General features: G+C 45.4%; 1 protein-coding gene and 1 long non-coding RNA gene across 5 annotated transcripts; one reads left to right on the forward strand and one right to left on the reverse strand.

Moving 5' to 3' along the window:
• Positions 1 to 8162: 8162 nt before the first annotated feature.
• LOC100909782 (uncharacterized) lies at positions 8163 to 20598 on the reverse strand. Of its 4 annotated transcripts, XR_010059774.1 has the most exons (5): positions 20457 to 20598; positions 19183 to 19415; positions 18558 to 18756; positions 16380 to 16569; positions 15641 to 16256 (listed from the first exon to the last, which is right to left on the reverse strand). It is a non-coding gene; the product is annotated as an uncharacterized LOC100909782 (long non-coding RNA). The 4 variants fall into 4 exon arrangements; XR_010059773.1 differs by lacking the exons at positions 15641 to 16256; positions 16380 to 16569 and adding an exon at positions 8163 to 8872; XR_361202.4 differs by lacking the exons at positions 15641 to 16256; positions 16380 to 16569; positions 20457 to 20598 and adding exons at positions 8163 to 8872; positions 11053 to 11403 and having other exon boundaries at positions 19183 to 20313.
• A 731-nt stretch (positions 20599 to 21329) lies between these two features.
• On the forward strand, positions 21330 to 52743 carry Gata6 (GATA binding protein 6). The gene is made up of 7 exons (NM_019185.2): positions 21330 to 21426; positions 22027 to 23180; positions 26991 to 27157; positions 30581 to 30706; positions 31878 to 31965; positions 32053 to 32150; positions 51430 to 52743. Exons 2-7 carry the CDS (start codon positions 22064 to 22066, stop codon positions 51595 to 51597), a joined length of 1764 nt encoding a protein of 587 aa, NP_062058.2. The 5' UTR covers positions 21330 to 21426; positions 22027 to 22063; the 3' UTR covers positions 51598 to 52743.
• Positions 52744 to 71188: the final 18445 nt, after the last annotated feature.

The following is a 71188-nucleotide window of genomic DNA, read 5'->3' on the forward strand; positions in this document are numbered from 1 at the left end:
TGGTAGCACATCTGTTGGAAACTACTAGTCTTGTGTGACTGAGCAACTACTGGATCCTTGGACTTCTATTCACAGCTGATCATTGTTGGGGAGTTGGACTGCAAACTGTAAGTCATTGTAACAAATTACCTTACTATATAGAGACTACCCATAAGTTCTTTTTAGACCAGCAGTAGCTAGCAACTGGTGCTATTTGAGACCCTGTCTAAACATCAATAAAAGATTAAAACCTTGGTTAGGTAATAAAGCAAACCTAATTTTCTGTTTCCCTAAACTGAGCTCATGCTAATCTGGTGATACATGGTTATAACACTTGGAAAGATAAGGCAGGAGGATCAGGAAGTAAACTTGTCCCTTGGTGATGTGTGTGTGTGTGTGTGTGTGTGTGTGTGTGTGTGTGAACCTGAGCTAAATAAGACCTTATATAAAGAAGAGAAAAAGGACAATGAGAAAGAGGAGGAAGAATATGAGGAAGAGAAGGAGGAAGATGGGGAGGAGGAGGAGAAGCAGGAGGAAGAAAGAAAAGTTTAGTCTGAATCAGACATGGTGATGTCTAACTGACTGTCATTCTAGGTCTCAGGCAGAGGAGGGGAAGGAGGAAGAGGATTAGGAGTTCAAGCAAGTTCTAGGCCAATGGCAGCCAGCAACTGGGGCTCTCTGAAATCCTGTCTAAACAGCAACAAGAGATTAAAACTTTGGTTAGGTAATAAAGCAAACCTAATTTTCTATTTCCTCTAAACTGAGTTCATACTATTCTGGTTTTCAGGAAATTGACAGAATACAGCTACCATGCATGGGCAGCAGTGGTAAACTACTCACAAGTGTGTAGTTGATTTTCTCATCTCCATGGCAAAATACCTGTTTAGCATCCACTGCAGCCAGCGAGGCATGGTGGCAGGAGGGAGAGGTGGCCTGAGGTAGCTCCATTGCTCACTAATTCAGGAAGCAGGGATCAAGGCAGCTTGGCTACTTCCTGGTTTCCCCCTTTTATTCAATCTAGGACCATGGGATGGGGCAGTTCACAGTCAGAGTGGTCTTCCCACTTTAGGTAACTTTTCTGGAAGCATCCTTGCAGATGTGTGCAGAGGTGTGTTTCATGGTGATTTCGAATGCAGTCAAGTTGCCAATCAAGGGTAAGCAGCATAGTCTATATGTATGTATAAATGTGTAACACTGCATGTAAGTTAATTAACTTAGGAGTATACTGGCTGGTTTTATGTCAACTGACACCAGTTGGAGTCATTACAGAGAAGGGAGCCTCAGCTGCGGAAATGCCCTGAGATCCAGCTGTAAGACATTCTTTCAATTCGTGATCAATGGGAGAGGGCCAAGCCCTTGTAGCTGGTGGTCCTGGCTTCTGTAAGAAAGGCTGAGCAAGCCATGGGAAGCAAGTCAGTAAGCAACATCCCTCCATGACCATCAGCTCCTGCCTCCAGGCTCCTGTCCTCTTTGAGTTCCTGTTGTGATCTGGAAGTGTAGGCTGAATAAAACCCTTTCCTCCCCAGCGTCCTTTTTGATCACGGTGTTTCATCACAGCAATAGAAACCCTAAGACAAGGAGTGTGTATACCATAGCACCTGAGTGGGAGACCATAGAACAACTTTGTTTTCTTTGATTGAAAACGGGTTTTTTGGCATTGTGGCACAGGCTTTGAATTAATGCATTTGCAGATGCTGAGGTGGGCAGATCTCTGATGTTCAATGCCAACCTGGTCTACAGAGAATCTGCCTTGAACAACAAATCAACAAACAAAAACCAAACACCAAACTGGAAGCCATACTGAAGGGGAGGGAGTGAGGGAGGGAGAGGGGAAAGGAAGGAGGAAAGATTATGAGGACCAGAAGGGATGGGGACATTAAGAAAACAGCCTTTGAAACACAGCAGGACAAACAACACACAGGAACTCAGAGACTGAGGCAGCATGCACAGGGCCTGCACAAGATGGGGTCCTAAAGCTGAGTGGAGAAGTGGTCTACCCAGTGTCTGGTTCTTCACCCAAGCAGTGTCAAGTATGGTTTCGCGTCATGGAGTTGGCCTTAAGTCAAATCAGTCATTGGTTGGTTACTTCCACAAGTGTGCACCACCATTGCCCTAGCAGATCAGTCATTGGTTGGTTACCTCCACAAGTATGCACCACCATTGCCCTAGCAGATCTTGCAGGCAGGATGTAACTTATTGTCTAGGCAGCAGCCTTGGTTGTTGGGGATTCCCATAGAAGGAACCCCCTTGGCTAACAACTCAATTAATTGTGATCCAATCCTATAACTGGATGCTTCATTTGGTGACAAGAGATAGCAAGTTAGGACTCTGTCTCTCCTATTTGACAATTTCATTTAGTTTGCCTTCAAATATGTGTATATTTTAGGAAGTTTCTACTGTTTTAGGATTCCATATAACCCCTCAAATACCTCTTAATTTTAGTTGCTCTTCTTGTTTTCCCTTCTTCTACCCCCAGCCCCTCCCAACTTGATTCTTCTTCTATTTCAGCTCCTTCCAACACATAATTACCTATTCTAATGAGATTTATCTGTCCTCTTTAGTTCAGCGGTTCTCAACCTTCCTAGTTCTTTGACCTTTTAATACAGTCCCTCATGTTGTGATGACCCTAAGCATAAAATTATTTTTCACTGCTTCTTCAGCACTATAATTTTGGTACCATTATGAATTACAATGTAAATATCTGATATGCAGGATATCTAATGTGAATCCAAAGGTTGAATCCCACTGCTCTAGGCCCTTACTCTATATCTATTCTCTGTGGTTCTATGATTGTACTTAGTTATCACTATAATATATATATATATATGTACATATATATATACACACACACATATATATATAAATTATTAACTTTGAGCCCAAAGTAGCCTCAAATTCCCTTTGTAACCAAGACTAGCCTTAAATTCTTAATCCTCCTCAGTGCTGTGATTATAGGTGTATGCTACCATACCTGGTTTAATAAGTGTTAGGGATCTGACTCAAGGCTTGGTGTATTTAAGGAGAAGACTCAATGAGCTGAACTACATCTCCAGCCCTTCAGTTTATTATATGAAAACATCTTATTTGTTTAAGAGGCTGTTATTTTGGTTCAATACTAAGTGGTCCTTGTCTAAATCTCCATTGTATCCCACACCAAAAACATCTATGTTACTTTGCTTTCTTTAGGACATGAGAGTTTGCAGAGTCCATTATACCTTTTAAAACTAACAGGGCTGTGGGGCGTTGGTGGTGCACGCCTTTAATCCCAGCACTTGGGAGGCAGAGGCAGGTGAATCTGAGTTCAAGGCCACCTTGACCTACAAAGTGAGTTCCAGGACAATCAGGGCTACACAGAGAAATCCTGTGTTGAAAAAAGAAAAAAACTAAAAACAAAACAAAGCAGAAAAGGCTATTCTTATGAGAAGGGAGGACACAGTCTTTCTTTTTCCTTTAAGGGCATGACCCAAAGCTTGTAAACACTCATGTCCTCTAGCTTCTGGGACTACTAAGTATATAACTATAAGGTCTACTGTAGGCATAGATTTTTTGCAACCTACTTTTTTTTTCTTTTCTTTTCTTCAGAGCTGGGGACCGAACCCAGGGCCTTGTGCTTGCTAGGCAAGTGCTCTACCACTGAGCTAAATCCCCAACCCCGCAACCTACTTTTAATAAGGGTTCAACCTCTCCTCTAGCCCACCACCCAGCAGAAGGTAATGGAAGAGAAAGTTATTAGGATGTGTGGGAAATGGACCTGTTCAGCAATAGTTCTTTGGAGGTGAGCTTCATCTTCTTCGGCAGCAGTTCAGTCCCATAGCGAACACCAAATATGAATCAGCAGCCACAAACCAGTCCTCTAGGCAGGCGGATACCAGGCACGAACCAGAAGCTACAGTCCAGTCCTTTCAGCAAGTAGACATCAAGCATGAACTCACAGCTGTAGTTCAATCCTAAAGAAGCTACCATGAGTTACCACGCTGGCCAAGTGGCTTGAAAGTGGGGCTGAGCAGCAAGTTGCAGCAGGAGCCTCACGAGAAGTTTGTGGAGAGTTTCTCTCAATGGCAGAGTTACCACAAGTTGAGCTTAACAACACTATGTTAGGCGAACCAATACATGTGTTTCGTTAGTGAAGGACAGTGAGATGGAGCAAACCAATACTCAGTAGTGCTCATCTCCCGCTGTCTCGTGGGGGTCATATTTATACTCCTTAATCAACAATCCTTTCACGTGTCTGCTCTATCCAAACATCCTTTCACCTGTGTCTGCTTCAAGAAAACAGTCTTTCACGTGTTTACTTTGTAAGACATCCTTTCACCTGTGCCCCAGCAAAACATCATTTGATATAACTAACTTTTTAAAGAACTAGAAGTTTCCACTTCAGTCCACTGCTGGGGTTGAGGTGGGGAAGGTTTATTGTTATAGAGCTCAGGAGATGGTTGACTGTGTAAAGGTGCCTGTCTTTAAGCCTGACTCCCTGAGTTTTATTCCCAAGACCCACATGCTGAGAGGAAAAAAGTTGCCTTCTGTTTCCCACCAGTACACCATGACACATGTTTACATGCACATATGCACATACATATATACTCTAAGGAAACAAGGCCTTGCTGTACAGTGCGGGCTGGCCAAGAACTTTCTAAGCAGGCCAAACTGGTCACAATTTTGTAGCATTTGGGCAGGAGCTGGTAAGGTACTCAGCAGGTAAAGACACCCACTGACAAGCCTGACAACCTGAGCTCGATCCCTAAAAGGCACATGTTGGAAGGAGAGAATCTTCTCTTGCAGGTTGGCCTTTGACTTCCACAAGCCATGGCCCATGCAAGACCACATATATAGACACACAATAAATAAAATGCGGTCTAATTTAAAAAGCAATTGAGGGCATGCCGGGGCTATGGCTCAGCCTGTAGACTGCTTGCCTAGCATGCACGGAATCCTGGGTTTGATTTCCTGCATCCCACATGCCAGGTTTAGCGGTATGCCCCTGTCCTCGGGAGGTGGAGACAGGAAGTTTAAGCTTATCTTTAGCTACACATGGAGTTTGAGGTCAATGTGAGCACAGATACAACCGTGTCTGGAAAAAAAAAAAACCTGACATTTTTTTCTTAAGCAATGGAATGTTGAAATTTACAACCAGTTGATCATTATTTTGAAATGAAGAATTAACAACTGTAGTCTAAATCAGCCAGAGAACTATCTGAACTTCAAGGATGTACCTAGCATGGACGGAGGCAAGGAGAGCTCCTGTATGCTGGGGCTACATCTGCACCAGAGGATGACTGAGTACTGGTTCCACAGAGAGGAAGCTTTATGTCGGGACCCAGGCAGTGCTCACTGTGTCTGTTCTAACTTACCAGGTGAGATTTTGAGAAGGAGGAAAATTTTAGGACTTAGGAGAGTTGGAGAGGAGAGGGCTTGAGCTGAGAAAGGAGTCAGGAAGGTGAAGAATCTCAGGATTAGCAATCAGGCAGGTAAAGAGTCTAATTGGACTTCCCCATAGGAGCCCAACACTCATACTGCTGCTTTTCAGGTGAGCGCCTGGTGAGGATGTGCAGGGGTGTGGCTCAGGTGAGGGCCTGGTGAGGATGTGCAGGCAGAAGTAAATGTGGAGGAGTGTGGTTCAGTTGACAGAGTGCTTGCCTAACATGCATAAGGCCCGGGTTCCATCTTCAGCACCAAATAAGCCAAACTAGTGGTATACATTTGTAATCTCAGCACGTAGACAGTAGAGGCAGATGATCAAGAGTTCAAGGTCAGCTTTGGCTACATACTAAATTACAAGGGATTGTGTCTCAACAACTAATGCACCAACCAACCAATCCAAACAAACAAACAAACAAACAAACAAACAGGAAATATAACCCTGAAAGAGAGAACTGGACCAGGGAGCAGGCTTGTCAGGCAGAAACACTGCTTACATAAGCCCAACGATCTAAGGTTAATACCTGGAACCCAAGTGGAAAATGCCCGACGAGTGGTACCCCCATGAAATGGGAGGTGGAGACAGAAGCTACGCCCTATGTTTTGTCTTTCTTTCCCCTCCTCCCCTCTTATATATTACAGTAATTAATTAACTAACTAATTAATTAATTAAAACAAAAATAGAACAAGACATGATGGCACACCCTTGTCATCTCAGCACTTGGGTGTCAGAGGCAGGAGGATTACTTCCAATTTTTAGCCAGTCTGGTTCACACAGAAAATTCCAGGCCAGCCAGGACTGCACAGCCAGCCTTTCTTTGTTTCTGTTACTATGATACACACCATGACAACCACAAACAAACAAAAAAAAACAAACAAACAAGCAAATCCACAAAAAAGCAGGTGGGTGTGTATTTTAGTTTGCAGGTCCCAGTCCATCACCAAAGAAGCCAAGGCAGGAACTGAAGCAGAGACCAGGGAGGAAAGCTGCTGCTGGCCTGTTTCCATTGATCCTGTTCACACACGGTCTTCTTAGTCAGCTCTGGGCCACCTGATCAGAAGTGACACCACCCACAATGGGGTAGGCTATCCCACATCAATCATCAAGCTAGACGACGTCCACGGGCCAATTGGATGAACAATTCTTTAATTGAGGATTCCTCTTTCCAGATGTGCCACCACGCCTTGTCTTAACTTCCCTCTCCTCCCCCATAGGCCTTGGAGTTTGGCAATAGGCTCATGTAGCCACAGTCACAATACTCAGAAGGATCTGACTCAGAAGGACCATATGTTCAAAGCCATCCTGAGCTATTTATTAAATTCTAGTCCACACTAGGTTAAAAATCTGAAGAGTGAGTGTGTGCGCGTGTGCACGTGTGCGTGTGCATGTGCTGGTACACATGTGTGGGTGGGTGATGTCTTTGTTTTCTTCCTTTTGAAAATATTTTGTTACCTGCATTTATTTATTTGTGCTTGTTACTAACCCTCTTAGCCTGTTGCTAAGAGTAGATGCCTGAGGCTGGAGAATTTATACACATTTATTTGGAAGCTAGAAAGACCAAGCACATCTAGGGAAGGCCCTCTTGATGCATCATAACCTGTGTAGGGCATTGGCTTTGCTGGTTTGCGTCTCCATCTCGTCCATGCCTTCATGGGCACCTGCCGACAGGAGACCGTCTGACCTGAATTGCAGCTCAAGAGACCTCAGCCTGTACCCCTGAACATATGAGTCTGGGAATTCTATTCCTAGAGACACACATGTGGTGGCATCCCTTGGTAATACAATGTTTCTGTGTGAGGGAAGGAAATGGCAAACTTAGGGGCTGGGGAACAACATATGTCTTAATGCGATGTTCCTTCATAAGTGTGTCCTTACTGTGTACCAGGCTCCTGGCCTGGATTCTGAGCAAATCTTGAAGCAGAAGAGACCACCACCTCAGCATTAATGGGCCTGCATTCTAGTATTACATCCTAATGCCACTATTTTGGGCTTCATTTTAATGCCCAACATCTCATTATAATAGTTTTGGCAGACTCAGCCCTGCCTTGGCCCTCACTGTTACATTTGTTTCTGTTGAAAGGTTTTATATTGATGGTAAATTTTCCAGTTAATAGTTTAGAGATTTGGTCTGGAGAGATGGCTCAGTGGTTAAGAGCACCGACTGCTCTTCCTGAGGTCCTGAGTTCAAATCCCAGCAACCACATGGTGGCTCACAACCATCTGTAATAAGATCTGATGCCCCCTTCTGGTGTGTCTGAAGACAGCTACAGTGTACTCATATATAATAAATAAATAAAATATTTTAAAAAAATAGTTTAGAGATTTGATAATTTCTTCTTAGTTAACAGTTATCTTTTGTCTTAAAGGACACAGTTTAGTATAATATTTTTTCTTTTTTCTTTTTTCTTTTGATACATAGTCTCACTATGTTGCCCTGGCAGGCCTGGAATTCACTATATAGACCACACTCATAGAGGTCTGCCTGCTTATGCCTCCAGAGTGCTGGGACTAAAGGTATGTCCCACTGCACTTGGATAAGAAATTTTATAGTAAAACAACCTGCTGATACTTCAAAGTCTCATAACCTCATTTCTTTTATTGGTTGATTTGTTGATTGGTTGATTGATTAGCCTCAGAGATTAGGTTGGCCTCAAACTCAGTATATTGTGGCCAAAGAACACTCTTTTAGCTGACTCCATTGCTTCTATTCCCAAATCCTCCAAGGTCTAAAATCATCATCACCACACCTGCTCAGAGCAACACCAGATAAGGTTTTAAAAATCCTTTTTAATACATCTATTCATTTTGTGTATATGCGCAAACACTCAAATGTATATCCTCAAACATGCACCATAAGGTTTGTATGGAGGTCAGAGGACAGCTTGTGGGAGTCCATCCTTCTGCTGTGGGGTCCCAGTGGTGGAACTCCAGTCTTACCTGTCAAGTAGATTAGATCTGGAATAACACAAACCTCCTGCTCTTTCAAAAGACTCTTCTTGATCTGATCATTTGAAGCAGAAAGATGTATCCTAAAAGTGGGCGGTATTAGCAGGGTGAGGTGGCATAAGCCTTTAATTCCAGTGCTCAGGGAGGCAGAGGTAGGAAGATCTCTAAGTTCAAGGCCAGACTGGCCTGTATAGAGAGTTCCAGGACAGCTGGGGATATACAGAGAAACCCTGTCCAGAAAAAGCAAAGACTACAAATCCACAAAAGTGTCTTTTGGTTGGTTGCAGCCTGGATGATGAGAGGGCAAGCCTATCTCCTGTTCTGCTGCATTCTTGGTTGATATTAGAGCTAGCTTCTCTGGGCTTCCAGTGTGCACTTAAGGACCAGAAGTTCTTCAGGAGTCCTCCATGTCTCTGGTGTCAGGTTGGGACTGTGGAGACATCCAGCATTGTGGACTATTGCCAGGTTCTCAGCTGCTCCAGTATGACATATCCATGGTTGGACTACTCAGACCATATCCTGTAAGACATTCTAATAAATCATATAGAGATTTATTATTATATAATGTTATATACATAATAATTGATAATGTATGTGTTCATCTACATATCTGTCGTCATTCTGTCAGCTCCGTTTCCTTAGACAATAGTGACTAATACATTCAGCTTGGTTAAAGGTGTTATAAACCACCTTTAATTGCTGAACCACCACAACCACCCATTGATTAAGGGTTTTTGGCTTTGTTTGTTATGTAGTCCAGATTGACCTCAAACACTCCTCCTGCCTCCTGCCTCAGCCTCCCAGGTCCTCAGATCACAGGTGTGCATCAACACACTCAGGCCGTTTATGGCATCAAGTGACCCCTGTAGGTTACATTTTCTCCTCTCAAAGGTTTTGTCTCCTGTGTTCTCATCCTGCCTTTAATCAGCTTCCCTCTCTCAAGTCCTGAGCCCTTGATATCTCTTTCCCTTTTTCCTGCCAAGTGGTCCAAACAGTGTACTGGGTATAGAAGACACTCTTACCTCCCCTGAACAAATGAGGAAAATGGCAATCGGTGTTATGGAGGGATTTGCATAAGGGCTCACAGCCTGAGAAAGACAGTGAACTTTCCATGTGTCTCTGGTATTTGAACTCATGACTCAGCAGCTGACTCACATGGGCTTCTGTCTGTTCAGCCTGCTATTTTCACAGAGGTTCTGTACATGCTGAACTCTTGACACTAAGAAGGCCTTTGAAATTTGAAAGCTGAGCAGGGCTGGTGTCACAGGAAGCAGAGTTGGATCTCTGAGTTTGAGACCAGTTTGGTCTATGAAGCGAGTTCTAGGACAGCCAGGGCTACACAGAGAAACCCTGTTTTGAAAAAGCAACAACAGGAAAAGAAAAAAGAAAGAAAGCTGAAGGCTGACAGCTTGCTTTATTTATGGATCTACACTGTGGTTTTGGCTAGACTCTAGCGGGGCACTGCTTTATAAATGATGTAACGTTTATACTGTTTTTGTTGGATAATTACATGCCTTTAATTGTGGTGCCATAAACAGAGTAGTAATCTGACTCAGGATGTGCCAGGAGAAGTCATTTGATATCAGGCTATCCTTCGTTCTTCCATAGAGGCCAGAACTATGATCAGAAAGAAGCAACATTGTAATACACAAATGGTATCTGTTGACCAGAGAGCTAGAACGTGATTTTCTTTCTAAGAGATATCCATCTATTCTTAGTTTATGTGCATTATATAGCTCTATACTATACACCACATGCATGAAGTATCCACAAAGGCCAGAAAAGGATGTCAGGTTCCTGGGATAGGATGAAGGAACATGGTTTTGAGTTACTGTATGGGTGTTAGGAACCAAACTTGGGTCCTCTCTGTAAGACAGCCAGTGCTTTTAACTGACTGCTAAGCCATCTCTCCCATCCTGGTCTTCATTGTTGTCGTATTGAGTTGGGATCTTACTATACAGTCCCAGCTGTCCTAGAACTCACCATGTTGACCAGTCCTACCTCAGACTCTCAGAGATCCTCCTGCCTCTGCCTCCCGAGTGCTGGGATAAAAGTGTTCATCATCACTGACCTGCCTTAGTTTCCCATTTTTTAAAGACAGGGCCTCAAGTAACCTCTAACTGGCTACACATGGCTCAATCTCCTAAGTACTGGAATCTATATGTTATAATGTGTTAGATAATTTATAATACTTTACTGCCACCATCTCTCCCCAGGTAAAAGTGCCCTTTTAACACAGCAGCAGACAACTGTGCTGACTCTAATAGGGTCACCACAATTGTCCCTTAAGATATTATTTAGCTTTCTTTAGGCCATGAGAGCTAGAGAGACAAATTATGCCTTTTTAAGTTTATAGTCCTGTTGGGTAGTAATGATACATGCCTTTAATCCCAGCAGTTGGGAGGCAGAAGCATGCAGATCTCTGTTTCCCATCAGACTCGTCTACAGAGTGAGTTCTAGGACAGCCCGGGACACATAGAGAAATCCTGTCTCCGAAAACCAAACCAAACCAAACCAAACCAAACAAAATGAGAAAGGGTCTAACTAAATAATCCCAGTTGACCTAGCTCTATGTAAAGCAGGCTGACCACAGACTTCTAGTGATCCTCCTGCCTCTGCTTTCTTGAATCATGGGAATTACTGGTATCTGCCATGATTTAGTCATTTTTTTCCTCCTAGGGTTTGATCATTTGTGCCTCTTAAAGACTTACTTTTGCCTGGACTTAGGCTTGGAGGTATAGGCTCTCAGTGAGGACAACTGGTGACTCCTGGCGATCTCTTCCCTGGGTTCTTTGTCTTCTTCACTCTCTTGATGAACAGCTTGTCATATACTCCATGTTTGTGTCAGTGAACTCTTCCTTCAGAGCGCTTGTGTTGCGGAACACATGGGATGATGAATCTTAACTGCTTTGGCCCTGGGCTTCTGACCTTCTTTGCTTAGGGCTTTCATATTAGTAGGCATGATATTCCTCAGAGATTTCAGATTCTGTGAGCTCTTTGGGGCCCCAATCACCAAGGCACAGCACTGTCTGTTAGTCCAGGAATGTCCGTCTCTCCCTTTTCTGTAATTACCAAGGTGAGAACACTCAGGTTGCCAACCATCTACTTGAGTCACTACTACCTTAATTACTTTACATCAGATTTTCTTGTTTGTTTTGTGATGCTAGGCGTTAAAGTAAGGTCCTGGAGCATGCTAAGTGTGTGTTCCACCACTGTGTACTCCCTGTACTAGAAAATTCTGATACCTTTTAGGATAAATGAAGACATGAATTTGGGCAATAAATAAATGATGCTTAGTAACTACTCTGTCCTCACACTGTCCCGGTTGAGAACAGAAGGTTTCCATCCTTGGTTACCACTTGTAGTTTATGTTCTTTGGTTTTGCTCACTTATCTTCATGGGCAGAAAATAAGGTATTTAGAAAGCATCTTCCAACCGGATGTAGATCGCTCCTGAGAGACACAGCCAGAATATGGCAAATACATAGGCGAATGCCAGCAGCAAACCACTGAACTGAGAATAGGACCCCCGTTGAAGGAATCAGAGAAAGGACTGGAAGAGCTTGAAGGGGCTTGAGACCCCATATGAACAACAATGTCAAGCAACCAGAGCTTCCAGGGACTAAGCCACTACCTAAAGACTATACATGGACTGACCCTGGACTCTGACCTCATAGGTAGCAATGAATATCCTAGTAAGAGCACCAGTGGAAGGGGAAGCCCTTGGTCCTGCCAAGACTGAACCCCCAGTGAATGGGATTGTTGGGGGGAGGGCGGTAATGGGAGGAGGATGGGGAGAGGAACACCCATAGAGAAGGGGAGAGGAAGGGGTTAGGGGGATGTTGGCCTGGAAACTGGGAAAGGGAATAACACTCGAAATGTAAATAAGATATACCCAATTTAATAAAGATGGAAAAAAATAAAATAAAAAAAGAAAGAAAGAAAGAAAGAAAGAAAGAAAGAAAGAAAGAAAGAATCTTCCAATCAGAAGACATTTCAGTGGTTTGGAAACCTGAGTCTAAGCTAACTGTTTAGTTTAACATTTAAATTCGTATTGAACCTGACAGGGATTGAAGAGCCAGGCCAGATACGTACATACCTGTCTCTGAGAAGCCTATAGAATGGCATAGGGCAAGTAGGACCCTAGTCATCAGTCCATGATGAGTGTGTGTGTGAAGCAATATTTTTATCATTTTATGGACAGAGCAACTAAGGCACCTTGAGGTTAAGTGTGTCGGCCTTGAGTCCATTGCTATTCAGTAGATTTAGGAGATCCAGTTTTCAGGGCAGCTTAACCAGCTCTGCATGTGCAAGCTCAGGTCTTTCACTTCCCTACCCCCAAATCTCTGATAATCTGTCTCAGGAAAGGAGCTGAGGTTTGCTGGAAGAGCAGAGGGGGCCAGGACATTCCCTGTCCCCTTGGACTAGCTGCTGCTTGTGATCCCTGGAGGCTTCTGTCCACGAGGATTCAATCAGCCTCAGCTGGCTGGCCTGGGCGGAGGCAGGACTGTCAGTCTTGGGAAGCTGCAAGCACTCAGGGTCTTGAACTTTATCAGGTTTGAATGTGTGATTGTGAAAGTAAAGAGCAGAGAAATGACAGCACTCAGTAAATCAAACCGAGAGAAGATCTGGGCTGTCAAAGACCAGAGGAAAGCAGTCTCTGGGCCCACATGGGGCCAGCTGCCTGCGAGAAGGAGAGGGAGACTAGCCCACTATGGCTCTGCCTCTGTGCATCTCTTTCACTGTCTCCTTATCTAGGGAACAGGATTCTTCTTGTTTTTGAATACACATTGGAAGGAGGGGGAAGAGCAGGACCAGAGAGAAAACAAGTGAAGAAATCTAGAGTGTTCTCTGTTCTATAATGTGTTTCAGGTAAAACACTTGCCTAGCTTGCAGGAGGCCCTGGCTTCTAACTCCAGCCTGAAATAAAGAAAAATAAAAGGTGTTGGGGGAGGGAGTGAGGGAGGGAGGGAGAAAACAATGAAAAAAATCAAACTGGGATAAATCTGCAATACTAACTGAAAGGTAAAAATCTTGAGAGAAGTGCAGGATTGGTTACACGTAGACCAATTTAAATTGGTTCTTTTAAGCCCCTAATATTAGCACCAATCTCCTAGGTTGCCCTTCTTAATGGCTGAGTACTAATTCCCTTCTATTTCCACAGTGGAGATGGCAGGCAGGGCTGCTGTGGAGGACTGGGATTTTTTTTTTTTTTTTTTTTTTTTGAGAAGCTTCCAGATTGCTATCTTGGTTCTGCAGAAGATGTTGGAGTCTGCTGCTTGCATTTGCAAAGGGGAGAACAAGGAATGTTTCCTCTTCAAAGGCACCAAAAGCCAGCAAAGGACCTATGTTTGAATCACCCTCTACCCCTTTCCCTACCATAATGCAATAAATAAAGTCCTGGTGCTGGTACACAGAGGGCTCAAGACACCCCCTCCCCAAGTCAAATGGGAGTACTTCCCTGGGAATTCACCTAGTACAGGGGCGATTAGGTCACATGTAAAGTTGAAATTTTGGGCAGTATATGTAAGACTATCAGTAATAATTCACAGACCTTACCATGCACAAGAATTACTACCAAAGCTCTTAGTCTTTGCAATGATCCCATAAGGGAGTCCTTCCCTCCCTCTTCCTTTCTCCCTCTCTTCTTTCTTTTTCCTTCCTTCCTTCTAGCCTTCCTTTAATTTTTAAATTATGCTTATGGTTGTATGTGTACACATGTCCCAGCTCATGAGTGGAGGTCATTGGTTCATCCTGTCAGGAAATATCTTTACCCTTCGAGCCATCTTGCCCACGGTGTAGTCTTGTCTGGTCTGAGAACAGGCAGGGTCAGGACACCTTGCCTTGGCATTTTGAAGCTCTGTTTTACAGAAGAAGGAATGGAGAAGTTGGGCAACTTGCTCTCCTCACACAGAAGATAGATGGAGGTATTAGGAAGTGGCACAGTAGTAGCCCCAAGTTCTAGGCTGTCCCAGTGACTCTTACAAAATTCCCTCAGTGTTTAAACTAGAGGAACTCTCAATTTTCCAAAGCCACTTCATGGCCTAGAAGACAACTGCAATCTATGTGCTCTTTCAGAGGAAGACAAAGTTTCCCTAGGCTCCTTCCAAGAAGCTGCTCTCTCTACAAGAGGTATCAACCTCCTAGACTGACTGTAAACACTTGCAAGCTTGGAGCTGCCCCTCCTTTTTCTTCTCCCTGCAATGCATGCTCCCAGACATGATCTGTTGATGAGTGGCAGGAAGCTGGAGGGCTGCACAGTGGTAGACAAACCCTTTGGTCCTAATTCTCTGCATATTTGCAGCATAGCTGAATAGAGAGGTCATATTTCTGAATAGAAACTTTTTTTGGTTACTATCCTCTCCTGAAATCAAGGACGGTGTCTATCTATAACTTAGCAAATCTCTCAAAAACTCATTTTTCTGTTTTCTTTATTTTTTTTCTTTTCCCCTGCCTGGTCTTTAAAAAAAGGAAAGAAAAGGAAGGATGGAAAAGAAAGAAAGAAAGAAAGAAAGAGCAAGAAAAGGAAAAAAGTGGCAAATGCTATTCAAAAGGAGGAAGGGCTCTGAGGACACAAGTTTAGGACAATGGGGTCCAGATCCCAGGATTCATTGTATCTATGCTCTCAGCTATTCCCACATCTAAGGAGACCTCAGGTCTAGCCCAACCCATGGAGCAGAAAGTACCTTTTCTTTCTAAAGCTTTATTTTCTCCTTCTTCAGAGGCTGGGTTAAAGGGCAAGGCTACACAAGGAGGGTGTTTGGGAAGTAAACTATTTGGAAGGAGTAGGAAAATGGGTGTCTGTAAGTCCACACCCCAGCGTAAGGTGACAGACTTTTGGAAATGAGTCCAGCATTTGCCAGAGTAGACTGAGGGAGCAGCAGAGCTGAGGTCGCCTACCTGGGGACCTCAGACATAATTCTTACCCTCTCAGCCCTTTCCATTCCGAAGCAGCAAAACCTAAGTTATCTGACCATCCCAACTGGCACCCCCTTCCCCCAGGACTTTCAGAGTCCTGAGTCTGGGAAGGGGGGACCCTTGATTTCATCCTTTGAGAGGGAAATGATGGCTTTGGCTGACACACAGCCGTGGGCTTCACATAGCCATGCCAGCTGTAATTAATAATGATTATAAACACTGTGTTTGACCAAACTAGCCTTTGAGAGTCTACACCCTTCTTGGGTTCAGTCCAGGGACACATGTCTATCATATCTGCCAGGGGTTCAGTTCTGCTCATGACTCCCAGGAGATACGGGGTGCTTCTGATCCTAAAATGAACCATGGAAAAGGTAGACTGGTATGACTTGGTTTTGCCTTTATTAGTTATTGTGGGGGTGGGGAGGAAGGTAGGACAAGGCTACAAGCACTTGTAATTTTCAATGCTCTACAGGCCTGAGGCTTGGGGGATCATGAGCTCCAGGCCAGCCTGTCATATATAATAGAAGGCTTTGTCTTAAAGGAAAAAAGGATGGGGGGGGGGTGCAAATTTAAATGGCACTTTGGGTTTGTTTTATTGACCTTGGTTCTTCTGCAAGCCAGGCAGAATGTTTAGGTACCACAGCTTTTGCATCAGGGTTAGGGTTAGTTCCAATGCCCGAACATCCCCAGGCCAGGAGACTCAGAGACAGTGCCTCAGTTGCAGTCACAGGTCGCAATGGACCTTTGAGGTAGTGATCTCAGGGTGTCTGAAGCAAGCAGGCTGCGGAGGGAGGCCGGCGCCGGCATGGAATTTCTTTATCGGGATTCGAGAGCTAAGCCAGCTTCTCGGCTTCTTTAAGGGATCCCAGAGAGACACCTTTCGATCTTTTGTCAGACATCTTGGCCCTTAATAGCTAAATTTATTTGGTTTAAAGCGGTGATGGGAGACGTGGTGAGGGAAGATCTTTCGTCGGTCATTGGGTGGCCCAGATAACAAGCTTTAAGAGAGAGGACAGAAGAAAGTAAAAAGGTTAATGGCTGAGGGTGGGCCGCAGGCGCCCAGCGTGGGGCTTTTAAGGCGACCCTTCCTGGGCCACCCCCTTATCGCCGCTGCGACTTACCGCCGCGTAAGAAGTACATTAAGTCACGTAAACAGCGCGCGGACAGGGATGCCACCTCAGTGACCTTAGCCCACCTCTGCGCTGAGCTGGTGGCTGCCGGCCGGGGTCACCAGAGGCTGCAAGCGCACGGGGCCAGGGTCGGGTCCCGCGTGGGGCTCTATTCCCGCCGCCCGGGACCAGTGCATTAGCCCTGAAGCCCGAGGCCGGGCAAAAAGAGAACCAACACTGAGAATTGGGGCGACCTTCGCTCTTCCGCCATCACCTGATCCTGTCTGGAGCGGCTTTGTTTGTTTATAGGAAAAGAAGAATAAAACGGAGGAAGGGAAGGGAAGAAGTGGGGTAAAAAGAAAGGAAAAAGGACGACGCACCACGAAGGGAGAGAGAAGGTGGAGGGAAAAGGCAAACACAAGTCAAGCGAGTAGCCTGGTAGATGGCTGGCGTTCCGAGTCGGGTAGGACACACTGTCCACACCCTTCTACCGGACATTGGGGAAAATCAGGGAGTCAAGGTGACCCGTATCGTTGGGTGAAAAGAGTCCCTAAGACAGTAAGAAATGTGGTACAATCGACGAGGCTTTATAAATGTGTTATCTTTTTTTTTTTTTTTTGGTGGTGCGTGAGAATCGAACCTACATCCTTGAACATTAAGCAGTTCACCGGTGAGTTATAGCCTTAGCGTAATATTTTAAAATCTAAAGTTCAAACTATGTTTAACACAGACATTGTATGTGTATATATCTACACTCCTCCCCCACTTTTGAACCGACATTGGAGCAGATAGAAGCTTCGTGAAATGACAGGTAATGAGAGCTCGAGTTTGCAAGGCCAAAGTTGTATAGTGACACGCATCCAGGCCCAGGTCTGCGGTGCCCCCAGGAAGCCGCGCGCCATCGAGTCCCCTAACACCCCTTCCGTTTCAGCCTCAGAGCCCCCGCCCCCTGCCCTATTGGCTGCTGTGATGGGCTAGATTTGAAAGGCGAGTGGTGGTGTGGCCCGGACCAAATAAATGAGCGTAGGGGGAAAGGCCGTCCCCTCTTGAGGCATAGGAAGAAGATTCTGTTCAGAGGGTCTGCTTCTTGGGTCTAAATATTTCTGAGCGAAACGATTCCGTTCAAGACTAGCAAAGTCGGGTAGGGGAAGGCAGGAGGGGACAAGAGAAAAAGAGTTGAAAAGAAAGAGAAACAAAACGAAACAAATACACCAAGGAAGAAACTTCTAGAAGCTATCTCGGGCATGATAGGGACCATTGCTATCTTGGGGCTCCCCCTAGTTTGGTGTGCCTCCCTTCCCTCGGCTCCCCGGATTCTGCTGGCTTCCATTTCCCCGGAGCGGCCAGCCTGAGGCCGGTGGGGGAGGGCTTTGCACTATGCCTTTGCTGCTGGGCTGGGGTGTCGCCGCCAGAGTCCATGAGTCGGAAAAAAGCAAACCAGAGTCTGCAGGCAGCCTAGATTTTTGTCTTGGTCAACCGGACAGGTTAAATAGTTTTATTTTTACATTAACTGAGATGAAAAAAAATATTTGTCTAACGTACTCCTCTTTCGGAAAGTCAGCCTTTAAACATTTTAAAAAGGTGAATGTTGTGGCCCTGAAAAGAAAAGCAATGATCTATCGTTTTTTCTTGTGGTTGGCGGCACTACTAAAATGATTGGGAATGTGGAGGATAAAATTATGGGTCCCTTCACGAGCCACTAGAGCCCGAATGTTGACGTATCTATCAATAGGGGTCGAGCCCCTCACCTCACTTCCAGAGGCCAGGGCCACCGGTGTTCTCTAGTCTCTGATGCCTAGCGGCGAGAAGGCAGATTAGTAGGGGCTTGCTATTGTTCCAGGAAATTTACGCAGGATAACCTCCCCCCGAACTTAAAATATATATATATATATATATATATATATATATATATATATATGCCATCAACGAAACTACAGGACAGGAACCAGGCTCGCGCCTGAGCTCGATCTCGCTTAGCCTTGAAGGCCGTTCACAGCCAAGACGCCAATTTAGTTAGCCAAGTCATTTATTATTTTATTAGCAAATACGAACTGTAAAAATTGCTTTTAAGAGCAAACTGGAGACGTTATTTCTTAACAATTGGACTCAAATGAAAAACGACGCCGAAGCTTTAATGGATTGCTTACAAATGAACTTCGCTTAAAAATTTACCGGACTTCATGAACTTACCGGACAACCCCAAAGCAAGCCTCTGGAAGCCATGGTGGGAATTGGGCCGGCCGGTGCCAGTCTCTTGTGGTAGTAACTTTCGATCGAACGCGGGTTAAAATTTAAAGCCTTCGAATCCTGCTCCAGTTGCCAGCCTCTCCATTCCAGAGTTTTCTACTTTCAGCCTTTCAGAAAGGCAGTCACACTGAAGCCACAGTGACTAGGGGAGGCATAAAAAGAACATGGTAAACGGTAAACGTGACGCAGTTAGGCAAGAACGGTTTATAGACCACGGTAGCAGGTTTAAAATTCAGAAGTGTTTGGCCGCGATTTACGATGAAGAATGAAAACGGGAGAATTCTTGCTAACTTCCTGGATTCGGAGGCCCCCTCCCCCTCCTCAGTAAGTCCTTTCCTTTCCCTTCTCCCTCAGCGTACAGGTACAGTTCAAGGAAAGATCCCCCTTCTCAACGAGGTCTCTCGAAATCATGTTTTATGGCGTACCTATGTATTCATGTTTCAATCTGCTTGAACCCCTCTCCTTTCTCCAATTGGAAAAACAATAAAAATAAAAATATCAAACAAAACTAAAACAACAACAAAAGAGAGTTCAAATGTTTTCAGAAAGATCTATAGAAAACACTTACTTTAATTTACGTGGGGTGTGCGTGTAAAAATCCACTCCCATAAGAGTGTTTCTCCTGTTCAATTCCCTTCCCGCAGCCTTCCAGTGTCCAGCTTGTCGGGAGAAATCCTCCTTGTGGGCCCGAAGGAATAAGAAGTACACCACTGCGGCTGCCTGGGACAAGCAGTGCGCCACTCGCTGCTGACAGATCCGCACTGATAACCCCGCCAGTGTTCATTTCCAGTCCTTGGCCCGCTAAGAACGGTATCAGTTTGTACACAGTTGTGATAACCATTTGGAGGGAGCGACTAAGGGGTGTGTGTGAGATTGGGGGTGGAGAAATGGTTATTTCTTTCTGGGTCCAGAGAAGGTACCCCGCTTCTACTCAGCGCTTTATCTTGGATTGACCTGAAGTCCAGAGAAAGCTCAGAGTGAACACGACAACCAAACTAGCGTCCTTGGACACCGCAGTGTTTTTCATTCATGATGGTCCCCAGCACCTCATAGATTCAACCTTTCCGTACACCACAACCAAAAGGTTAGCTGGGGTATGTCGTCTCGAACTCTACAAAACGTCCCAGGAATTTATTCTGTAATTTTAAGAGCGGGGCGAGGTAGGGAGTACAAAGGGACACCTTTCCCAGATCGTAGCCTAGATCCCAAACGACCCTCAGGACCTGAGCGTCCCGAAATAGGGTGGGGAAAGTTTAAGGTCGGTTACAAGCAACTGAGCGCCAGGGGGTGGGGGGGCGTTTAATTTGGAAGGAGGAGCTAGGAGGGCCAGTTGGGCATTTACTCTCAGCCCCCCCCCCCACCGCTGACTTTGGGGGCGCCCTGACCTAGGAGGTGGCGTGCCCTTCCCTTTGCGGCGGCGGTCAGTGCGGGTCTATGAAGATCCAGCTTCTCCCAAGCCAAGTTTTCCTCCCCCTTCTGCCCCGGGTGTGACTCGTGTGTGTGTGTGTGTGTGTGTGTGTGTGTGTGTGTGTGTGTGTGTGTGTGTGTGCGCGCGCGCGCGCGCGCGCTTGTGTGCGTGTGTGTAACTGGGGACCCGAGGATGTGTTCCAGCGCTGGATGAATATGGGTCGCTGGCCAGGTCAGGCATGCTGCTGCCCCTTCCCTAGCTGGGCGCCCCCGGGGCGGACTCGCCCTGACTCTGAGGACAGGGCTAGGAGCTCAGCCCACGCCCGCAGGCTGCCTAGCTCTTATTGTCCGCTAGGGCAGCACTCCCCTCCCCCTGCCCGTCCCCTCCCCACCCGCTTTTTTCTCCTCCCCTGGATCCCTCCTCCTTCTCTTCACCTCCGCACCCAGCAGCTTGTAGAGAGCAGTTCCGACCCACAGCCTGGCACCCTTCGGCGAGCGCTGTTTGTTTAGGGCTCGGTGAGTCCAATCAGGAGCGCAGGCTGCAGTTTTCCGGCAGAGCAGTAAGAGGCGCCTCCTCTCTCCCTTTTATTCACCAGCAGCGACTAGCAGACCCTGGACTCTCGGTCTCCCGCCGGCGCCCTCCGACTCTCTCCGCGTCCCGGAGCACCCTCGGCCGCGGCCGTTCTTCACACACGTCGTTCGCCCGAGGTTCGGCTGCTTCCTTCTTTGTTTACTCCTTCCTCTCCCTTCCAACTCTACGGGCCTCCAGCTCTGTGGCCTTTCCTGGGCTGTGATCGGTTCCGAGGGTGTCCCCTCCTTCGCTCTAGAGGATTGCAGGGACTCCGAGGTTCCTGGGATACTCCGGACCAGCCTCCCCCCTCCGTCCCCCCCTTCCGTGCTTATCTGCCCGCAGCTTATCTCTGAGTTATCACAGCGCCAAGGGGCGGGAGCCTGTAGTCCAGTGGGCAGAGAAACTTCTTTCTTGCTACCTTGCCCGGGTCTGTGTGTTAATTTTAGTGTGGTTATCTCCGATGAGCCTAAGCGATTTGGAAAAGCAGCCCAGTGGAGGCCTGCCTGGCTCCCCACCCCCTCCAAGTCTCCCTGTCATTCTTCCTGCTCTCCCCTTTGGGGTGGCCTCGGCTCTGGGGCGGTCTCACTCCCCTCCCCTCTTGCGTTTCCCCCTCCTTTTCTCTGTGCTCTGCTCCACCCTACTATGTCCAATTCCTGCACGATCTGGCCTTTTCCCCGCTGGGGTTGACCATGGGGGTGGCCCGGGGGGGTGGCCCGGCTGGCCTGAGTGAGCGCGCTGGTGGTTGTGAGGCGGTCTGTGTTTAAGGTGTACCGTTGGCCTGGACGTGGTTGGACGTGAGGTTTTGCCGAGTGGGTTTCCAGCACTGTTTCCTAGGTCCTTACGACTTTCCTGGCATCCCACTTTCTCTGGGCTGGGTAACTTTTTCTGGAGCTCGCGTTGGATCTGGTCAGCAGGTCCGGGAAGCTCCGAGAAAAAGCGGCGGTTTCGTTTTCGGGGACAGGTTGTCTTTTCTAGCTATTTTTACACGCGGAACTCTCTCAGTGAGGCATCCCAAGAAAGGGGCGCCTACAAGGAGGCAGGGTGAGACAGCCTTGACACACATTAAATTCTTTCGTATCATCGGCTCAGAGTTAGCCAATCTGAGACAGAAGGAAAATCCCGGCCGGCTTCGAGGTCACTCTTGGGTTCTGGCGCGCTTTGCAGAGAGGATGGATGCTATGGAGGGGTGGGATAGGAGGGCTCGGGGACACGTGTCCTGGGTGACGGAGAGGCACCCTAGTTGTCCAGAATACCTTGGCTGCTGCACAAATTTCAATTACTGTTTTCTAACCCATCAAACACGGGGCAGAAGTAGGATGTTTAAGGAATGCCCTAAACTAGGAGAGGGTTGGGTGAGGGAGTGAAGCATGTTTGTAGACAGTAAGTAAGTCCACTTTTTCTGTCTTCCCGTCTTGTTCCTCAATCCCACCCTAGGAACCAAAAGTCAGGTTGGAGCAGCGCCGGACAGTGGATGGCCTTGACTGACGGCGGCTGGTGCCTGCCGAAGCGTTTCGGGGCTGCTGCTGCGGACGCCGGCGACTCTGGGCCCTTTCCAGCGCGGGAGCCCTCCTCGCCGCTCTCCCCCATCTCGTCCTCTTCCTCCTCCTGCTCCCGGGGTGGGGATCGTGGTCCCTGCGGCGCCAGCAACTGCAGGACGCCGCAGCTCGACACTGAGGCGGTGGCGGGACCTCCGGGCCGCTCGCTCTTGCTCAGCCCCTACACTTCCCATCCCTTCGCCGCTGCTCACGGAGCCGCGGCGCCCGGGGTCGCTGGCCCCGGGAGCGCCCTGTCGACTTGGGAGGACCTGTTGCTCTTCACTGACCTCGATCAGGCCGCGACCGCCAGCAAGCTGCTGTGGTCCAGCCGGGGCGCCAAGCTGAGTCCCTTCGCGGCCGAGCAGCCGGAGGAAATGTACCAGACGCTCGCCGCTCTGTCCAGCCAGGGGCCCGCCGCTTACGACGGCGCGCCCGGCGGCTTCGTACACTCCGCAGCTGCGGCGGCCGCGGCGGCCGCGGCAGCCAGCTCTCCGGTCTACGTGCCCACCACACGCGTGGGCTCCATGCTGCCCGGCCTGCCTTACCTGCAGGGGGCGGGCAGCGGGCCCAGCAATCACGCGGGCGGCGCGGGCGCCCACCCGGGCTGGCCCCAGGCCTCCGCCGACAGCCCCCCGTATGGCGGGGGTGGTGCAGCGGGCGGCGGCGCGGCCGGACCCGGAGGTGCGGGATCAGCCACAGCCCACGCCTCTGCACGCTTCCCCTACTCGCCCAGCCCGCCCATGGCCAACGGCGCCGCGCGGGACCCCGGGGGCTACGTGGCTGCGGGCGGCGCGGGCGCGGGTAGCGTGAGTGGCGGTGGCGGCAGCCTGGCGGCCATGGGTGGCCGGGAGCACCAGTACAGCTCGCTGTCCGCAGCCAGGCCGCTGAACGGGACGTACCACCACCACCATCATCACCACCCGACCTACTCGCCCTACATGGGCGCTCCTCTGACTCCCGCCTGGCCAGCGGGACCCTTCGAAACGCCGGTGCTCCACAGTTTACAGAGCCGCGCGGGAGCTCCACTCCCGGTGCCACGAGGCCCCAGCGCAGGTAAGGATCAGATCTCGCCGCAGTGTGGGGGCGCGCGCCGGGGACACTGGAGCAGTGTGGAACAGCTATTTACTAGAGGCCCAATGGGGCCAGCAAAGGTTTCTTAGAAAGTCTTAGTGGCAGACTCAAAAGTTAGCAGTGATGCTGTGGGAAATACTCTTGTCCAGGAAAGAGGGTGAACGCACATCTGTGACCTCAGAACCATGGGGAGGGGATGCGCGTGGTGTGGGAGAGGGAGGGTGGGGGCGCTTGGTGAGTAGTTAAGAACCCGGGAATTGAGAAAACGTGCATTTCAGTTTGAGAGATCACCGCTTGTATCCATCCTGGTTTGGGTGAGTGGTGAGTGAGATTCCAGGACTGGGTGCATTTGGAATGCTGGGCACTTGATTAGGTAGACACGTGGACATCTTCAGCTTTGTCTAATTCAGCCTGCTAAGTTAAGCAGCTCGGTCCCTTTTAAATAGGACACTCTAATCTCTGAGACCCAGGCATCTACAAGCACCGGGTGCAAAGGGAACATGGTCATCTGTAACATCTGTGGTGGATAGGCCTTCAGGCTTGGCATCTGCTGTGTGGGATTCAGGGATATGGCTCCTACTTGGCCAGGCCTGGACCTTCAGAATTTAGCTCAGGAAGTTACCCTCATATTCTCTGTGCCAGAGGCTATTGAAGTGTAGAGTGAGAAAACACTTCAGCTTCCTTGGAAAGATCTTATTTTGGAAAGTAGCTCTGTCTGCTCTTAGCAGAGGAAGGTATGGTCAGGGCATGGTTTCTTTCCCCAGCCATCCTGTTTTGAGCCTTGGGTTCATCCATAAGTCTTTCCTTCTCAGGATTTCAGCCATTTGACAACCGATCCTATTAGGAAAAAAGGTAGCTGTCTATTTGAGGGCAGTAGTTAGTCTCAAATGGAGGCACAGTTGTCCAAATTGTCCTTCCCATGAATGAATCCTTGTGCCTCATTCTGAGAGCTCCTCCACTCCTTTGGGACGGCCTTTCCTGGCTCCTGACCTGTTACACTAAATGGGAATGTTGTTCAGTTTGTATTTAGAAAACCCACTGGGTTAAAGTGAAGAACCCGAATTGATCATCTCCTCACTAATAACACAGAGAGATCAAGAGACCTGGTGAAGAAACCAGTTTTCCCAGAGGCTCTGAGGCGTCTCCCTCCCTTCTGCACCTTTACTGTCAGACCCTGTTCTGATAGCTTGGGACTTGATAGACTGTCACCCTTCCTACCACATGAAGTAAAGACCATGTTTGGCTCACAAGGGTAAAGACTTAAGAGACTAAAAATCTCCAAAGGATGAGAAAGGGTGGCTAGACATTGCCAGGACTAGGATTGCTTGAGAAATGCTGTCATATAGGCACCATAGGAGATTCTTTTTTGGCTTTGAACTTAGTCTATATTTTCCTTGATTTCCACCCCTCCCATCCCCTCCCTTTTGGGCATTGCAAAGTCGGAAAAATCTGTAGACTCAAGCAGATTTTTTTTAAAGTGGGTTTGGAGTGACAGGATTTAGGAATATCCAGATTTTGCAGTCTACTAAGAATCAACTAAGGCAGGATTGGCAAGAGTGTAGACCAGCGTTTGATCACACAGCCGGACCTGTTTCTTTACTAGGATTGTTTTTTCTCCCTCATCTCTGCCAGTATCTTCCTGTTTCCCTTGCTGACCTTGAATTTGCAGCCATCTTCATTATATTAAGAATGATTATTATTTAAAACTGCGTTTAGAGGTGACCCTCTAAGTGGTTTGAGCCAACACCAAAGCTAAAACTTGAGTGCTGTGCTTAATCAACCTACACAGTAAGAAGCCTGCCTTCCACCCTTTCCCTGTCTGGTGGGTGGATTTGAAGTTGTTCACACTGAGATGAGCCTGGGTCTGCATAGCCCCTGATCCTTTGGTCTTCCTTAGCCCCCACAGAGCAGAGCTCCGTTTAGGGAGCCACACCTGACTGGAGTCTCTCACTTCCCAGGAGCACCCCGAGGGACCATTTAGAACTGAGGTGTCAACCTCCTGGCACAACCAGATTTTATAATTAAAGTATTTTCCTTTGTCATTTTAGAATTATTGCTGTCTGGCTCTTCTTGCTGGGAGAGAGAAAAGGAACTAAAGAATTTTTATTTAATTAAAAAAAAGCTTCTAGAATTTCAAATTTTGTCTCTGGGACTCCAGAGGACTGTGTTCTACCTGGGGGCATTCACACAGTCTTCTTCGGGAGTCTTTTTATTGTTCCTAGCCTGAAGGAGGCCAGACCAATGGCCAGGGTTTCCAGGGAATGCCCCACTCTGGTAGAGGAGCTCTCTGATAGGTAACATTTTAAAGTCAACAACAAAGGCAAAAGCCTTGTTTAACTTCAGTGTCCTTGAAGTCCTGAGTATTTTACTGATTCCTGTGGTCAATAGTGGCTTTTAGGGCAGAGAAGAATAAATCTTTGTGATGTGTTGTAAGTTCCAGTGTCCCCAGGATAACTTTGAACTCACTTGTGTGGGATGTTAGTTAGTTTCCTTTCAAGGCATAACTCTAGAAATGAAGGGCACTTTATTTTTGGTACGGTAAAAATTAATGATAAAAGCATTTTAATGCTAAAACCATATTTAAATATTTTTTTTACCAGATTACTGTCAACACAAACTCAGAACATGGGGGTTGAGGGGTGGTGCTGTCTGCTGGCAGAGTATTCTTCAAATAAAATGCTAAAGTGTAAAGTTAAAAGTGACTCAAGTATTTATTTCTTGAAGAATGTCAAATTAGAACATTCAAACTCTTTGTATCAGAAAGGGGTCTCATTTTACAAAGTGTGTATGTGACACATTTAATCTCAGTTTAGAAAATCGATGTTCTTTTATATTTAACCTCCTTGCAGAGAAGCAGCAAATGCTGTCACTTTTGTTAATTAAGATTTTTTTTGGATTTGTTTTTAATTAAGCTTTAGGTTCATTTCAAATCCCAAAAGCTAACCGCATGATCTGAAAGATGGGAACAAACATTTAAAATAGATTTTAGATAGAAATCGAAATATTTCAGTGTTAGATCCTCATGACATGAAAAATAAAATGTAGTCTCCATGCTTAGTAGTGTGCCTTTCCCTTCCCTGAGAAAACCCTTTTCTTATTTATTATTAATCGTTGTAAATGCTAAGAATAGCATCTTTTTCCACGTGGAAGAGGTTTATTGAGATGACGGAGACAAGGGACAGGCAAGAGAGGGAGAAGAGAAAAAGAAGAGAGAGAAGAGAGAAAAAAGAAGAAAAAAGAGAAGAGAGAAAGAGAAGAAAGAGAAGAGAGAGCCAGTATTTCCAATATGGTTTGCCTTTTTTTAATTGAAGAAAAGGCATGTAAGAAGCAAACGTTATGAGCACAGAAAATACTTTAAAAATTTCTTGATCACAAGGAATGGGCAGCAAATCCTGGTTATTTGGAGGCAGCGATCAGTGAGTATTCTGCAGTAACCTTTCGTTTGGCAAGTTGCATTTTATAATTATGACGGGCCTCGGTTGTAAAAACCTTTTAGACAGCACAGGGACCAGAGGAGCGTAAGGGGAACAGAGTTGATTATCCCCCACCTCCAGATTCTGTCATTCTTAGGTCCTCCGACTTCCCTGGGGTTTCTACTAGGCCCCTGGGGGACACTAGAGTGTGGGGCAGTGGAGATCTAGGATCTAGGGCAACCAAGACTATGGGTAGAAGTCTTGGAGAGCCTGGGGGTGCGCCTCCAACTTCTGATCACCCGACTGGACGTTCGAGTGTGGTGTGCCTTTGGGGCTGTCGACCTCACAGGCCTCTCTCTGGTCCTTGCTTTCCTCACAGACCTGTTGGAGGACCTGTCGGAGAGCCGCGAGTGCGTGAACTGTGGCTCCATCCAGACGCCACTGTGGAGACGAGATGGCACCGGTCATTACCTGTGCAACGCATGCGGTCTCTACAGTAAGATGAACGGCCTCAGCAGGCCCCTCATCAAGCCACAGAAGCGCGTGGTAAGTGTCTCCGCAGGGTGCGGACTCGGAGCACCTCTCCCTCACCCCGGTTCCCCCTACAAAACAAAAAACAAAACAAAACAACAACAACAACAAAACTTCCTCTAGCGTAAGCGTCAGAATCCCACCGAGAACCAACCAAAAAAAAAAGTTCCCTTTCCACACCACCTAGATTCGACCAGTGCTCTGCTCCTGAACTGCTCCGCTCCGTGCTGCCTCTCATTTTTTTTAAGCACGTGCATATATATTTTATCTTAAAGAGATATTCTTGGCTAGTTAGTATACAAAATGGAAACCCCAAAAATTGGGCTTGCAGGTAACATCTGCAAAGCAAAAGTAGGCAAAGGAAAAGTAGGCTTTGAAGATCCAAGTTTAGCTCCCTATTCCTCTGCCTTTTAAATTACACTGACTGTGGTGAAGATTTATTTACTCAAACATTGGTTACTTTGAAATCTGGCTGTTGCAGATAGGCACAGAACTTGAGAAGGTAGTCTTCACAAATTGTGAATGTCACTAATTCAAGCGTTTACCATCTTTTAAATAAGTGTGAGGTATTCTTATTTTTTTTTCTCCCATGATTAAACTAATACAGTCATTTGTTAGGGCATGTAAAGCTAGAAATGAAAGAAGTGGGGGGGGGGGCAAGTTTTCATGAATTGCACCTTAAGGCTAACATTTGTCTAGCCCCAACTAATAGTATTCTAAATGTCATTTAAAGTAAATGCTTTGCAATTAGATGCCAGACATCTTAAGGACCCAGGTAATTTATTTAATTGTTATTCTCTAATTAGCAGAACAAACGCTATACATGTTGTTTGTGTTAAATAGATTAGAGTGAAATTGCATCACAGTGTAAGCCTGACACCTTAAGGAGAGGCAATTAGTTTTATGATTGTTTTGTTTTTAATGCATTTAAAATAAAGTAGCTAAAGTTAATTTGAGTGGAATGTGCTTTAAGCTTGTTACAAACGTTTTTTAGAGTTTTCTTTAAAGGGTATCCTTGAATTCAGGATGCAATTGACTCAAGGGCTTTTGAGATCCTCATGTATTTTATTAAAAAGAAAGTAGTCAGAAAATATTCCAAGGGAGTTCTCCCTTTCATCGATCAGAGAAGCAAGGACAACTAAATGTTACTTTCCAGAGGGACAGCCAGACTCACACAGAGTCCAAGCTGAGCTCCGAAAGGAAACTTCCCTTTTCAAAACTGAGCAGAAACTTCGTGTGCATGTGGCTGTTTTTAGGTTCTTGTCGAATTACACATTTGATTAACTGAAAACCATATTACGAAGCTCCATTTATTTCATCAGGTACTAGTAAAAAAATAACTGTCACGCATAAGAAAAACCAACATAAACATTTGTAAATCCAATACAATCCATTTCTCTCTGTGTGGCAGGTGTCTCGGCAGTAACCAAGGTCAGCCAATACGCTTTGTGAATGAGTTATAAATGATACCAATTGCAGGCGTGTGCTATCAATTGGGGCTCTTTGTGGGCTTATGGTTTTGGTGAATCTGGCTTAGTTCTCAGAAACAGAATATTGAACCCCAGTTTGTTTAGCCAGCAGAACAGAACAATCACTGTGAATTTGAACTTGTATTACATTGCAAAATAAGACATTTATGGTGTAACTTGAATTCCTTGTCAGTGAGGAACAGAACTGAGATCGCTTGTTACAAGGAACTTTTATAACCTGCTCACCTTCATTACACATGTTTATAGTGACTGCCTTCACTTATAAACCGCAGTTGACAGTCATAAAGCTCTTTGTTATAATGGCAAATTCTGATAACAATTTTGCTCCACATTGGCTCCAAATTCCACTGGAAACTGTCATAAATGGGTCATTTATAAAACGGATCATTTTGTCCGTCCTTCACTAATTTCACGTTTATGGACAGAAAGGAGTGCTCACCTGGAAACTTAATTCCCCTGAGTCCCAAAGAGGGGGAAGAGAAAAGAAATCTCCACTGTGTAAGGTTTGATAATATTTTTTTTTTGTTTTAGCAAAGCAATTTCTCAAGTAGTTCTATCTGCCAAGTGTGTGCATTTTTCACCAGAGCCTGAGAATTATTAGCCCCAAGTTCTTAGAAACGGTACAGGACTGAGGGGCTCGTGGCTGTGTCCTTGTTTTTACAACTTGATTATAAAGGATGCTAACCTAATAATAGAACAGGTGTGAGCTATAAGTGAAAAAGTCTGTTTAATCATTTATATTTGTCTACAAGGAAAGAACTTGGAATATAAATATCCAATATATATGACTAACATATCTTTTCCAATTATTTATAATTTTTCTATAGCCTTTGGAGCTTTGATATATATATATATATATATATATATATATATATATATATATATATATATGTAGTATCTGACCATAGCACTTGTTTTTAATAATTTTAAACAACTTGTTTGATAAATCTAAATATAAATCACATTTTGTCTTCCTGGGAGACGATTATATTGTTTTCAACATCCTCCTTTTCTGTAGAGATTTGGAGGAAATTTATTCTTTTAGGAATGTTAGGATCATAAGGGCAGCATTAGATGTGGCTTACCCTGGTGATGCCAGTTAATTCAGTTAACTATTTACATGAAAAATAGTTGGGACAGTAGTGTGTCAACATCACCATGTGCAAGGCAGTGTATTAAAAAAATGTTAGCAAATGCGCTGGAATCTTTTGTAAAACAGAGTATTTTCTTTATTCAGGTCCTGACCTTCTTTCCCTCATCTCCCCCACCCCTCTCATTTTTCCTAGATAGGGTTTGTCTATGTAGCCCAGGCTAGCCTAGAACTTGGATCCACTTGCCTCTGCCTCCTTAGTAATGGGGTTAAAGGCTCACTGTGCCAGACTCTCACTCATCTTTTTGTGTTTTCTGGGTGATTTTTTTTTTCTACATGTGAGTGAAAAATAGATGTGGTTATGTCTAATTCCTAGATTCCTGGCTTTCACTGTGCTTCAGGATTCAGGCTGCCTGGTGGTTGGTTGTATGTATTCTTGTTAATGTTCTAGAATTTAGCTCTGTTTGGGGCAACTTGAAGAATCTAATTCCCCAACAGCAATGCATGGAAACCTGACTTCTTGGAGGAGCAGCCACTACGGCACAGGCTGTGATAGCTTAGCACGGCCAATGAACGATTGGGTCCAGATTATTGAAGAACACGCAGCAGCAGGCTGGGGGAGAAAATTTTACCTGCTGGATTAAGCACACCAAGCAGTCCTTAAGGTTTCTAGTCCAGGAAGGTCTGCCTAATTTGACAGATTTTTTTCTTCCCTGACAGGACATTTCATGTATAATTAGCAGGAAAAGTGTTTTTTGAAGATAGAAACTTGATGTACATATAAAGTCATTAAAATGTGTAAAGGTCGCCTTTCTGTACTTACTGTGTTTTTTTTGTGTGTGTGTGCTTTTTTTTTAGCCTTCATCACGACGGCTTGGACTGTCCTGTGCCAACTGTCACACCACAACCACTACCTTATGGCGTAGAAACGCTGAGGGTGAGCCCGTGTGCAATGCTTGCGGGCTTTATATGAAACTCCATGGGGTATGCCTCTTATTCTGTTTATTATGAATACGTAGTTACTACCTGAATTGTAGAATTTTGATTATAAGTCAGAATCAGCAAATGAAAAGGACGGTATAAAAGTGAATGTGTGTACACATGACCCATAGCGAATCCAAGCTGTTCTTTAACTGTAATGTGATCTCATCAGTTCAGCCACTAAGCAGCCAGGGAATAAAACCTGACACTAACTAACATTCTTTGTAAAACATCTCGATTTTAGAAATGTAAAAATGAGCTAAGTGTGGCCGTGCGTGTCTTTAACACAGCCAGGGCTATACAGAGAAACCCTGAACACAAAGAAAAAGAAAGGAAAATGTAAAAATCTAAAGTGTATACTTCAAAAATTGATAGCGAAATAATGTTTACAGTAAATCTTAAGTTTTAAGAAATTTGGCAAAGGCATTTGTCTGAGGAATTGTATTTGATAGCTTCTGTTAGAGTGTGTACTTCATCAACGGGTCGCAAAGCTTATTGTAAACTTCAATATTTGTTTGTCTGCTCTAGACAAGGTCTCATTCTGTAGCCTAGGCTGACCTCTAACTCACAGCCCAGGGTGCAACAGCCCACCTGCCTTAGCCTTCTGAGCGCTAAGACTTTCCTCGAGCCACTGGCTACAATGATCAGTCTTTTACGGTAAATAAACTGTGTTGTAGGGAGAAGGCATTTGATCTCTCTTAAATAAGGATATTAAAGTAAAGATTCATACAAGAAATATCTGGTCTATAATTGTTTGTTATTTCAGATAATAAACAAAGTTGAAAATATTAAATTGTCCACGATAAACTAATTTTTTTCCTGAAAGAATCTATTTGTTGGAGAAAGGGGAAATCTTTATATACATTTACAATCAATCAATATATATATATTAATAAATATCAATACACACACATGTGGATGAAAATTTTTGCCAAAAGTCTTTCATTAGTTTAAAGCATTGTAGCCCAATAGTGTTCCCCTAGCACACCTGAATCTTTAATATTGAAAAGAAAATTACTTATTTTCTGGGGCACGTAAGCATTCTGCAAGCTGCATTCCCAGGTACTTAAAATGAGGGCTTTCGGTGCTAAAATCATCTTTTACTTCAGTATAATATTTGCATGTAAGACCAATGTGGACTTTTTTTTTTTTTTTTTTTTTTTTTTTTTTTTAGGTGCCTCGACCACTTGCTATGAAAAAAGAAGGAATTCAAACCAGGAAACGAAAACCTAAAAATATAAATAAGTCGAAAGCTTGCTCCGGTAAGTATGATAAATGCCATTTTATCTGTGAAGTGTTTTCTGGCTTTGGCAGTGGGGGTCGTTGGATTCACAGCTCATCTCTTGCAGGTAACAGCTCTGTTCCTATGACTCCAACTTCCTCCTCCTCTAATTCAGATGACTGCACCAAAAATACTTCTCCTCCCACACAGTCGACTGCCTCAGGGGTGAGTGTGAAAGCAGTCGGTGACTCCCGAGGGAACTGTTCTGCATCGACTTATCTTACATTCTATCTTATCAGCAGTATCATAATCTCAACCAATAATTTAGTGAACTGGTACCTAAGAATCTTTTTTTTTCAGGGGAAATTATATTTGAATGTCAACAAAATGTCAACTTAAGTACTTTACAAACCTCTTAATTAAGGTCCAACTTTTTTAGTGTTAGATTAGCCCAAAGAAAAGAAAGAAGTGTTAAAGCCTCACAGTGATCATGGTTACTTTTTCTCCTTTCTTTCTTTCTCTCCCTCCCTCCCTTCCTTTCTTCCTTGCTTGCTTGTTTGCTTGTGAGAGTCACTATGTATTTCTAACCTAGATTAGTAAAATGACTAGGTGCCTATCAACCCCAGATTTACTTTCATGGGACCAGTCAAGGCAAGGTCCTCTGTCTGCAGTTGCTCCTACTGCTCTTGCTGGGAGACTTGCTGCTTCCGGTGGTCATTAATTCCAAAGGGTCATTTCAGCAATGACAAGCAATACCAGTACCAGTGACTGTGGTGCTGTGACAGGAACCCACTCTAATGTCTGTCCAGGGCACCTGGCTTCCCTCAGCTTCAGCTCTGTGGCTCCACAGAGGGCCTTTCAGGTACACCCCCAGCCCTTGGGCAGGACTCTATAAAGGAGTACAGCCCAGATTCTTCCCTTTCTGCTAGGGTTGGCTGTATAGTTTGGCCTTGGATTGCTTAGGGTACTTTAAAATGCTGCAGATTTCTAAGCTCCATCCTGGAAGTTTTTTTGTCAAAATTTCTGGGTGTGGGGCCTGGAAACTTACTTGTGTTTCCATACAATAGCCACGGGCAAAACTGAAAGTACTACACTAGAGGTATCTGGAAGCTTCCATAGGCTCGCTCTCTGTCTTGGTCCTACCTCAGTCACAAATCCAAACAAACATACTAAAAACAGTATTCCATATTTGAGAAGATTTGATGTTTCTTTGTAGACCAAACTCCTTTAATGAAAGTAGACTGAAATAATTAAACATTTTATATATGTATGAAACTGTCAAAGAATTGAAAACATTGTAACCAGTATATAATGCATTTCTATAAATAGTTGTTGAATGGACACAATGAAAGAATAATGTAGCAAAAAGTTTTACATTTTTTTGAAACAGGGTCTTTTAGACCTGTCTGACATAGAACTCTGTATAGACAGACCAAATTTCCTCAAAGAGGTTCATCTGCCTCTCTCTGCCTCTGCCACTGGGATTAAAGGCGTGTGCTCAGTCTTCCAGCTGGTTCTGTTTGTTGCAAATGTTAGGTTAAGGAGCTTTTATAAATGTGTGTGTGCGTGCCCGTGCGTGTGTGTGTTGCATGTGTGTGTGATATATGTGTGGGATATTCATGTGCCCATTATGTCTGTGTGCCACATATACTTGTAGACATCAGAGGACAGATTTGTGGAGTCAGACAGCCAGTACCTGTACCTGTTTACCCATTCCTGGTTCCTGTGCTCATTGCTTAGAGTGATGAATGCACCTCCATTTGTCTGAAGTGGCAAAATGACTTTGTTACTTGTTGGGAAATAAAAGATCAAGAATTGGTTCCTCCTACTCTTTGGTCCTCAGATTGTGTAGGTAAATGGGGCAAAATGATGTTTTATTTTTTTCTGGGGTATCAAGGAGCAGCCAGGTTTGGAACCACTGTCTGTGTCTTGTCTAAGGTTAGCCCCAAGTTACTGTTGGGGGAAGGCAGTATCTAGTTCCTGGGGCTGAAACTTAGTTTAAACGTTGATGTCATAGGCTTCCTGTGTTTGCTTGAGGAGTGGTGCTATTGGGAATGCAGTCAGATTTGCTCTTGTGGTTTTGTGATGTAAAAATTCACAATTTCTCTTAATAAATCCAGTCTGTTAGAAAAAGACTGCAAAAACTGGAAGAGGAACCTAATCTGACTGGATGAGGGTCCTGTGAGCTGTGGGCTGGTTCTCTAGGCTTGCTTTGTTTGTGGCCTGTTCCCTTCAGAGGAAGACCAGCAGCCTTCTGACACCAGGAGGCAGAGCCGTAAGAATTGTTAGCAGGGACTCCTCCAGAGAGGCCCTTTTATAAAGCTGCAGACCTTCAAGATCCTAGCTGTGAAATCTCCATGGGACCTGGAGAGCCTGGGGCAGCTGGTATGAGCTGCAGCTCCTCAGGCAGCTGGGGTAGAGCTGGGTGACATCACCTCCCATCTGCCCTGGATGGAGTTGCTTCTTCACTCTACTTCTTACCAACCTCCTGCAGAGAATACCAGGTTGCCACAGAGATGCTTTCCCTGCATGGCAACCCTACCATTGATGTCTTCGTAAGCTGCTCCTGACTTGCTGTGAGGAACTAGTCCACCTTTGGATATTGTCCCACATGAAGAGTAATTGCAGGTAGCGTGTCCCTTCTCTAGATTGTTGCCAAGGAGGGTCCTTCCATGCCTCTTTGGCCCTTCGTGCTTTCTAGTGCTTATATCTGGCTGCGCTGAAGTTCTGTGGTTCTGTGGTGTGGTTGGTGTGGCGACTTCATGGCTGTGGAGAGAACCGTTCATGCATGAAGTCTGTGAGCAGCTGGCAGAAAGAAGCACTTTTAAAAAGGTGGAAATCTCGGGCACAGATGGTGCGGCTGGAGCTACGCAGCCCTCCGCCGAGAGAGGATGGGTAACATGTCTGCCTTTCCTTGGTGGAAATCGAGCACTGTTCCACACACAGGGTGCAGTAGCCCCATGTTGTCCTTCTCTCTGGGAGCCAGTGGTGGCATTTCTAGCTGGCTCCTTGCCTGTGGATTCATGGGCACCAGGTTCTTGGGTTCTCTTGGCCAAAGGACACTGGAGGGAAGCTGTCTTGACTACTGACTGCTGTAGCCTGAGCCAGGCCCCGGGTCCCTTCTCAGCAGCAATGGGGTATGGGAAGGAGTCCTCTCTCTCGTTTAAGTTAACTTATCGTATATTTATGTTGTATATGTGCATACGCCATGGTGATGTGTGGTGGTCAGAGCACAACTTTGGGAAGACGCTTCGTCAGACTGGTGTAACAAGCCATTTTCCAGTGGGCCATCTTAATGCAATCCTTTACTTTTTTTTCTCTTCTTATTTCTTAGTACTAGGAGGTGAGTTCACGTCCTTGTGGATGCTAGGCAAGTGCTATACATTGAGTGATATTCTCAACCCCTTTAAAACATGGTCAGTAATATTTATTTATTTATTTATTTATTTATTTATTTATTTATTTATTTATTTATTTTTATATTGAAGGCAAGGGCCTCACTGTGTAGTCCTGGCTCGCCTGTAACTCACTGTGTAGACCGGTTGGCCTTGAACTCACAGATCTATCTGCCTTTGCCTCCCGAGTGCTAGGATTAAAGGTGTTTGCCACCATGTGCGGCCTTTAGCATGTAGTTAAATTTTGGCCTTTAACTAAGTTGCTAGGTTACCTTGATCTCTATGTGCACCCTGGCAAGCCTCCTGAATGCCAGTCACCATTCCTGGCTAGACCAGATCTGCCGTAGGAGCCTGGAGCCTGGAGTCTCACTTCTGCTCCATTGCACTGGTTATTCTGTTCTGACCTCGCTTTATGTATGGGCTCTCCTTGTGCTTCATGAGCCCTTTGTCTGGGAGAGTCAGGAAGACGTCTGGAGAGTCGTCCAGTCAGAACCTGGTGTGACTCAGTTTCTCCTTGTGGGAAGCTGTGCTGGTGTGTGGTTTACAGACCGAAGGGAGAAAGGCAGGCAGTATTTTCCTGCCTTATGTTGGAGAGACTCTCTGTACTATGCAGCATTGATAAAAGAATGCATGTTAATGCTTGTTCTTATTTCCAAATATGCTAACAAGTCTGTCTTACTACGGCTACAGTTTTATTTGTAAGGTTACTGAGAAACACTAAACTGGCCCAGTTGACAGAATTTGGTGTTTATTCTTCATGGCATATAAAAATACTAAAATCTGCTGGATGTGGTGGTACTAGCTTTTAATCTCGACATTCAGTTGGTCTCTGAGTTGAAGGCGACTCTACATAGAGAGTTCCAGGTCTGCTGGGACTACAGACTGAGACTGTATCTTTAAGAAAAACTTTATTTTGGGTGTGCGCTGGGCATAGGGCTGCCCACACCTGCAGAGACAGGTGGATCTCTGTGAATTCGAGGTCATCCTGGTCTACAAAGCTAGTTGTTCCAGGATAGCCAGGGCTACACAGAGAAACCCTGTCTCAGAAAACCTCACCAAGCAACCAAGCAACCAAGCAACCAACCAAACCAAAACAAAAGAAACAAACAACAACAACAAAACCCAAATATTTTTGAATTCCAGGTGTTGAGCAATATATAAACCTTTTGTTTTTGTTATTTACAAGTGAAATGTTAATGTGTACAATTTCCATCATTGTAAGATAGATATCTGGTCAGAAGACTTTCCCCCTTGACTTAAAAGGCTAACACAGTGTGTGTGTGTGTGTGTGTGCGCGCGCGTGCAAAAACTGAGGCAGGAGAATCTCCAGGCTGATGCCAGCTTGGGCTATGTACAGAGAATTAATGCGTGAGTATAAAGAATCGCTGGACATATTTTGCCTAAAAATAGTATCAGCCATTACTTAAAAATGAGATTGATTGAGATTATATCAGTCATCATTAAACACTGTACTTGGCATCGGTAAATATCTACTTCGCTTCTGCTTCGCTGGGTGTTGAGAAGTCCGGAGGTGTAGGAGGCCCCTTTTACGGGGCATGGGGGGGAGAACACGGTCTCCCATTTCTCCCATCTGGCACTGTCCATAGTACGAGGTGCTGGGGAGTGGCAGGCACGCACATACATGGTCTTTCTCTGCAGGTCAGGCTTGAAAGTACCAGGATAAGCAAAGCAGTAGAGGGGGAAAGGGGGGCTTTCAGCTCTGTCACAGTTGGAAAGGACCTGTGGAGAACAGAACCCCGGAGTAACTGGGTAACATTTAGTTTTAAAAATATTTCATGTGTGTGGATGGCTGTTTTGCCTCTGTGTGCCTGGGGGTCAGGAGGCCTGGGGGTCAGGAGGAGCAGAAGGTGGGATTCTCTGGAGGTGCAGTTATATAAGTTCACCACAAGGGTGCTGGGAATCTTGGGTTCTCTGGGACAGCAGACAGTGTCCTTGAGCGCCGAGCCATCTCTTCAGCCCCTAGTCTTTCAAGTCTCATGTAGCTCAGCCTCTGTAAGCAGTGGGGACCCCGAACTCCTAATTCCTCGCCTGGGAGTTACTAGCAAATGCTGGGATTACAGGCATGCGTTCCTTTGTCTAAATAGTTGCCTATTTTTCTCATAAAAATTAATCACTTGAGATTTTTGCACAATGTATTTTGCAAAGTACGTATACCCTCCTTCAATTGGGTAGGTTTGAAGAGACAAATGGGGATAGAGAGCCGACGGGATTGGTTCTTTAGTAAAAGTGATCACAGCCTACCCTGATGGATAGATTTGAATTCAGTCCCAGGGCACAGGTGGTGAAAGTAAGAGACAATTTCCCCAAAGTTGTCCTGACTTCCACACTAATAAACCGTCATTCACATGCCACCACTCCCAATCAATAAAGTAATTAAGAATTAAAAACAAAATGTAGATAGAAGTATCCAGGAAGGAGGAGTAGCAATCCATGGCACCAAAGGGCGAGTGTTTGAATTTGGTGTGACTACAAGGCAGAGAGATTGGATGTTTGGAAGACAGAGGGAGGAATGGGCTTTTCTTTTCCATATATATATATATTTATGGAAATAAATAAAATATATATATATATTTTAAAGCCATCAGTAATGAGAGCCCAAACTATGTTCTTTTGTAAATAAGGAACTCTAGCTAACACTGGCTTCCACGACCAGTGTGCTTTCTGCTGCCTGTTGGACTTCGACAATTACCATATTTCTGATTGGGAGTATTTTGCTAATTGAGCAATGCCAGCACACCCCTGCTTGCCCGCCTCACAGGCATGTCTCCTTCTCTTCTGCAATCCCATGATGTGCACTGAACTCACACCCTTACACAGTGGTTTCTCAGCCTCGGACTTGAGGGTGGGGAGGGTGGGGGGCTGCCCTGCTGCACCTCCTACCAGGGACAGGGGTTCTGCTGTGTCGGGAAACAGGTTTCCTTACTTGTGTTTCTTGTTGACGACGCACCAAGAGGCAGATGGGTGTGAATCCCATGTCTGGGTCTCAGTGGTCTCAACCCTGCTTGGATCAGTTTCAGAAGTTTAATAGGTGTTGTGTTTTGTCTCTCTGTAGACACTGGCCGCCCTCCTAACTGTAAGCACCCCTCCCTGAGCATTGTGGTAGCATGTACCCTTAAGTGCTTGCCCTCAGCGGCAGTGACTTAGGGATAGACTAAAATAAGCTTTGTGAAACCCTCAGACGACAGTGTAGATACCTGGGAAGGCCAACATTTGAGGTTCTTTTCACAGACAATATAAAAAAAAATGTTTATGTTTTGTGCCAGAGTATTTTGCCTGCATGTAGGTGCCTGCAGAAATCAGGCTTGGGTGCCCCTGGCCTGCAGTCAGTCATAGATGGTTGTGAGCTGCCTGCCATGTAGGTGCTGAGAATTAAATCCCAGTTCTCTGCAAGGGCAACAAGGGCTGTTACCCACAGCCAGCTCGGTGGAGAGATGGATGGTCCACACCTCTCCAGGCCAGGGTGTTGTTTGCAGATTTTTGTGACATGGTTTTACGTAGTCCAGGCTGGAATCTAACTTCTCTGAGACTGGCCTTGAACTTCTGATCCTGCTGTCTGTTTTTGCCCCCCAGGTGCTAGGATTCTGCATGGACATTTGTAACCTGTGGTGAAATTAGAAAGCATTGCATTCATTTATTCCTTAGCTCGGGCTTTACCTCTCACCCAAGTTCTTTTGTTTTTGGCTTTGTTTTTTTTTTTTTTTTTTTTTGAGACTTCTGGCTGCCCTGGAACTCACTCTGTAGACCAGGCTGGCCTCAAACTTAGAGATCTGCCTGCCTCTGAGTGCTTGGGTTACCAGTGTGACAATTTTTATGGGAAGGTTTTTCTCTACTGTGCTGGAATCAGTTTGGGTTTACCAAGATGTTATTGCTAGTCACAGAGTCACAGACAGTAGTTCCTTTAGGAACCGGAAGGCACATCGGTGGCAGATTTAGCCTGCACGAGTCATGGATTGCTTTTGCTGGCCCTGGGGCAGAAAGCTACCACTTCTTCCACTCTCTTGCCCCTGTGGTGCTAGAGACCATACTCAGGGCCTGGAGGATGCTCGGCAAATACTTACAACCTGAGCTACAACCCCGGGGTCTGCTCTTGTTAAAAAAATTGTTTTATTTATGTATACATAAATATGTTGGGAGTGTATTACACATACATATGTGTGTGCTGATAGAAACCTGAAGAGGGTCTCAGATTCTCCAGAGCTACAGGTGGTTCTGAGCCAGTCATAGGTGCTGGGAACGGGGAACCAAACTAGATGGTGGAAAAGCAGGACGCTCATAGCCACTGAGCCGTCTCTCTAGCTTGTCTTCTCTCTGTCCACCTCTCCGTCTGTCCATCCATCCATCCATCCATCCATCCATCCATCCATCCATCCACCTACCTATCTAGAATGAGGTTTTCCTATGATGGTCGAGCTGGCCTTGAACCTGGGTGCAGATGATTCTCCTGTTTCCGTGCCCTGCCCCCATCCCTGGGGCTGGGAAATAGCACGGCATCATCACCACTTGAATGTTCTGCATGCACCTCACAGAGCACCGAAAGCTAAACCATTATATCAGTTAATCTTGTTCTTAGTTTTTAAAAAAGAATTGTTCTATATATATGAGAGCTTTGCTTGCATGTAAGCGAATATATATGTATGTATGCATGTATGTATGTGCTGGTCTGAAAGTCACAGGAATTTTCTGACCTTAGCCTCCTTAGTATTGGGATTTCAGGCTTGAACCAGTCTCCCGGGCTTGGACCCCTGCTGTTTCTACTGGGAAGTACTTCAGCTATTTTTGGCTTTTTATGTATATGAGTGTTTTGCCTACATGTGTGTCTGTTTACATGTATGCCTGGTACTCAGAGGGTATCTAACCGCCAGAACTGAGTGCTTGTGAACCACATGTGTGGGAATAAAACCTGAGTGTTCTGCAAAAGCAACAAATGCTCTTAATTAATAAGCTCTCTCTGCAGCCCCAGCCTTGTTATCATCTGCCTTCTCACTTGTGAGTTAGTGGCACAGGGGCAAGAGTTTAATTTCCTCCAAGTATCTTTTATGTGCTAGGTACTTTTACTCATCCACCCGAATGGGTCACAAACGTGCGGAAGAGGCCCAAGTTCTTGTGGCAAGTTTAATGGTCAAGGCTTTGATTTGGGACCAGGTCTGGCTTGGACAATCAGTGTTACTACTACTACAGCATACAACAACACTGATTTCTTTAGACAGAAGAAATAATGCTTTGTTACATTTGACCAGTCTTAGTGCGTAATTTAAGAAACAAATATCTTACTACTAAAATAGAGTGGAAAATAGTGACCACGTGTGTCCCTGTATCCGTCATGTCTGGCCTACGTAGCTCTGGATGACTGGAAACTGGCTATGCAGACCAATATGACCTCAGACTCCCAGAGATCTGTCTGCCTCTGCCTCCTCAGAAATTAAGAATATGTGTGTATGTCTGTGCCAGGTGTGTGTGTGGCTGTATGCATGTGAGTTCAAGCTGTCCTATGGAAGCCAGAAGAAAGCATTATTTCCTTTGGACCAGAAGTCAAACATTTTTGAGCAACCCAATCTAGATCTGGGAACCAAACTTGGTTCTTTAAGAGCAGTCAGTCTGTGCTTTGAACCATTGAGCCATCTCTCGAGCCCTACTTAAAATTTTTATTACATGCACAGGTGTGGTAGTGACAGGGACCCCTTCAGAATACCTAGGGGCTTCTAGCCTTATCAACCACCAGGAACCAGGCTGCCTTTCAGAATCTCACATCTCCTCACATACATGTGGTTCTGCTTGTGTGTATACACAGGTATGCAGGTCCAGCACAGGCGTCTGTGGAGGTCCTGGGCCTAGAGTTGCTGGTGTCAGGGAGCTTTTCAATGTGGTTTCTAGGATTGTACCCTTGATCCTGATGATCTAGCAGTGAGACTCTTAGCAGAGCCATCTTTCCAGCACAGGGGCTTTACCAACGAACACACCCTCTTTAATCTAAATTAAAGCAACATAGAAAATAAAATGTATTCTGGAGTTCAGAGTATGACAGGGAGATATTAGGCGGAAATTGTGATGTTACGTGTAAGGTTAAAGTTAACAGTGTTACTAAACTGCTCTCCGTGCTTTGCTCCAGTGTTAGTAAATTGCTCTCTGTGGTAGTTACTATTTCAGGTTTTTATGACAGAGTGCTCATAAGCATGCATGACCGTGGCTTGTGTATGGAGGTTCGATGACATCTTGTGAGGTCCATTCTCTTCCCACCACGCAGATCCTGTGGACTAAACTCAGGCCATCAGGCTTGGTAGGAGATGCCTTCTCCCACCAAGCACCTCGCCAACCTTCAGTTTTAGGAAATGATTAAACAGACAGACACTTTCCAGGAGTCTAGCGCCCATTTTTAGTTTCAGTATTTCTATTCCCAAGCACTCTTGTCTGAAGAATGAAAAAGGAGTTAAAAACCATTACTCGCTCACACTGATTGTGAGCACTGGGGTAAGACACTATTATAATTGCTTCATTTATAAACCAGGACACTGAGTGACTCCCTAAGGTCACAGAACAGTCTGGTGCTGAATCGGGGACTGGAACCAACGTCTCCTAGCTCCTAAGTCAGAGCTATTCCCCCTCCCTGCACCCTGGGGAGTTGGCCAATCAACTCAGTTATTAATATCCCACTTGCCACATGCTGCAAGCCATGAACATAAATATTTTGTTGGCATATTTTACTTCACATTCCCTGTGTACCAACCACCCTCTCTCTTTGTTCACAGCCTTTCTAGTAACTTGTAATTCTATCTGAACACTATCTAGCCTTCACAGAAAGCCACCCTAGCAGAGAATGTTTAAATAAGGATTTCGAATACTTTCATTTCTATCTAACCCCGTGTCTCTTCTCTTCCTTCCTCTCTCTCTCTCTCTCTCTCTTTCTCTCTCGTCTCTCTTTCTCCTCTCTCTCCCCCTCTCTCCCCTTCTCTCTCCCCCCTCTCTCTCCCCCTCTCTGTCTGTCTGTCTGTCTGTCTGTCTCTCTCTCTCTCTCTCTCTCTCTCTCTCTCTCTCTCTCTCTCTCGTGTGTGTGTGTGTGTGTGTGTGTGTGTGTGTGTCCCTGTGTAAGGTAGTGAGAAAATCCACTGTCTCCTTAACATCCCATGGCTTTGAATATGCATTAGAAAACAGTTACGAAGTATGTGCTCACTTAAGCTACCGTGGACTGAGGCTTAAGTGATAAGTGACTCATTGCTCCTTACAGCTCTAAAAGCCAGAGCCAGGCAGAAAGCATGTGTGTGCCAGCAGGGCTTATTGGCTTTTTGTACAGCCCCAACTTAAAGATTCTTCACCTATTTTTTGTTTGTTTGTTTTAAATCCCTGCCTCTAAAAAATACAGAATTGTCACAAAATGTGAAATAATGTTATGGGAAAACAATGCTACAGACAAGGAATCTGGCTTAGGATGATCTGAAATGTTATTGCTAAATGAGTCTTTGAAGAAAATGAATTCCCTTACTGGAATTGAAGTAATTATGCATTTCGTGAGTGTCTGCCAAAAGGGTTACCAGCAAAATGAAGACTTAGTGGGTCCGAATTAAGTTCAGTGTGATAGCCTTGCTCATACTTAGAGTTGGTTATCTGATGATTTTTTTCTGTATACCAATACTTTCAAAGACAGGTGTTGTCAGACTTAATGGCTCATAACCCAGCTTCTGTCATATGCAGCTCCAGGACAGCCTAGGACTCAGTTTATGTTTCTGTCTGCTACAGAATCTCAAATAACCCAGGTTGGCCTCAGATTTGTTTGGTAGCTGAGGCTGGCCAGGAATTCCTGATTTTCCTGTTTCTACCTCCTAAGAGTGGTAACAGGAATCTGCCACCATGCCCATGTCATGTGATAAACAGAATTCCAAGACAGTATCTGTTGTTTCAAGGGGACCAACTCCATGGCTTGCTGCCTGTCTGGTGTATTGGCATGGTCAGCTTTCACCAGAGTTACAAGAATTTTTGCCAGTGTTACAAGCCATTTTTTTTTATTGTATCAAATTATGTTTGATGTCATTAAATTAGTGCTTGGTTTGTACGGAAGCCTGGATATGGTCTGAAGTTTATTCTGGGGCTCACAGATTAGCAGCTGGGAGAAAACAGATTCAGGCAGCCAAGAGCCAGCTGAAGCTCTCCGTGACTGTAGGGAACTGGCAAGACTTGTCCTCCTACAAGGGAAGAATAAGTCCTCCCATCTGGTCCTTAGGAGTGTTGCGTAGCGTAATGGGAGATGCCCACAGACTGCTTTGAAGCTTATGAACAGCAAGCACTTAAGATAGAAGCTCGCGTAGCACTCAGACCCCCTCCCCTCCAAGATAGTGGGAATAAATCTTTACTTTCTAAAAGGGGAATGTAAAGAAGTATTCCCGTGCTATAAGAAGCTTTTCAAGCTTTTGTTTTCCCTGCTAGCATTTTTATGGTCTGTGTTCCTTAGTTCCCGATGTGGTGGCTGAGTATGTGTTCTTCCGACCTTTGTTGTTTTCCTACTGAAGCTCAGGGTTTAGGATCCTCACCCATCTCCTGAGAAGAAGCACGCGAAAGTGGTGACACACAGCATTGAAAGGCTTTGCCTCGGGGTCCTGTACAGCTTCTTTTGACTACTAAATGGAATAATCCATTCCAATTTCACAAACCTTTTTTAAAAAAAAGTTTCCAGATTGACTTCACGTTCCCAGACAGACCCTGGTAGTTTATATTTGCCCCTGCGTAGCCTCAAACTGGCTGCCTTCCCCACCCGATGCCCTCCGTTAGAGCGGGAGCACGGGGTCAAGACAACTTGCTTCCCTGTCCAGGGTGGATTGCAGCTAGAGAATCTGACATTTTAGGAAGGAATCTGAACAAATGGAGTTAGGCCAGTTACAGGGACTGGCTACTCTTTAGAGGTGGATGTGTTCAGGCTGGCAAGCCGGCATGGACAGCTCGAGGGCTTTGAGTTGAGAGATTATGTGTTCCGGTACCTTCCACATGTCACCTTGGGAACTGAGTCCTATTCTGCCACCATGTAAGTGGGCATACAGGTTTCCATGAGAGTATATGCCTGTACTGGGACTTATGCATACTTTTTTTCCTTTTCTTGTAGAAGGGAGCTAGAGAGCCCCACAGGGGTTTAAGCCCAGAGGCTACAAAAACACAGCTTTGCTGAGGAATGCCCGGTTTCCCCTCACACAGGGTTCGCGAGTGAGCACAGACTCACTCAGGTGCATGGGAGGCAGATCAGGGTCTTGAAGCTTAGAGCCCCACACCAGAGCTTGACCACTCACCCTGTTACTTTCCTGGGTACAGACAGCAATTCCTTCCTGCAGAGAGGAACTTTTAGAAGCAATGCAGATACGTTAGCAGAGTTCTGTGGTTTCTTTGATACAAAAGCCCCCTGTAGCCCACTCATGCTGGCAGCTGTTTGGATTGTAGCTGGGGTGGCATTGAACCGATCCTTCTGACCTACCTCCCCAGTCATTACAGCAGCACCGCCATGCCTGGTGCATGTACTGCTCAGGATTGAACCCAGGGTTGTTTCATGCGGCTTGGCAAGGGCTCTACCCACTGAGCTAGCTTCATTGGGGCTTTCTTACAACATTAAAACTTATGCTATGTATGGTAGCATGTGTCTATACCAGCACTGTAATGTGGGAGGCAGGAGGATGGTGAGTGAGATCCAGGCTACCCTGGGCAGATAGCAGCACAGTCCATTTCCAATGTGTGTGTTTCTACATGTGCACACAATTTCATAAGCTAGAAAACTTTTATCTGTTTATCTGTTTCACTTGTTTTTCTTTTTGAGATAGTGTTTCACTATTAGATCAGGTTAGCCTGGGAACTTAGATCCCCCTGCCCCTATCTCCCCTAAGGCATGTGCCCCCATGTCCAGCATTCTGTTCAAAATTAGAATAGTGTGTGTGTATGTGTGTGTGTGTGTGTGTGTGTGTGTGTGTGTGTGTGTGTGTGTGTGTGTGTGTAAGCCCATGTGCAGAACTCCCACACGCAGTGCAGGAAAGAAAACTTTGAGAGTTACTTTCTCCCTTTTCTCTGGGTTTGGAAACTGAACTTTCCGTGGTCTGGCTTGTACAGTGAACGTTTTTACCCCGGAGCTGTCTTTGTGTTTCTTCTCTCTGGTGTGTTCCGAGTTCTATTCCTATGGAGGCTCTCCCCAGCTTCCAGCCCTGCAAGATGTGAAGGCTAGGGCAGGAAGGAGGAGATGACCGCTGGGAGCCAGCCGACTGGTGCTAGACACCGTTCTGAGCATTTGACAGCTCAAATGAATCAAATCTGAATCCTTTAATAACTTTACCAGTGACATTCAAAGACAGAGATGGCTTATTCTCAAGAGAAGCAGCTGGGTGATGTGAGATGACCTGCGTGTGCCTCACGGGCAAACAGGCTTTTCCCTCCTTCCCTTCTGTTTGAGTTGTTCCTGGAATCGCTTCTTCTTTTCCAGGGGCATTTTCCCATGCTGCTGTCTCCCACCTACCCTGGCGTGCATGCTATGCTAAGGCCAGGCTGAGTCTGGTGCTGATAACACATTCTTTCAACAGGAAGTACCTCCATTTTCAGTTGTCTGTAGGAGGGTGGAGGGCAGATAAGCTGTGAATGGGAACACAGAACAGATTTTACTCCACCCTCAGTGCACTTTGATCTGGGAGAGGGGATTTCTGCCGAGTGAGCTGCCTGTCTGCCCGGGGAAGGGAGGAAGGATGGCTGGGCTCTGGTATCTAAGCTCCTCTCTGCTTTCCCGCCGGAACATTTGTTTCAGTTCTAGAAGAGCCTTTGGCTATATTGAGAGGCTCACCATTTGATAAAGTCCTTTGAAGGACTTAATTAGATGTGGGAAAATGTTAACTCATGGAAATTCTTTGATTTGTTTGTTTTGACATAGGATCACCCTATGTAGCCCTGGCTGGTCTGTAACTAAGGAAATACTACATCAGGCCAGTGTCTCTAACTCAGACATCCACTTGCCTCGTAAAAGCTGGGATTAAAGGCATGCACCACAACTAAAATTCTTCTTCTTTTTTTAAAGATTTATTTATTTTATGTATGTGAGTACAGTGTAGCTGTCTTCAGACACCAGAAGAGGGCATCAAATCCTATTACAGATGGTTGTGAGTTACCATCCCATGTGGCTGCTGGGAATTTAACTCAAGACCTCTGGAAGAGCAGTCAGTGCTCTTAATCACTGAACCATCTTTCCAGTCCCCTAAAATTCTTACCAGATCATTTTTATTATTGTTGCTGTTTTGGGGAAAATATTTTTTTTTTGAGAGACAGTATTTCATAATCCTCCAGACTGGCCTCTGACCTTGTGTGCAAGTGAGGAGAATGGCCTTGAATCCCATCCTCCTGCTGCTGCAGTGCTTGGGTTACAGCAGTTCACCGCAGCTCCCAGCTCTGTGCCACCCCCACCCCCTTTAAAAATCCTTTAAGACAAGCTCAGGCTGACCTCTGCTTCAGCTTCCTGGGTACTGAAACTATAGGTATGAGATACTATGCCTGCCTGTCTGCGCGTGTCTGTGTGTGCATGCCTGTGTGTGTGTCTGTGTGTCTCTGTGCTTGTCTGTGTGCGCGCGCACGTGTGTGTGTGTGTGTGTGTGTGTGTGTGTGCGCATGCCTGTCTGTGTGTCTCTGTGCATGCGTGCGTGTGTGTGCATGTGTATGTGTGTGCGTGTGTTGGGGGAGACTGGATCTAACTAAACAGTCCATGCAGTTCTCAAAGTCTTCTGTCCTTCTGCCTCAGTTTCCAGAAATGGCTGGTTTCAGGATTATGAATGCTTTCTGATTTTTTTTCTTCTTAGACGATCCATGACTAAAACCTGTGAGAGAAGGGATTTAAGATGAAAACCAGTGATGAGCTAGGCTTCTTCAGGAGAGTTAGTGACCCTGCAATTAAGAACAGCTGTGAGAGTCACTCCACACAGGAACAGTGCTCATAACTGGAGCAGAGTCGTGTGTTTCTCCCAGGCTTGGGTGTCAAGCTTGGGTTTATGCTGGGCAGCTTGGAGATGGTTTCAGATTATACTGGGCCCTCCTGGCCTCTCCCTTGTTAGTGCCTCCCCTCTTCTCACTCCCTCATTTCATCTACATTACAGTCCCATTCAGTCACTCAGGTCTCTAACTTTTGCCTCTGATTTGTGAAGCCAGCAGCCTTGGTGTTCCCTGTTCCCTTAGAGCATTCAAAGGAAAATACTCAGGGAGGAGTAACTGGCTAGGAGACCCAGTGCTCTCCGATGTCCTCACTCCTGTTCTGACACTCAGGTTTACGTACAGGACACAGGATCCGCGACCCGATGGTTTTCACTTACCACTGTAGGAGGGATTTTTCCTGTCCTGCTACACGGTCTTATTATTTTTAATAATTGCATAATCGTTCATGGAGCGGATGACCCAGGTTTCCAGACCATTCCATATTGGATTGTTCCCATGGTTTCAACTATTTTAAGTACTCCAGTAATGGATGGCTTCCTTTGTGCCACCTTTCCTTTCTTTTGGACTATTTCCTTATAATACATTTCCAGAAGTGGAATTACCGAGTTCAGCAGGGCATAAGCTTCTCAGTGGCCTTGGACACTTTTAATTGCCTTTTGTCAGAACCAAAGTGTAGCCTCATGGGCCACAGACAAAGGACTGGCATGTTTACTTGACACCAGCCTTTTGAAGTGTTATAAAGACTTTAAATTTTATTTTTCCTTCTGTGGTGAGAAAGAAAACCCAGAGTCTTAGTATTGGCTTTACTGTATACCACTGGGGACATCAGCAGGCCCCAGACTTCTTGTGTTGTATTTCATGCTTAAATACCATGTTCTTAGGACTGGCAAAATAGCTCAGTGGCAAAAGATGCTTGTATTACAAGCCTGGCACCCTACGCCTAATCTTAGAAGGCACATGGAGAGGGAGAGAGAGAGAGAGAGAGAGAGAGAGAGAGAGAGAGAGAGAGAGAGAGAGAGAGAGAGAAGTTGTCTGCCCACATACATGCTGTGGCACATACACATCTTATTCCCATTCCCCAATCTCCCCCCACACACACACACACAGTGAAAGGTTATGAAGTCTTGGCACAAATTTCTCTTGTGTTTCCTGAGAGCCTCAGCTGTCGTTTTAGGAGCTGATGTTTTTCGTGTGCACATCTGCATTTTGGGGTTTGTTGGCCCTCTGTAGGACTGTGACCTTCTTATATATAGTCTAGTATTCATATAGAAGAGTTATTTCTCAGAAACTTGGAATTGTTTTTCAGGTATAAGAACAACACTAAAGGCATCAGCATTCCCTTGGAGCTAGGGATGTATAGTTCAGTGTGGGCTATGCCTGCATGTGTTTGCACGCATGGATTTTAGTGCATGGGATGGCTGAGTCCTAATGTTTTCATCTTCCTAGATCTGGAGTAACAGGCAGCTTACTTGGTGTCTTAGTTAGGGTTTTATTGCAGGGAAAAAACCATGGCCAAGGCAATTCTTACAAAGGAAACCATTTAATTGGGGCTGACTTACAGTTTCAGAGGTTCAGTCCATTATCATCATGGCAGGAACATGGCAGCATCCAGGCAGGAATGGTGCTGGAGAAGGAGCTGAGAGTTCTATCTACATCTTGATTTGAAGGCAGCGGAAGTGACTGTGTGCTTCACTTGGTGTAGCTTGAGCATAGGAGACCTCAATCAAAGTCCACCCCCACAGTGACAAACTTCTTCCATCAAGGCCACACCTATTCCAATAAGGCCACGCATCCTAACAGTCCACTCCCTATGGGAAGTCAAACACAGGAGCCTATGGGGCTGTACCTATTCAAAACCACTATGATTGGGTTCTTGGGACAGAACTCTGGTGTGCTTGAATTAATCTCTCTCTCTCTCTCTCTCTCTCTCTCTCTCTCTCTCTCTCTCTCTGTAACCCAAGCTGGCTTCCAACTCATGGTACCCCTCCAGTCTCAGCCTCCTGAGTGTTATGCACAGCTCAAAGATTTTCTTTCAAAACACTTTCAAAACAGACAGGAGCTAAGGGTGATTTCGAATGGTTGTTGAATATCTTGCATTTCTCTTTCTGAAGAGCTGTCACTAAAATTAAGATGCATAGCCTTTGGGAGGCAGAGGCAGGCAGATCTCTGTAAGTTTGAGGTCAGCATGATCTAAATAGTAAATTACAGGCCAACCGTGTCTCAAATGAACAGGCAAATAAACAAATGCATAGCCTGACCGTTGGTTTTCACTTACACCGCTTTTGTTCCTGGACAATGATTGCTGTCCTGGGCTGGGGGATAGAACTAGGGAGAGCATTTTAACAATGCTAACTTAATAACAGTACTTTCTATGTGTATAATCTTTACAGTGTTCTAGCACTTACTGTAGAGACTTTATATACAGACATGGTAGTTAACAACAATGATGTTCCGGCACCAGATATCCATTTTATTTTCTGTGTAGTCCTGGCTGTCCTGTAGACCAGGATGGTCTTGAACTCAATCTGCCTTTCTGTCTCCCAAGCCCTGGGATTAAAGGTGTGTGCCACCATCACCACTTGACCGTTTAGTTTAGAGAGATATTTTATTTATTTTTATTTTACGTGCACTGGTGTTTGCCTGAATGTGTTGCACAAGGGTGTCATATCCACTGGAATTGGAGTCACAGTGGTGAGCTGCCATGTGGCTGCCCCTTCAGAATACTTACATAGCAAGACACCATTCAGACATGATTACAGACACGCTGAGTCAAGCCTAAGCCAGGTAACCTGTGTGTAGACTGGAGTGCACCCTAGGCGACCCGCCCAGAACTTTGGAATTCAACCTGTCTTCACCAAGCAGTCTGATTTAGATCCCAACCCAGCCTTTGGCCTCTGAGACTTCTCCCCTATCACTTGTCTTAAGCTGTGAGCAGAATGGTAAGCTAAGCTGCTTGCTGGCTAGCCTTCCCTCCTGGAGCTCCTACCAATCCCAGCAGGGCTTGTTAATGACCCTGGTGGAGTGCTTTAGTGCACTGGGCTAGCCCTGCTGTCCCAGCTGTCTGGACAATCCCAGCTCTCTCTGAATTTCCCAGAAGTAACACCTTGTTTCAGAGAAATCAGACACCAGAGACCAGCATATTGGCTGTTTTGGAATAAGTGTGTTGGTAAGAAGTTGGGCATGATAGAAATCACTCTACAGAAGCTACTGTTCTTGTGTCACTTGGACTTATGTATGTGCTTGTAATGGAGTTTCTGGACTCAAGATCTAAAGTCATTCGTCAGAGTTCTGAGTGTCCTGCTGTCTGTAGCATCGCTGCACTTATTTCAGTAACTTCACAAGAATCTAGATACAATTTTAAACATCTGAATATAGGCATAGTGGCTCACATCTTTAGTCCCAGCACTTGGGAGGCAGAGGCAGGTGGATATTGAGTTCAAGGCTAGCTTGATCTACAGAGTAAATTTCAGGACACCCAGACAAACCCTGTCTCAAGTGACAACAAATAACAAACCAGAAAGAAACCAAAACAAAAAAAACAACACAAAACAAAAGGCTTGACATCTTACAGCTTTGTGACGTTTGCGTCCCTCCCACCCCCATTTCTCCGGTTGCATATAATGCTGTCACTTTGGTCTTTATGCTTATAATAGTTACATTAAAATCTGAGTTTGGGATTTCCTTCCTTCCTTCCTTCCTTCCTTCCTTCCTTCCTTCCTTCCTTCCTTCCTTCCTTCCTTCCTTCTTCCTCTTTTCCATTCTTTTCTAGTTATTTGGGTTTGGTCCTACAGCATTTGCAGTGTGTACCTTGTTGGGCATGATTTGTTTGCCCTCTCCACTCTTAAGTTTGACAAATTGGAGTTGGTCCTTCAGAACCCCTTCCTGTCTACCTTTGTTTTGTGCTGGGTGGTCATGGTTGAAAAGGTAACAGCACTGTTCTAAGATTGTTGCCAGGAGCAGGTGGACGGCACTGGCTGACAGTGGTCAGCACAGTACATGCCCCTTGATTTGGGCAAGGAAGAGCAAGGCGAGCCTTAGTTCTTCCTGAGTGGCTTTAGTTTTTTTTGCTGACTATGTCATTTGTTCCCTGGTATTGAGACAGGAGGATTGGACCAGCTAACAACACGACATATAACCATCTCTCCTTCTCTGTTCTCTTCTTCTACCAGGTGGGTGCATCAGTGATGTCTGCAGTGGGAGAAAGTGCCAACCCTGAGAACAGTGACCTCAAGTATTCAGGTCAAGATGGCCTCTACATAGGTGTCAGTTTGTCCTCCCCTGCCGAAGTTACATCCTCGGTGCGACAGGATTCTTGGTGTGCTCTGGCCCTGGCCTGAGCTGGTGCTGCCAAGGGCTCTGAAGGCCTCATACCACTTGTGTCTGATTTTGTCCAGCAGTCCAGATGGCGGCAAAAAATGCAGACATAACATTCCTTCGATGCGTGATTTCTGTGCCTTTGTTTTGAAAGAGATATATTTCCCAAGAAGCTTATTGAAGTAAGAAGAGATGGGTCTTTGTAGGAAGGGGCAGCACAGTGGGCGTGTGGCCTATTCCTGTCAGCCTGGGCTGCTTCCAGCCAGCTTGCCTCTGGCTCTGCTCCACACCAGTGGGAGAAACTGTGACAATGACTGGGGCCTTGTCTGCTAAGGAAGATTGAGAGATTAAAAAAAAATAGTTTGTGTATTGCTCCAAATCATGTGCTTCTTGTGATCAACCTTGGTTATCCCAGAATTCTTTCATCCCTGATCTACGTGCACATTTCACAAGCATTCGTGGAGAGGAGCATTGGAGGCCATTAGGTCCATCCTGGAGGCTGAGTGCATTCCTGGGGTCTTGAAAAGAATATTAGTTTGCAAGATCGCATTATGACAGACACTGACTGACTTATCTCAACGTTTATTGTAACGTGGCTGATCTGAGGTCACTTGGAATTTGTAAACAGGGTAGCAAACAAGATATTTTTCTTCCATGTACACAATAATTTTTTTAAGTGCAATTTGCGTTGCAGCAATCAGTGTTAAATCATTTGCATAAGATTTAACAGCATTTTTATAATGAATGTAAACATTTTAACTTAATGGTACTTAAAATAATTTAAAAAAATGTTAACTTTAGACATATGCTTCTTACACCCACAGCCCACTTCTGTATTCCCAATTGTTTAAAAGAAAAACGATTTCAAGAACAAATCTTCTCTCAGGAAATTGACTTTCTCCATTTATGAATTTTTATACAAGAACACCAACACATCCCCATTTCTTTTACTGAGGAAAAAGTGCTGGAAAATTGCAACAAACCTTTACTACCTAAAGAATAGCATTTGTAAATAGTTTAAGCATCTGTAAACACTCGTGACGTCTGTACCGTGTGACTAACCCACAGGTTGGTTTACATTATTATTTTTTTTTAAAGGGATATCGTATGGAAACCTATTTCACCAGAGTTTTAAAAAAAATAAAAAGGGTATTGTTTTGTGTTCTGTATAGTGAGCTCCTTCCTTTTCAACTTACTTTACTGCTGTGCGTGAACTGCTGTTTGTGACTATAAAGTGTCATAGCTCTCCTCTGAAAAACAGAAAACATACAAAAGTGCTGGTGGTATTTGCAAGCTGCTTCGAGACCTTTATTTAAAAGTTGTTCTTTGGGGGCTTATTGTGTACCTTGGGTTACTTGAAATTGGCATATGGAGTGCCAATTGGAGGTACTTTGTATAAATGAATGTGACCATTATGGAGGACATTGAGATTATGAGCAGTCTGTTTCAGACCACTGCTTGAAAACATCTTAGCCAGTTCTGGGCTTCTTTGTGAGTGACTAAACTCTGGGGCTCTAGGTCAGAATGCTTTCCTTTATGGTCCTCACTTCTGGTGCTGTAGGACTGACACCCACCAGACAACCTTTGTTGGGTGGATTTTAGGAGGTTAGGCAATTGTTGGTACAACTGGAAATGGTGATGTTTAACTTTGGCTCTTGGAATGTCTGGCATTTTGAACTACTTCTTTTCTCGATTTTTTTTTTTTAATAGATATTCTTGGTGCGGTAGATGAAATCTTATGGCAGAAAACTAGGCTGTGCTGGCAGGTTCTCAGGGCTGGTGTGTATATCTAGGGAGTTAGGTATAAAACCAGACCACCAGAGACCAGTTAGTTCAGTGATAGATTATCCAACTAACTGTCACTTTCCATAATCTGCAAAACAAACAATGTAGAATCCATGGGGTTGCTGTGAGACAATTCATGCACTATTCCCACTACAGTGCCTGTCACATGGTAGTAACTTGAAGAAGGTTGGCAAGAGCTCCCACTCCTTGATTTGAGTGTGCATGCCTTTGGTCCCAGCACTTAGGAGGCAGGAACAGGCAGATCTCTACAAGGCCAGACTGGTCTACGGAATTCTAGGACAGCCAAAGCTGTACAAAGGAATCCTGTCTTAAAAAACCAAAAGAACAACCAACTAACCAACCAAAAAACCCAAACCAAACCAAACCACCAACAAAAAGGTTGTGTGGGGCTCTCCTCCCAGTCCAGAGGTATGGCTAGATGGGCAGAGTGTGTGTGACGTTCAGTTCACCTTCCTTGGCCAACTGCTTTTATAGATCAGGATCACCCTGAGTGGTCATCCCCGCACTGGTCCAGTCCCATTCCATCTACATGATTGGGAGTTGAAGTTAATAAGCTCCGAATGACCACTTTTGAGAGGTGGGGAGCATCTCACGAAACCCTCTCCAATCCTAAAATGCCGTACATTTGCTAATCCTCCGTTAGAAGGTGGACAGAATTCCAGGAGCTATGGAGTAGATGACAAGAGGCAGAGGAAAGGCCCAGGGCTTCTGCAGTGTGTTTTAAAGCACAATTAGTCGTGTTCATCTGGGCCTTTAAAATGACACTGTATTACCTGTGACCCAACAGAACAGAAGCCCCTCACTTCCAAATGTACCGCTTACCTCGACTTCTCAAAGCCTGACTGATACTTTTTTTTTTAAAGACCAGGTCTACAACTTCAGACTGGGTTTGCATTTGCTGTGTAGCCCAGGCTGGCCTCTAAAGTCTTAATCTTTGTACTTCTACCTCAATGCTGGGATTACAGGTGTGCACTACCAAGCCCAGCTTATTATTTTTCAGTAGGGAATTAATTTAAATAGATGTTGCTCCTTAGCTTACAAAGCCCCCAGGCCCATTACCACAGGTTGTAGAATTTATGTCCTGTTACCCTTGTCTGATTTTATACAAGCAAAGCCTCCGTCTGGGGTCTATCTCCAGGTTCCCTTAATGTTGTTTCCTGGTGTCTATGGGAGGGTCAGGAAAGCAGGGCAGCATTCACTCCTGGCAGATAAATTAGCTTCTTGCTCAAGGGAAATGTTTTCCACAGGCCTTGGAAATTAGTACAGTTTCAGATCTCAGATAAATTAGCCCTTGGGAGGTAATACAGGCCACTGTGGCTTTGCCAGGTCCCAGTCCCAGATGAGGCAGTGGCTTTGTATTTAGTCCCGTGTGCACATCTGTGGGTTCTGTGGATCCCTGTGCCTTTAAGAAAGTAGTGGGTATAAGGAGACTGAGGAGGGAGAGGGAAGATATTAATTCCTAATGGAGCCGCTCTGGGTTGAAGTATTACAATTGGCAGCACTGGCTGTCTATAGAGGAAGGTTAAGGAGATTATTTTGTGTGTGTGTGTGTGTGTGTGTGTGTGTGTGTGTGTGTGTGTGTGTGTGTGCATGGTTTGCCTGCACATATGTGTATGTTTGTGCTTGATGCCCAAAGAGTCTAGAAGAGGGCATCAGATCCTCTGGGGCAGGTGTTATAGGGGGTTGTGAGCTGCGATGGTGCTGGGAAGGAACCTGGGTTCTCTGAAAGAGCAAAACGTTATTTTTAAACTGCTAAGTTTAAAGACGCTAGCTGGAGTTCGATTATTTCAAATGGGAAACAAATATCAGTAGACTTGCTAGAACAAACATGTACATCAGGTACCCGAGAGTGCCATGAGGCCCTGCACACGGCACATGGCTGTTCTAGCACTGATTGCCAACGTACACTGCCATCCCCAACTCCCCTTTCAGACAGTGACTCCTTATGCACTCCTGACTGTCCTGAGAGGCCTTGAACTTCCAGTATCTTATTACTTCTGCTTTTGTGCTGAGGGTACATGCACGTGCCTCTGACATCTCGAGGTTACATGCACGTGCTGTCGCAGCAGCCATCTCAGTCCTTTCTTCAAAAGTTACTGTGTAAATGTCTAAGTGTAAACATGGGGTTCTCCCCCTTCTGTTCCTGCTGCTGTGAGCCATATTCCAGGTTCGCTGCCTCTTGAGCTTTTAACCCAGAAGTTCTCAGCCTGTGAGTCCTGGCCCTTTCACAGGGGTCACCTATCAGATATCCTTCATATCAGATATTTTATAACAGTAGAAAAATTACAGTTATAAAGTAGCAATGAAATAATTTTATGGGTGGGGGTCACCACAACATGTTAACTGTATTAAACTGTTAATTATTAATAATTATTTGGATTGGTTCTAAGCCAATTCTCCTGGATCTGTCTGCTAGTTCTTCCCTCCCTCATCCCCAACACCTCTCTGCTTTTTGCCTTGTTTCTTTTTATTTTGAGACAAAGGTCTCACTAAGTTGCCAAGGTGGGCTTTGAACTTTCATCTTCCTGTCTTGGTCTCCAGAGTAGCTGAGGTTACAAGCCTATGCTACTAGTCTGAACCCAGATCTTTTGCAAACAGTCCATTGGTTAAAATTTGGCACCTAAAATCCTATCTACTTGAGGCTTCTGGATGGATTGTTCAATGGGTGATCTCCAAGCAGGCTTGTGACCCCTGGGTGGGAGTTAGATACAGAAGGCATTAGACACGGGTGTGTGTGTCACACAGAGCAGAGAGATTGCAGTGTTCTGGTTGGTTCAATACCATAGCTCAAGCTCAAGGAAGTTCACAGGGACTCGGGAGAAATGAATCTCGGTTGACAGTTCCCAGTCCCTCCTCAAGAACAGGATGTCACAGGCAGAGCTGAACCTTCTCAGGGGAGCACCCGTGCTCCCCAAAGTCCAGCAATGTTTCCCATATCTGCAGGAGAGTTGCCCTGCACTGTTTTTCCGTGCCTGACATGGTGATGTCACTAATTTAGTTAAAAAGATTTTTATTTGGCTTGGTTTTTATTTACTTATTTAAGTATTGTAAAAATTGGCTAAACTATAACAATTAAAGACAAACTGTGTGCTTAGCAGAAGTGCATCCATTTTTGTTATTAATGGCCAACTCTTTTAAGATAATTATCTGGAGAGGTTGCAGCTTTAGAATGACTTCCTTCTTGAGCCTGAGAATGGCATTGAGTCTTAGGAGTTCTTCCCGTCTGCATTTTCATCCCACAGTTCCTACAGTAGAATATCTCTGAGGCAATAGTGCACATGCATCCCGGTTCGGGGTCCCCTGGTCTGAAGCTGGTGGAATTGGACCAGTCATAGACTGTCCTTCCATTCCTCTTCTCGTTGCCATCCACTCTCCCCCCCCACCCCAGGTGTTGGCCTTCAGAGTAAGTCCAGGGAGAACAAATCCTATCACCTTCAAGAGCATGGGTTGGTAAGACTTGGCACTGCCCCTCACCTTGAACCTGTTAGGTCTGGGGCCCTTCACAGAAAATTTACACATCTATATAAACCCAGACAGGAAAGTGGAAAAGTCTGGCAGCCTCTGGGTCTCCAGGACGAGGAAAAAACAGCTTTGCTTTGCTTGGCTCGTCAGTGTCTTTTAGTGAGGTTTTTATTTCTTAGAAACAGCCAACTTTTCATTGTTTCCCTCCGTGTCTTCTCCCTAGCTGTTTCCATCCCTCTCTTCTCCTTAACTGTTACACTGTTTCCCTCCATGTCTTCTCCTTAGCCGAGTTCCTTTGTCTCCCCACCTGTGTGCTTGGTCAGCATTTTTGTGGTTGTTCCTGAGGAGACGGAAGCATCTACTCAGATAATACCCGCTCTACTCCAGTTTCCACATGAGGTGTGGCCTCTTTTATACACTTTCTATAACTATGAGAAAATCTCATGGCTTGAAAGTGTCTGTGTGCTGGAGGCTGGCCTTGAACTACTGATGCTTCTGCCTCTCTTTCCTGAATGCTAGGATTGACGTGTTTGTGCCACCAACCCTAGTTCGCTGTGCTGCAGATCAAACCCAGGTTTTGTGCACAACAGGCAAGCACTGTACCTACTGAGATATATCCTCAGCCTATTTAGCTGTATTTTTGTGAATTCTTTTAACATTCCAAGGCCAGCCTGAGCAAATAGTCAATTTATGTGGGGCTTCAAAGGTGATGATCTCTCTCTCTCTCTCTCTCTCTCTCTCTCTCTCTGTGTGTGTGTGTGTGTGTGTGTGTGTAGTGCATGCATGTGGGGTGTGGTACAATGGTTGTTGTGCACACTGTGGAGGCCAGAGCGCAAGGTCAAGCATCTTTCTTTATTGTTAGGGAATAACCCTTAGCTTTGAGGCATCTCTCATGGAACCTGAGTTTACCAGCTAGTGAACGCCCGGGATCTAACTGTCTGCGTGGTTGTGGGGGTTACACACTCAGCCGCTTGAGCCTCAGTGGATGCTGGTGACTGTGCTCGGGTCTTCATGCAGCATCTGACTGACTGACTGGTCTCCCTAGCCTGGATGCTGATCTCTACACCAAGTACTGCACACAAACCAATTTATCTTAGACTGAATAAATTGGGATCCAGCAAGCAAAGTGGCTCACCCAAAGGTCTACATGCTGGCCCCAGGGCCTCCGTTTAATTTGAACCCTATTACCTTTTTATCCTCATTGTCCAGGCACTTGGGAAGTGGAGGCAGGAGGATCAAGAATTTAAGGTTAGCCGGCCATGATGACACATGCTTTTAATCCCAGCACTCTTGAAATAGAGGCAGGTGTGTCTCTGAGTTCAAGGTCAGCCTTGTCTACAAAGTGAGTCCAGGGCAAGGTAATTTCTTTCTTTTTTTTTTTTTAAGATTTATTTTATTTATATGAGTGTAGTAGCTGTCTTAGACACACTAGAAGAGGGCATCAGATCCCATTACAGATGGTTGTGAGCCACAATGTGGTTGCTGGGAATTGAACTCAGGACCTCTGGAAGAGCAGTCGGTGCTCTTAACCACTGAGCCACCTCTCCAGCCCAGGACAAGGTAATTTCAAGACAGAAATCCTGCCTCAAAAAATAAAAACAAAACAAAATGGTAAACTATGTCAAGTTAGAGGTCGATGTGGACTATATGAGATCCTGTCTGGAAAAGCTCAAACCACACCAAATGAAACTAAATTCCCAACCTCAAACACCCCCCTCTTATTAAACATTCATCAGAGAACATAAGGGACAACATATCACCCCGCTCTTACCCACAACACTGGAAAGTATAAAGAATGCCTGCCTGCTATAAAGTCTCTCTGAGCTTTGTTATGTCAAAGTTTTTTCCCCTAGGACATTTCTACAAGATCTTGGCAGTGGTGTTGTGGGCTCTCTCTTCCTTGGTGAGTGTGGTGCTGTTATCACATTGATAGCGGTGCATTGCCTGGATGCTGCGTGCAGGGGAACCTCTCATAGCACTTGTTAAAATCACACTGACCCTGGGTCCCTCCTCACCCCGCAGGATCTGCATTTCCAGGTTTTATGTAAGGCTAAGGAAGCCGCACCTTTTGGCCTTCATGTTCATTAACTTTTTTGGTTGTGATTTTTGTTTTTTCTAAGGTGGGGTGATTCTATTTAGTCCTGGCTGTCCTGTCTGTGCATCCCTCCCGAGTGCTGAAACTAAAGGTGTGCACTCCAATATCTGTCCTCTAACAGTTTTGACTAAGACAAAATTCAGGAGCTACACACAGTGAAAGGCGGTCGCCCTCACTCCTGTGCTTTAGCCGCCCAGCTCCTCCCTCCGCTGCGACTCTCACTTTCTGTCTGATTTCCTTCCTATACGTCTTTCTTTTTGTTTCTGCCCTCTCCCCTACTCCCGTGTGTGTCTGTGTGCTGAAGGGTTTCGCTATGTAGCCTGTGCTGGCTTCTGATGGACCTACTGCCTCAGCTTCCTAAGTGCTAGGATTACAGGCATGAGCCGCCATGCCTATCTTATCTGTCACATGGAGTAAGTGTATCAGCTGGTGATTCACACAAGCAAATGAAAGCATCTATGTCACAGTTTTGTATATGCGGTGGCAGACACTGAGCACTGCTTTGCATGTTTCCTCTTTTCCTTAGTGTGGTCATTATCTGATCCATTCCCTGTTCCTTTGCTCTCAAGCAGTGCTGAAATTGCTAGTCTGTTTTTGTTGGTTCACAATGTGTAAGTGGACTGTGAAACGCACTTGTAGAAGTCGGGTTGCCAAGGCAAGCGCTTTGACTGTTTATTAAAGCCGAGTCTCATGTATCCCACGCTGGCCTCACACTTGCTAGGTAGCTGAGGGTGACCTCCATCTTCTGAGGCTGGGACCCCAGGCATGTGTAGCTGTCTGTACCCTGTGAATGCTCTTCTGGGGATAGAGCCCAGAGGCTCCTGCGTACTAGGTAGGCACTCAGCCAAGTGAGCCAAGTCCCAGCCAGACTTTTTCTTTCCTAGTTCTGCCAAGTTGCTCATACAGACATTATCCCAGTTCAGACTCCGGCTGGCACTGTTCAAGAATGTCTATTTTCTTTTAGTCAAATGAGCCTGTTATCAACCATGGTGATCCTTGTCTCTAGTATCTTTGACTTTCGTTTTGTGTTTATCTTGTTGTGGATGAGATTGAGTGTGTTTTCCTGTGATTAAGAGTGATTAAGGAGCCTTTCACAGCACTTTATTGTTTTTGAGACAGAGACTCAATTTGTAGTTCTGTCTGGCCCGGAACGTATGCACACATATCTAGATACTCTTTCCGTTTTCTTTCTCCAGTGCTGGGGACAAATCTATACACTCATGGCTGCTAGACAGGTGCCTTACTATGGAGCTGCACCCAGAACCTAGGTCTTTCTTTTCCTTCTTTCCCCCTTCCCTCCCCTTCTCTCCTTTCCCCTTCTCTTCCTTTTGTTTTTTTTTGTTTTTGTTTTTGTTTTTGTTTTTGTTTTTGTTTTAGTCTTTTGAGACAGCGTTTCTCTGTGTACCCTTGGCTGACCTGGAATTCACACAGGCCAGGCTGGCCTCAAACTCACAGAGATCTGACTGCTTCTTAATACTTTTTTTTTTTTTTTTTTCTTTTTCTTTTTTCCGGAGCTGGGGACCGAACCCAGGGCCTTGCGCTTCCTAGGCAAGCGCTCTACCACTGAGCTAAATCCCCAACCCCCTGACTGCTTCTTAAAAGCACGGACCACCATGCCAGCTCTTCCCCCTTTTTTTGAGGTAAGGGTACATGATCATACTTCCTAAGCGAGCCCCCCACTTGCGATGTAACACATTCTCCTGCCTTACCTTTTTGTGTTCTGGGATTACACGTCATAGTACTATATGATGGATTTGGTCTTTTCTTTTTAAAAGATAGTTCAAATTATTGACATTAGAGTAGTGGTTTTGAACCTGTGGGTTGAGACACCCTTGGGGTTGCATATCAGATAAACAATACATCAGATATTTACATTATGATTCATAACAGTAGTAAAATTACAGCTATGAAATAGCAATGGAAATACTTTTGTGATTAGCGGTCACCACAACATGAGAGACTGTATTAAAAGGTAGCAGCAATAGGAAGGTTGAGAACCACTGACCTAAAGTTTTGTACAGTGGTTATAAAGAACTTCATTTAATAAGATTATTTTTAAGGGCTATTGCAGATCCTGACAACCTGAGTTATCCACATGCACATCATGGTACACAGAATCATAAACACATGTAATAAAGAGTTTTAAAGATTTAAAGATATATGCTTTTTGTAGTATTTTTATCTTTACTGATTTTAAAAACTAATAAATTCTATGGGGTGGGGGAGGAGCGAAAGGGAGAGGGAGAGGAAGGAGAGGGAGAAGGAGAGAGAGAGGGAGAAGGGAGAGGGAGAGGGAGAGGGAGAGGGAGAGGGAGAGGGAGAGGGAGAGGGAGAGGGAGAGGGAGAGGGAGAGGGAGAGAATTTGCATATGTGCACATGCAGGCCACAGCAACTTTTTGGCTGTCTGCTTTGTTCTGAGGAAATGTCTCTCTTAAGCTACTGTGTCTTCAGCTGGCTGGCCTGAGAGCTTCTGGGTGACCGCTGTCTCTGTTTTTCTTCAGGGGTGCTGGGATTACAGGTACAGATGTCCCTTCTACATGTCAGATGGGCCCCAGCATTTGCTTGTGGGAGCTTGTGGGACTCTTAGAGCTTTTGCCAGGTGACCTGAGTCCTGGGCTCCTTACGATCTTATTTTTGTGATTTGTATTTTTCTCTTCAGTGGAATTTTGTTATACCATGTAGACTATGTATTAATTTAACCACATGCTTTCCCACAAGGCAATCTAGTTGTTCCAATATTATTCTCTTTCGGCCAATACTGATGTAAAGGGTATATGTATTTTTTTTCATACAGTCTCCTGTTTGTTTCTGGTTAAGTTTCTTTCTGATCATACAACACTTCTCAGTTTTATGTTAATTTCTTCCTTGTCTTCACTTCTTAGACTAACTATTTCATGTATATGAGATTTCATGTGTGTGAGTGTTTTGATTGCCTGTCTGTATACCGTGGACATGGCTGCAGAGACCAGAAGAGGGTGTTGGATCCCCTGAAACTGGAGTTACAAGCGGTTGTGAGCCACTTTGTGGATGCTGGGAACAGAATCTGGGCTGTGTGGGAGAGCAGGGCCCTGTGGAAGAGCAGCCAGGGATCCTAACTGCTGTGTCATCTCCTTCCTTTTCTGAAGCAGAGTCTTGCTGTGTAGCCTGGCCCTTAGACTCCGCACGCATCCTCTGGTTCAGCCTAGGGTCCCAGGGCTCTATCAGTGTTCGCAGGAATTATGACTTCTAATCCATTAATATAGTTGATTAATTGGATTTTTCTCCCAGAAACATTCTGAATTACTGTGTCTTTTTCCAGTCTGTTTATCCCCCCCCCCCCATTCTCTCTCTCTTGTTTCAAGACAGGGTCTTTCTGTATTTTCTAAGGGAATAAGCAGTAGGTTGATTATTTTTATGTATGAAGCTGGTGGCCACTGTTAATGGGAATGGTAGCATTCTTGCTGTCTAATAAGCAAGTATATACACCTCACAATGTACTTAATCCTTTAGGTTCATTGCTCTGGGGTGGGGTGGGCTCTCAGGTGCAGCTCAGGAAACCGTGTCTCAAAGATGATAGTTCAGGCTGGCCTGAGCAGATCCTGGCTTTCTACACTTGATTCTTAACGTCCGTGGCGTTGGGCTAGGCTGAGAGGAAGTGAGCAAAGCTCGGATTTGGATTGGCCAACGCCAGTGGTGTCTCACCAGGCTGAGCAGGGCTTCACTTCACTAACCACTGTACAAGTTAACATGGCACTAGGACTCACGAAAATAGGGTTTGCCCTTTTGTTTTAATCTGTATTTGTTTATTTATTTATTTATTTATTTATTTATTTATTTAGTGTGTGTGTGTGTGTGTGTGTGTGTGTGTGTGTGTGTGTGTAGGTTAGAGGATAGCTTCTTTCTGGAATTGGTTGCCTCATTCTTCCATGTATGTCCTGGTATTAACTCAGCCAGGCTTATTAGCACGTACACCACCTTTACTGGCTGAGCCACATCACTGTCCCCCTTCCCCTTTTTGAGGCGGGATTTTGTGTATCTCAGGTTGATCTCAAATTCCCCATGTAGCCAAGAACAATCTTCAATGCCTGGTGCTTCTCTACCTTTTAAGAACTGGTGTTAGAGGCATGCACTTCCCACATCTGGTGTACGCTGTATTGGCGTTTGAACACAGGGCATGGTGCATGCTAGGTGAATACTCCCTGTACCACCTTTCCTGTAAGGACTTTTAAAGATTATGTGTCTCCAACACTGACTCTAAATTTTCTCCAGGAAGCAGCACAGATGATCCCTGTGGCTCATCAGACTATACTTTCAGGGATAATTGAAAGCCCCATCAGAGCAGTAAATTAGGACACACGCCTGAGTCCCTGGAGATCACCAAGTGGATGGCCATGTTGGGTAAATTTTTCCTTCCAGGCTCCACAGCTTATGAATAAGCCTTCCTTTCCCTGCTTTCCTCTCCTTGGATCCCTGCCTCCTCTCTTTGGATCCCTGTTTCCTCTCCTTGGATGCGGCAGGGTGAGGGCTGATGCTCCAATCAGCTGGGTGATGACCAGTAGCTAGGAGTACCACCATACCTGGATTTAAGCTTTTCTTCATCTAGAACCTGTTTTGTCCCAGGCTGGCCTTGAACTCGAATATCTGTTTGGCTTTGTTTCCTGGGATTAAAGGTGTATATCACCATGCCTGGATCTCAACTTAGCTGGGTAGATCTTGCCCCTAAACCACTTAATCTGTTATTTTCTAGAACATAGGTTTCTATTCTTCCTGGTGCCCCTTTAATAGTTGAACCATATATTGCATATTTTTCCTTTCTAAGCTTGCTATACTTGTTTAAAAATGCTCTTCATGATATTTAACCAGAGAACACAGTCTCTGCTGGGCTTTCTTGAGACTTCCTTTGTAATGCAATTAATATAAATCTCTTTATACTCTGGTAAACTCTTCAGACAAGGGCAAAAGGCAGCCAAATTCTACACTAAAATACCACAAAAAGAGTCTCTAGGCCACATTCTGAAATTCTTCTCCACTAAAACCTCTTAGGCCAGGTCAGAACAGTTGAAGTTATACTCAGCAACAAAGTCTTCCATATTCCTACTAGGACAGCCCACTGAGCCCAACTTAAAACATTTCACTGCTTCCAAAGTTCCAAAATCCATATTCCTCTAAATAAAAACACAGTCAGCCCTACCACAGCAATCCCCCATTCCTGGTTCCAACTTCTGTGAACAGACACCATGATCAATGCAAGTCTTAAAAAGGACAGCATTTAATTGGGGCTGACTCACAGGTTCAGAGGTTCAGTTTGTCATCATCAATGCAGGAGCTTGGCAGCTTCCAGGCAGGTATGGTGCAGGCAGAGGTAAGAGTTCTACATCTTCATCTGAAGACTGGTTTCTAGGTAGCTAGGATGAGGGTCTTAAAGCCAATGCCTACAGTGACACAACTATTTCAACAAGGCCACACTTTCAAATAGTGCCACTCCATGGGCTATGCATATACAAACATGACACCTGGATCCCCTTCAAGAGCATGCCCTCCACACCTCAACCTCCTCCCTCTAACTCCTTACTTCTCCAGAATGGAACCTCAAAGTTCTATTGTCTCTTAGCAGCACTGAAGGTAGGGTTGGGCCTTCAGCACACAGGATTTTTGGGGTAGAGTTACGGCTAAAACTATAGCATTTAGAAAATCCAGGGCTTTGCAGTATGCTGGATCCTTACTTAAATCTTGGTTTTCTCACTATCTGTGTGAACTCGCTCACATGTGTAAAGGCCCCGAGCCTTCGTTTTCTCATTTGTGGAATGGGAAACAGGAGTTATTCCAGAATGTAGTGACTGTAGTCTGTAAGCTGAAACCCTAAGGAAAATGCCTCCACCCTGACCTACCAGTTGCCCAGATTTTTCTGGATTTTTATTGAGATTTGGAGCACTAGGTCTGAGGCAGGAGGTTCATGTTTGTAGATGTCAAGAAGCTCAATTGCCTTCTTTTGAAAACAAACTCCAACCTCCAAACCAACCCTTTCCCCAAATCAAATAAAACACATCAGGTGAGGTCAGCTTGGAACAGGCTACACCTGAAGAGAGGGGTGGACTACAAAATGCTTCTCTTTACTTTTCAAAAACAGTGTGTACTCTCCGCTTTCTGTGGAGAACTGAGGAGTCGTTACAGGAGTCCTCCCCTCCCCTGCAAGAGCCTCATCTACAGACACACAAATCTACAAACATCATCACAAGTACAATCTTCAGTGTTGGGGGAAATGGCCAACTCCAGCATTTGCCACACAGAATTTGACCTCCAGAACCAGTATAGAGATGGGAAAAGAGGACCAACAGAGTTGTCCTTTGATAGCCACACAGGTGCCAAACAATAGGTGTCCACACCTAAATCCCCAAGTGTGCTTGTACATGCATGTGTGAACACACACACACACACACACACACACACACCACAGACCGACAGTCAGACAGACACACCTAGACTAGAACCAGGAAACTTGTAATCACACCTGTAACAACAGCACTCGAGGCTGAGGCAGGAAGAGCTCAAGTTGAAGGCCTGTCTGACTTATCAATACGTAGTGTGATCCTGTCTCAAAAAAGGAAACCGTCAAACAAACAACAGTGAAAAGAAAACATTAATAATAGACATAATGATAAATAGCTGAAAAACATTAGTGCGTGTGTATGAATGTGAGTTTCTGTGAGTTTGCACGTGTGTGCGTGTATGTTTATAAGTGTATACACACACGTGAGTGCACAGCATGCTGTGTATGTGTGACGCTCAGAGACACCTCTCAGGAATTGTCTGTCTTCACTGGGCTCTGGGGTTTTAGGGCTTTGTGATGGTGCTTTTGCACACGGGGCCATCCTTGCTGCTACAGTTCCTGTAATGACTACAAACATGGGTGGGCTGCTGGAGATAAGCCCGTCTGTCCTCCAAGGATGGCATGGAGTGGGTGGGCGGTGATGAACACTCCCAAGAGTGACTGCACCAACCAGGGTGTGCACGTGCGTCACACTCTCCTGCATACACCTCAAATATATTTCATCTCCGTCAGTTAAGTCTTAGAAATAATAAAAGCAGAAGACAGAGCAGGAACCGTAAGGGCTCCTGAGAGGCTGAAGCTGGTTCATGTTTAACCCAGGCAGGGCTGAGTGCCAGGAGCCTCTGCAGCATTATCTGGGTGGCATCGGAATGCACTCCCCCTGTCTCACTGCCAGGTTCCTTTCAATGCCTAAATAGTTGTTAATTGCTACTAACCAGTCCCCCCCCCCCCCCCCCCCCCCGCTGGCTGTTAGTGGCCGTTAACCAGTTCCCTCCAATTACATTGCTCTTCCAAAAAAGATAGGCGGTAGCTTTTACCTTCCTTTAAGTGGCATTTTTGTTTATTAATTTTATGTGTACCATGTATGAGAGTGTGGAGCACAGAAGAGAACTTGTAGGAGTCAGGTCTTCCCTTCCACTAAGCAGGTCCCAGGGAATAAAAAGGCCATCAGACTTGGTGGCAGGTGCCTTTGTCCACTGAGCTGCTTCTCCCCTCCCTGAGTGTCTCCAGTTTTCTTCCCTTGGTTACTGTAAACTGTGTGCTAATGTGGCCCTTCATCCCACCTCCATTTTCGCACAGAGTGGGTATGGGTGCTCCAACAAAGCAGGTTTTACCTCTGTGTCCAGGGAGCTAGGCCTTCTAATTCCCTCTGATCCTGGCAGGACAGTCACCTTGTAACTCCATTCACCCTCCCTCTACACTGAACATTTCCCTAACCCTGAGTCTTAAGTAACTCCTTTAGGACTAACAGCTCTCATTTATGTGGTCAAGAAAGGAGGGACAGACAGACAGATGGATAAGGATGCAAACATAAAGTATAACCTGATTGAACTAGTTCTGGAGACTCAGTTCCCTAAATCACCCTTAGTAGGTACTAGGGCTGGAGGGAACCAAAGCTCTAGGTTATTTGGGCTCCTTTCATGGAGTGAGACTGTGCCTGTCTCTCACTTTTCTAAAGGCCCCTGGCTACGATTGTTCTATTTTGATCATTAGGTCTGCACCTCCCTTGGGCAGTCTGGGGGAGGAGGTCCCCAAGCTGGCATGGTTTCCCAACATACAGAGGTTAAGTGGTGGGGCGAGCTGGTTCACAAATTCTGTTCTTGGAGGTTTAACATTCGCATTCCAGCAGGGTCAGGAAACAGGAAGCCAAACAAAGGAAAGGAAGACAGAGGAGGAAGAGAAGAGGGAGGAGAGACCTTCTAGCCTCCCTCAGACCCAGCAGGCTGCCCTGCTGGGTTTGAATAGAGGAGGCTACAGAAATCAAAGAGGTTTTTTTGTTGTTGTTGGGTGCTTTGTTTTTAATTAAAACTTTATTGTAAAGAACATATAATCAGTTTTAATGATATGTAAAAACAAAACAGCATAAATCTGTCCCATATGCACAGTTGGAAGAGTAGCAGTAATGAGAACACTCAGATGTCACAGAGAAGTGTCCTATCTGAAGACCCTCTCAAGCTGACTGCCAAATGTCTGAATTCACAGCATAGTTACATTTAAACCCGCCAAATTATCACCCTCCTTGGTCTTTTTTCTAGCTAAGAAATGGTTTTCATTTAAAGGATTCTCAACTTCCTCAAACCCTCCCTTCTCTCCTAGCCACCAGTAAGGAACTTCCCCCAACTGCTGCCTGTGAAAACTGCTTGGGAATCCCTGCAGGGAGACCCTTCTTCCTGTTAGTGATGTCTCTTTAGCTGCCCTTTTTTTTCTCTCTCTAAATTCTGCTGCTAGTAGAGCCAGAAATATTACCAGTTAAGGGAGCAGCAGCCAGCTACCTTTGCCACAGATTTTGAGGAGTGTGCTGGAGAAGGGCTAGGTCTGTTACGTGTACGATTTCCCTCAACACAGGAGTTGAAGTTTGCAGCAAGGACTTTCTTCTTTCTTACCTGGCCCTTTCCAGAAGGATACAGCATAACAGTTCCTTACGTTCTGTGTGGTCACCATTGAGCCATCCTGCCTGCCCACTGCCTGTAGCTGAAGGTAAGGTGTATCATTCCGCCCAAGCGCGCCGTCTGAAAGTGGGTCTCGATGGAGCCTTAGCTATCTCTATGGCTGGGATGAAATACCCTGGCACAGGCAATTTAAGGAAACAAAGGCTAATTCTGGCTTACAGTTCAATGGAGGTCATTCCACCACAGTAGGCCAGACAAGAAGGAAGCAAGGAGGGTGTGGCAGGAGGAGCAAGGGGCTGGCTGGCCACTTTGCATCTGCAGTTAGAAAGCAGAGAGGGAACAGGAAGTGTGGCTGAGCTAGGCCCACCAAGTAAGTGTTCAAACACATGAACCTATAAGGGACACTTTACGTACAGACCACAGTAATCGGTTATCGGCTCTCTGCATCGTGGTATGTGACTCTCTGCCAGCCCTCACTCCTCGCCAGGATCATCACATACCTGCCACTTGAGTTTTAAGCTGGCTGCTCTACCAGCCTCTTGTTCTAGTTTGCTTTTTGTTGCTATGAGAAAGCATTGGCCAAAACCAACTTGGGGCAAGAAAGGGTTTATTTCAACTTATACTCCAAGGTCATAGTCTGTCACTGATGGAAGTCAGGGCAGGACCTCAAGGCAGGAACTGAGGAGACCACAAAGGAACACTACTCACTTCTCCTGGTTTACTCAGCCTGCTTTTTGATATGCCCAGGGGTGGAATCACTCACAGTGAGTGAGTCAGGCCCACTCGGGTCGATCTCAAACAAGACAATCCCTCACAGACATGGTCACAGGTTACCCTGATCTGGGCAATTCCCCAGTTCAGACTCCCTCAAATTACTATGGACTGTGTCAAGTTGACAGCCAAAGCTGACTGACTAGAGCACATTTTTAGCTGGGCCTAGAGCGTAGCCATGATGTCAAGATGGAGTCTCTTGTGCCACCTGCTCACCTCCATCTTTCTTATTATGCAGGATCTTCCTCGATCACTTCACTGAGTTGACATTTTTGTCCTGCAACCAACTCCATGCTCTGAGGCTCTTGGGTGGAAAATCTTACTGAGTTTGGCAATGTCACTGACCATCGGGGTCCCAGGAGAACAACTTCTCCTCACTTCTCTCTGTGAACTTGCATGTTACTTCAGAGAAGTTGGGTCCCAAGAATCACAGGAACTTCTGGTTCTGAGTGTCCTACAACCGGTATGGCCCCTGGCTAAAAAAGGCAGAGGTGAAGTCACTGGCCAACAACAGGTGATTTTGACCTATAAGCCACCGAACTGACAGGTGAAACATCACATATAAACAGGGGAAAAGCCCATCGCTTTCAGCAGATCTGTCAAGGCTCTTGCAACCCATAGTGAGACAAGGCCCATCGAGCATGCTGATAGCTGATTTGTACAGAAAAAAAAAAAGGTATTAATTGAGCTTTTTTAAATAGACCTGAATCATCACAATGCTGTTTATTCCAAAGATAAATCTGTTCTCAATTTTTGGGCATTAAAATAATCTTTCTTTTATGGGGTAATGATGCTAGAGAACAGTAATTACAACATCTTGCCAAAGTCAACAGTTACTAACAATGCCAATTATACACCCCCAACCCTGGGCTCTGGAATTCCAAACTCTGGAAAACATACATCAAGAAGGTTGCTTATATATCTCTACATGGCACAGGAAGGAAAATGATGGAAACTCAACTTCTGGTTCTAAGAAAATTATGACTGTCACTATGAGCAAATCACCTAAGCTTGCTGAGAATCAATTTTCTTATATAAAATGAAGAATTTGGAGTAGAACCTGTTAAGGTTTTGCCCAAATCAAACACAGTGCAACTAGGGTGAAGGCTCTGAGGCTGGGACAGAAAGGCTGACACAGTGCACATCAGGCCACGAAGGAGAAGGAAGAGCCCCGTTCTTGCAATTGTTTCAAAAGCCAGAGCAGAAGAAAAATGTTGGTCATGTTCAAAACTCTGGGCTACGGGATTCTGTTAATTCATATATGCCATCCTTCCTTCACAACGTGTTATAGCAATGTGATTTCTTTTTCAAAATAGATAGCTATTATCTAATATACTTTCCTTTCTTTTTTCTCCTCTCCCTTCTTGTATGTTCCTCTTTCCTTCTCCTTCATCTTTTCTTTCTCAAAACAGGGTCTGCTGTGTAGCCCAGACTGATCTCAGACTCCCAATGTTCCTGCCTTGGCCTCCTGAGTGCTGGAATTGAGGCAAGGTATCAACTGACTTGAACTTTGCCTTTATTAGTCCATGAATCTCATTTTCATGAATTTGCATCTCATTTGTATGGTTCTGGCCACTGGCTGAGCTTTATATAACCCACCCCACCTTCCTGGCAAGAGGCCTGTCTTGTGGCTTGTGGCCTCTTGGAAGCAGCAAGCCACTAATTCTCAAAGTGCTGCTCCATGGCCGTGACATGGGATCACCTTGAAGCTTGCTGGGCCATCTCATACCCCATGCTAGAGCCTTTAGTGCCAAGTCTGGATGTAGCATGACTTAGAGTTGAAATAACTGTCTCAGATGACCTTGAAAGAAAAAGTCCTGCAAGTTTTCTTCTTGTTTAAGAACCATCACAGTAAAGATAGACAGAAGAGCATTCTGGTTGGGTGAGTTCTGGTGATAATTTGTGAGTTTCAGACTTCTTCCCATTTCTTTCCTTGAAATCAGAATGTCACTGTGTACACTACACCAAGGTAAACCATGGATTTGGGAGAGGAAGGTTCATTCCTGGAGACTCACTGAGACTCACTGAAGCGCTCTAGCACAGGCTTCAAGGATGTTGGTCCAGGAGGAACTGTCCTAGTGGGGCATTGGGGAGCTTTGTGCTTTCAGCTCAGGTTTGCTAAGAAACTCAAAAAGCTATAAAAACATTAAAGTCTGTTCCATCCAGAACAGCCTTGCTGAGGATGGATGGCTGTGGATGACCAGAAGGATAATAATGCCCAAGGCATCGCCCTTTTAATCTTTTGGATCAGAGGTGCCTTTGACAGAGTGTTTTGTGGAGAGGCATGAGCTCACCATCTGGCAGCCGCTGTGGGAGAGGCGTCCAGGGAAGCCCAGGGTGTTGATGTGTGGGTGACTCAGGTGCCACCCTGTGACAGCCACTGCCTGCGTAGGAACGGGTGGGTGGATGGGAGGAGAACTGCATTCGTCCTGGTACCTGATTGGGCATCACCACTGGGAGCCGTGATGCCTCTCCTGACTTGGGGTACCCCCACCGCCTGCTGTTTGTCTTTTGGCCTCCCTTACTACTTTTCCTCCTGCCTCCCCTTTTGGATACGTGGTCAC

This window comes from Rattus norvegicus, chromosome 18, assembly GCF_036323735.1.
Source record: "Rattus norvegicus strain BN/NHsdMcwi chromosome 18, GRCr8, whole genome shotgun sequence".
Taxonomy (NCBI): Eukaryota; Metazoa; Chordata; class Mammalia; order Rodentia; family Muridae; genus Rattus; species Rattus norvegicus.

Excerpts from the sequence above, each read along its gene's own strand:
- Gata6 (NM_019185.2), top strand. The coding sequence starts at position 22,064 with ATGGCCTTGACTGACGGCGGCTGGTGCCTGCCGAAGCGTTTCGGGGCT. Across the intron at positions 23,181-26,990 it reads GCCACGAGGCCCCAGCGCAG|ACCTGTTGGAGGACCTGTCG; the intron begins GTAAGGATCAGA and ends CTTTCCTCACAG. Across the intron at positions 27,158-30,580 it reads TCAAGCCACAGAAGCGCGTG|CCTTCATCACGACGGCTTGG; the intron begins GTAAGTGTCTCC and ends CTTTTTTTTTAG.